This window comes from Notothenia coriiceps, unplaced genomic scaffold, assembly GCF_000735185.1.
Source record: "Notothenia coriiceps isolate Sejong01 unplaced genomic scaffold, NC01 NC01_scaffold00000339, whole genome shotgun sequence".
Lineage (NCBI taxonomy): Eukaryota > Metazoa > Chordata > Actinopteri > Perciformes > Nototheniidae > Notothenia > Notothenia coriiceps.
In genome coordinates, this window is record NW_011333040.1 from 18,607,071 (window position 1) to 18,679,159 (window position 72,089).

The 72,089-nt window shown below is 40.1% G+C and overlaps 2 protein-coding genes across 2 annotated transcripts; both read left to right on the forward strand.

Moving 5' to 3' along the window:
• Positions 1-563: 563 nt before the first annotated feature.
• nek8 (NIMA-related kinase 8) lies at positions 564-11,977 on the forward strand. Its single transcript, XM_010773815.1, has 15 exons — positions 564-644; positions 1,991-2,196; positions 2,552-2,784; positions 2,900-3,031; positions 4,844-5,052; positions 5,171-5,250; positions 5,345-5,529; positions 6,137-6,284; positions 6,666-6,742; positions 7,557-7,674; positions 7,809-7,959; positions 8,415-8,578; positions 8,745-8,897; positions 9,739-9,897; positions 11,253-11,977. Exons 1-15 carry the CDS (start codon positions 598-600, stop codon positions 11,279-11,281), a joined length of 2,091 nt encoding a protein of 696 aa, XP_010772117.1. The 5' UTR covers positions 564-597; the 3' UTR covers positions 11,282-11,977.
• Positions 11,978-14,245: 2,268 nt separating this feature from the next.
• Positions 14,246-46,668, forward strand: traf4a (tnf receptor-associated factor 4a). The gene is made up of 7 exons (XM_010773826.1): positions 14,246-14,772; positions 37,424-37,475; positions 40,671-40,775; positions 40,893-41,054; positions 42,053-42,214; positions 42,790-42,945; positions 43,729-46,668. Exons 1-7 carry the CDS (start codon positions 14,630-14,632, stop codon positions 44,359-44,361), a joined length of 1,413 nt encoding a protein of 470 aa, XP_010772128.1. The 5' UTR covers positions 14,246-14,629; the 3' UTR covers positions 44,362-46,668.
• The last annotated feature ends 25,421 nt before the right edge of the window (positions 46,669-72,089 follow it).

Sequence of the window (72,089 nt, forward strand, 5' to 3'; positions counted from 1 at the left end):
AGTTTGAATGGCATAGAGCTATCAGGAAAGCAACACCTGTGCTTTTGAAAAGAAATACATAATTGAGCCTACATTTCATTTCCTATACAGTAATACAAGTTTTCCCTGTTTTTTTCCTTCTTCAGCATCAGCAGCCTGACATGTAAAACATTTTACCATTATTGTTATATTTATACCAATGTCGAAACTGCATCTAATTTCCAGTGTTGATCTCCTATTTATATCATGGATCCATCTGTTTGTTCAAATGTGTTACTTCTGCCATGACTTGATACATTATTACATACATTATAGTTTTGCAACACACTGCACACTTTTTTAGGATTTGCAATGTGCATGATTGGTTTGGTCTTTTTATCTGTCTCTAAGTTATCCTCCCTGTCAGAATACAAATATGTAAGCATGTATTATAATATGTGCTACCAACCGTTGTCTGTGCTGTACTGTCACTTCTGTCAGCCTCCTACTTTCAGTGATGCATTTATTTTTGCAGTAGAGTTTCTCCGTATGGTTTCTCCTCTCGCCATGTTTGTCCCTCGGCGCTTGCTGTTGCGGGGACGGGTTGCCTGGAGACGACGGAAACGTTTGGGAGCAGCGATGGAGAAGTATGAGAAAATCAAAGTTGTCGGGAGAGGAGCTTTCGGGTAAACTCTGAGATTATTTACACTTTGGAGCTTTTTGTGTTACACACGCCTCTTAATCCAACTGTATGTTAGAACATGTGGTGTTGTCAGGCGTACATTCATAAAGGTAGAACTTTCTTTATCCTCATAAATGTAACGGAATCTGTCGAATGTGCGCCGCCCTCAGAAGAAAACATGTTTAGAAAGCTAACGATTACTTTACAAATAAACCATCAGAGGGTAGATAAAAGTCAATCAAAGCTAGCTATGTGATGTAACCTACTGCTGAAGTCATCCTGGGCTTCAAACTTTGTAGGTCTGTTTTGGCCTGCAGTTAGTGGAGGCTAGCTAGTTATCTTATTTCGGGTTAGTTGCCCTGAGTTTTGGCCTTTTACAATAGCCTTATTTGAACTGAGTGAATATACTCCACAGCTGGAAGACACTGTTGTTACATCAAGACAACAAGTTGCTGGAAAAGTTCATCAAACATACTGTAACGTAACTAAATGCATCCTAAAGATGAACAGACTACTCTGCTACGTTAAATATGCATCGGAGGTATTGTTGTAAGGCATACTCACTCAGGTAATTTACAACTGTAGCTACAATGAAGTGATATTTAAACGACTTTTTCAGACTATTTGGGCTTCAACTTTTCAGAGGGCAGCCCTAATGTAGTCCTTTCTACATAGTCACTTGTAGAAACAAGTTATTCCAATTATGTTGTAGATAACAGTTGTACACTTACCACTCTTAATGTAACCACATAATATGAGTTTGAATGAGCCTGTATGAAAGACATTTGTGAGCCATATTGCTGTTTATTCCCTCGCTGCAACATGAAGATATCGTTGTATAAGTGTTTAATTACTTCTTCATCCATTCCTCCCAGTCTGTTATTTTTCCTCTTTTTGAAGGGAACCACTAAACAATCAGCATACATAACAAAGAGTTCAGAAATAATTTTAGTTTTTTATATAGTTTAGCACAAATTGGTATATACTGCTCCTAGTAGAGACCACATTTCACTGTGTGTGCTGTGTGCTCTGCACGTGTGACCGTTAAAGAGGGTTTCACCCTCCAACGCTATCTATCTTTACATAAGTAAAGGATACAGGCAATTTTATAACAATTCATTTTTTCCTCGAATCATACAGGATGCTTGCTTTAAAAATAAAACTACTGCCAATTCACTGTCGCAACTACGATATCGTTTATGACACAAAATATACTATTGTCTTTTATTGTGATTGTAGTAATGTGTTTTTATTACATGTACAGCACTTTGGCTCAACCAAAAATCGCTTTTAAATGTTCTTTATAAATAAAACTCGATTTGATTTATTTTCCCTTTCCTCCCCTGTCAGTATTGTTCACCTGTGCCGCAGGCGAGGTGACGGGGCCTTTGTCATCCTGAAGGAAATCCCAGTGGAGCAGATGTCACGAGACGAACGTCTGTCGGCTCAGAACGAGTGTCAAGTCCTTAAACTGCTCAACCATCCAAATATTATAGAGTACTATGAGAATTTCCTAGAAGACAAAGCCCTCATGATAGCTATGGAGTATGCACCAGGTACGTTTACAGTAATATCTTATTACACGATCCCCCTTTTGTTCATTATCAAACTGCAATTTTCCCATGGTTTATTGCTGGAGGGCCCCATACCTTTTCTCCTTCACATGATGTCATCATGTTTTATCCGTCTGTTTCTGTTTTTAAAATCTTCTTAGAATGTTTTATCTGTCTTTACTTTGTTTTAAGTACAAATATTTGTTATTTTGTCAAAAGTCTGTTTGAGACAAGTGTTAGATATATTGTCATTTTAACCTTTTTGATTTAATGTCCTTTTATTACCTTGGAATCATTTAGTTATGGTTTCATGAGCATCATCTTTATTGTTCATTATGTCATTGTTTTCTTCATGCAGGTGGAACTCTGGCGGATTACATACAGAAGCGTTGTAACTCCCTGCTGGACGAGGACACTATCCTTCACTTCTTTGTGCAGATCTTACTTGCCCTGTACCACGTCCACAACAAACTGATCTTGCACAGAGACCTTAAGACTCAGAATATTCTTCTTGACAAGCACCAGATGATCGTCAAAATTGGTGACTTTGGTATCTCCAAAATCCTTGTCAGCAAGAGCAAAGCTTATACGGTGAGCTGATGTGCCATTGATTTGGGAGTTGAAATACTTCAACAACAAACTTATCCTGATGTGTTGAATCCTAAAATGTGTTTGCACAAATGAATGCCCTTCTTCTTACTTGCAGGTTGTTGGGACCCCATGTTACATCTCCCCAGAGTTGTGTGAAGGAAAGCCATATAACCAGAAGAGTGACATCTGGGCCTTGGGCTGTGTGCTCTATGAGCTAGCGAGCCTCAAGAGAGCCTTCGAGGCTGCGGTAAGCAAAACATTGTATTTACAAAAAGAACCTTGCCTACTTGGTTGTAATGATTCGAGTCTTACTTAGTTTGTGTTGGTTTGAAGTATATCCACTTCAAGCTCCAAAGATGGCCACTAAAGAGAATATCTTATTCCTTCGGCAAGGATTGTACATACAGTGGGGCAAAAAGTATTTAGTCAGCCACCAATTGTGAAAGTTCTCCCACTTAAAAAGATGAGAGAGGCCTGTAATCTTCATCCTAGGTATACCTCAACTATGAGAGACAAAATGAGAAAAGAAAATCACATTGTCTGATTTTTAAAGAATTTATTTGCAAATTATGGTGGAAAATAAGTATTTGGTCACCTACAAACAAACAAGATTTCTGGCTCTCACAGACCTGTAACTTCTTCTTTAAGAGCCTCCTCTGTCCTCCACTTGTTAACTGTATTAGTGGCACCTGTTTGAACTCGTTATCAGTATAAAAGACACCTGTCCACAACCTCAAACAGTCACACTCCAAACTCCACTATGGCCAAGACCAAAGAGCTGTCAAAGGACTACAGAAACAAAATTGTAGACATGCACCAGGCTGGGAAGACTGAATCTGCAATAGGTAAGCAGCTTGGTGTGAAGAAATCAACTGTGGGAGCAATTATTAGAAAATGGAAGACATACAAGACCACTGATAATCTCCCTCGATCTGGGGCTCCACGCAAGATCTCACCCCGTGGGGTCAAAATGATCACAAGAACGGTGAGCAAAAATCCCAGAACCACACGGGGGGACCTAGTCAATGACCTGCAGAGAGCTGGGACCAAAGTAACAAAGGCTACCATCAGTAACACACTACGCCGCCAGGGACTCAAATCCTGCAGTGCCAGACGTGTCCCCCTGCTTAAGCCAGTACATGTCCAGGCCGTCTGAAGTTTGCTAGAGTAGCATTTAGATCGATCCAGAAGAGGATTGGGAGAATGTCATATGGTCAGATAGAAACCAAAATTAGAAACTTTTTGGTAAAAAACTCAACGTAGACGTGTTTAGGAGGAGAAAGAATGCTGAGTTGCATCCAAAGAACACCATACCTACTGTGAAACATGGGGGTGGAAACATCATGATTTGGGGCTGTTTTTCTGCAAAAGGGACCAGGACGACTGATCCATGTAAAGGAAAGAATGAATGGGGCCATGTATCGTGAGATTTTGAGTGACAACCTCCTTCCATCAGCAAGGGCATTGAAGATGAAACGTGGCTGGGTCTTTCAGCATGACAATGATCCCAAACACACCGCCCGGGCAACGAAGGAGTGGCTTCGTAAGAAGCATTTCAAGGTCCTGGAGTGGCCTAGCCAGTCTCCAGATCTCAACCCCATAGAAAATCTTTGGAGGGAGTTGAAAGTCGTGTTGCCCAGCGACAGCCCCAAAACATCACTGCTCTAGAGGAGATCTGCATGGAGGAATGGGCCAAAATACCAGCAACAGTGTGTGAAAACCTGGTGAAGACTTACGGAAAACGTTTGACCTCTGTCATTGCCAACAAAGGGTATATAACAAAGTATTGAGATTAACTTTTGTTATTGACCAAATACTTATTGTCCACCATAATTTGCAAATAAATTCTTTAAAAATCAGACAATGTGATTTTCTTGATTTTATTTTTCTCATTCTGTCTCTCATGGTTGAGGTATACCTAAGATGAAAATTACAGGCCTCTCATCTTTTTAAGTGGGAGAACTTGCACAATTGGTGGCTGACTAAATACTTTTTTGCCCCACTGTATTTATAGTGAATTATGTAATTTTTGTCTATAAATCTTTTATATTTCTTTCAGAATCTACCCGCACTCGTTCTAAAGATCATGAGTGGAACATTTGCTCCAATTTCCGACCGGTACAGCCCAGAGCTGCGACAGCTCATCCTCCACATGCTCAATCTGGATCCATCCAAACGGCCCCAGCTTAATGAAATAATGGCTCTCCCTGTATGCATCAGGCCCCTGCTAAATCTCTACACGGATATAGGCAACGTCAAAATGCGCCGGTACTTCCTAAATGCATGACTATTGTCTAGACAGACATTTTAACACACGTGATTTTAGAATAAGTTTTCCTAAATTGTGTTTTGTGTTATAATAGTTATTTGTTCTTCTATGTTCAAGGATTGAGAAACCGCTGTCTAGTATGCACACTGGAACTCAGGGTAGACAAGGAGGCAGAGTTCCTACCAACAGGTCCAGAGGTCAGAATTACCACACCATTATTTGACGACAGAACTAGCTGTACCAGGTTGAAAATAGAACTTTAATTTCACACTTAATTGTTATTTCTAACAGATGGATCAGTGGGTTTAGGGTCAGGGAAGGTTCATTCTCTCCTGCTGTCGTCAGTGTACACGTGGGGAAGTGGAATCTCAGCACCTCTCCGACTGCCGATGCTCAACACCGAGGTGCTTCAAGTGTCTCTGGGCCGCACTCAGAGGATGGGGGTGACCAAGTCTGGCCGTCTGATTACATGGGAGGTCTGTGTAAACCTGAACATGTTTTATATTTTTCGAGGTTCATACAACGCTTCTCTCACAAAGTCCTGAAGTAATGCATTAAAGGAAAAATCCTACATCTTCCACTATCAAGGAAGACCTATTCTGCACTCCTGGGCCAACCTGTTGATGACCAAAGACATTTTAATGTTCTTTTGTTGTAGATTATTATTATTATTATCTCGAATATTAATGGTACACATTTGGTTATTGTGTCAAGCCCCTCAAAAGCATCCCTGTCGTCTAAACAGCCATAATATATTGTTAAATAGACATAGATAGCAAGTTCCACACCAGCAGTTTCTTCAGTGCAAGTAGTCAGCATCCCCATGTTTTTGGATTGGATTTTCTGTAGTTAAATCAAGACATGCTGGGAATTATCAGTACTTAACATAAAAAAGTAACTGCTGGAGGGTGTTAAACATGACGTATTAAAGGTTTCTGTCGGCGTATAAGAGAGCTAATTCTTACTTTCTCATGTCATATTTTTATACCGGCAGTATCAAAATATGATTCCTATGTATTATTTGAAACAGTTAAATCCTCACCTTTTTCCCTCCATTAAGACATATAATATTTATTGTCACAGGCTCCATCAGTGGGTTCTGGTGAGGCCGGTCTGCCCGGTGTGGTGGAGCAGCTGCAGCCTCAGTTCATTTCACGTTTCCTTGAGGGTCAGTCTGGAGTTACCATCAAGTCTGTGTCCTGTGGCGATCTTTTTACCACCTGCATGACAGGTTGGTGGACCCTTCTGATTTTTAGGAGCTCTTTTAAAGGAAATCAATATTTATTCTCTGTTTCCCTTCCTCAAAAGTCGAGTCTGAGGCAGCATTCAAACGTGCAAATAAAAGGGTGCTGTCAGCTCTTTTTCCAGACTTGATCAGATAGTGTGGATCCACTTGCAATGTAACCTCTCTGCTTGCCTAGCAGTTTGGAAATAGTTTTCCATGAGATTAAACTGGTGTGCTCTGTTAGTGAGTGTGCATTAGGAGGCTGTTGTCAGTCTGTGTCTAATGTGAAACAGATAACACAGGATTAAAGACCCTTCCCTCTCTTTCATCACTTTTCACTGTAGAGACTAGTGTCTTTAATCCCTTCATTTTATTTTTAATTTGCAGACAGGGGCATTATTATGACGTTTGGAAGTGGGAGCAACGGCTGTCTGGGACATGGAAACTTCAATGATGTAACACAGGTACCCACCATTCAAAGGGAAATACTTAGACTAAATATACACTCAGTCGACAGTTTTTAAGATTCACCAATTTAAAGGAATGCAGCCTAGTACAAGAGCACTACAATCGATTCTACCAGGGTTTATAATATTGTGTTGTTGTTTGTATCAATTAGGCTAAATATTAGAAACAACTCCTAGTGAAATGCATTATTTTTAAACAGCAACACAATCCCTATGCAAAGTTGAATCATTGTATCTCTAAAACAGTTTTAATACAAACATTAAACCCCTTATAAGGTATTAAACAATGACTGTTGTATGAGACTGGTAGAGTTGCAAATGGGGAATTTAGTTTATTCATTGGATTTGTATTAAAAGTATGTAAACAAAAGTTGTCAGTACTTCAATATTCTTATATTCTTATTTGAATACTTAAAAAGTATTCAATGTCACACCACCATCTACATCCAATTCATTTCAAAACATCAACCTCTTTGGTATTCCAATACAATGAGCAATATTCAAGTTGGGGATGTGTAATTCATACTGTATGTGCCTTTGAAGCAGATTACTAATGTTGCTATCATGTGCATTTCTTGTCAAAATATTTAAGTAAAAAAATGTAATTTTATTGGACAGATAGTTAGTAATGAAGTGGAGAAGGAGAATCATTAGAAATGCAACAGAGGTCCCTGGCATTAATTGAATGTTGCATTTATATGATATATTGAATACTTACACTGGGTAACCAGGACGACATGTCGCTTTAGATTTGTGATTAAAACACGACAAAGATGACATATCTTTTTCTCTCTGTTTTCTTTTTGCTCAGCCAAAGATAGTTGAGGCCCTCCTCGGCTACGAGCTGGTTCAGATGTCCTGTGGTGCTTCCCACGTAGTCGCTGTGACCAATGAAAGAGAAGTATTTGCCTGGGGAAGAGGAGACAATGGTATAGAGTTAATGATCCGGTTGTTTTAAAATCTATCTTACTATCCATCTTTTGGTGTTTGTTTGGATTGATTTATGACAGCATTATCTCAACACACAGTTTGATTGTTGAGTTTCTGTCATTTCTGTTGGAAGGTCGCCTCGGGCTAGGTAACCAAGACTCCCACAACTGTCCACGGCAGGTGTGTTTACCTGTGGAATTTGAGGCCCAGAGGGTGATTTGTGGAGTCGACTGCTCAATGATTATCAGCACCCAGTACGGCATTGTGGCCTGTGGAAGCAACAGGTAATTACTCTATATTTTCGCATTAAAAAAAAAGACAATTGCCATTAGTTTCGGTAGGCATTTCAGTGACGGACATGAGCTAATGATCTGCGGTGAAACAGCGGTCAAATAACTTGTTTGTGTGCATGTGTTGGTGATAGATTAAAGAACACGAAACACTGAGACACTTATCTGGTGCACAACCTGTGAGTCAGCATTCTCCTTAAATGACAAACACTCTTCTGTCATCATTATCCGTCTCGTTCAGTGAGGTGTTGGACCGGATGTAGATAAGTGCATAAGTAAGACAGTGAACACAACAGAGTTAATTTCAGGTCCTAATAGAAATGGCATTGTTCATATGACTCAGCAGGTACATGAACTACACAAGGAAACAGTGTTAAAGGTTTCTGTGATAAACATGCATTTTAGATTTGTGTTTTAAAGTACCTTGGTTGTTATTTTGTTGTGATCAGGTTCAATAAGCTCGGGTTGGATATAATAACAGCTGGAGAGGAATCAAATCCCTCGGATCAGTTAGAAGAAGTCAACTCTTACACTCATGTCCAATCAGCCCCACTCGACAGTGAGAAGATTGTTCACATTGACATTGGGACAGCCCATTCTGTTGCAGTCACAGGTACAAATATTATATTATTATTAGTATTATTGTATCAATTGACATATTTTGTATCAGACTTTGGAACAAGATATCTATATTGTCAATGATCTATGATATTTTGCCCTACCCAAGACATTTATTGTGTCGAAGTCTTATTACTGATACTTTCAACCACATTTTGCAGAGAGGGGTGAGTGTTTTACGTTCGGCAGCAACCAGCACGGTCAGATGGGCTGCAGCTCCCGTCGCAGCAGCCGTGTTCCCTACCTGGTGCCCGGGCTGCAGGGCATCACCATGGCCGCCTGTGGAGACGCTTTCACCTTGGCTATCGGATCTGGTGAGTAGAAGAGACTAAAATGTAATATATTTATCTATATGTTTTGATTGTCTCATTTTAAGGGCACTTAACAGGAAATGTACTAGCGTGGAAAGATCAGGAAATACTGTCAATCTTAAAACATAAAAGCGTTTCATACAGAAGCTATATTGTCTGGTTATTATACCCGGAAGTCAAATTATAAGCATGAACAAATGGTCTAAGAAAGGAAAATGTTAATTTGATGATTTTGCGATAAAATGCTTGCTGTCAGCTGACTTTAGATTGATGATTTCTACAAGCATTTCTTCACAAAGGAAGCAAAGGAGAAACTCTGTATTCTCCATCATTGTTAATCCCTCACGTCATGTATGAGTAGGAGTTGATGGAGTAAATATAACAGGGTTACTCTCAGTTCTGAGTTGAGACAACATTTCTTAAATATCTGTGGTTTAGCTGCTCTGGAGGGAAAGAGGAGGATCTTAAGGAAAGTCACCCATTTCAATCCCTGTGAGCAACTAAGTGACCACATAGTAAGCAAAAGAGAGAGCTGATTAAATGATCACTGTGATGAATTTTAAAATGTCTGCAAGTTTCAAACTGAAATGATCTGAAGGTTAAATCGTTGTGTACAATATGTGGATAAAATGTCCGGGGGTGNGGGGGGGGGGGGGGGGGTAGTCAGCAGTGGCCACCACGCCTGCAGTCTTTCTTTGTTGAAGAAAATCTTTGTTCAGCTTTAACTCCCTTCAGATCGTCATTTTGCCACCACTGCATGAGAGACAAAGCCGCCAGTTAAATATTTGTGTGAATGAATTCATCAGAAACAGTGACCCGCTCCTTCTCCCCCTGCTCTCCACAGATGGGGAGGTGTACACCTGGGGAAAGGGTGCCCGCGGCCGCCTCGGAAGAAAAGAGGAGGATTCTGGGATACCAAAGGCGGTGCAGCTTGACGAAAGTCACCCATTCACGGTGACATCGGTAGCTTGTTGTCATGGCAACACCCTGCTGGCAGTGAAACGTAATATTTCGCTTATTAGCCTTTGTTAACAAACACTGTGAGATGTTGGGATGGTGGTGAAATGTAACTGAGAGTGCTAATCCCCAGATGAAAGACAGGCTGAACTTGAGACAAGCCTCCTGATAGCGTCGACAGAGATGCATGTTTATGAAGAATTGTGAAAGGACTCATTTGTACGTTTTAAAGCTCTAAGGCTAAAGACGTGACTACAGCTTTGTTTCATACTGGAATTAAGTCTAAGCATGTCCAGTCACTACATGCTACACACGATCAGGACCTTTCTATCTACGTCCGAAAGTAATAAATCAGCCTAATGTTGCTTTGTGGCTGTTGATGGCAATCATGACATTCGTGACTGGGCCATAGATTTCCAATTGGGAGGAGCAGAAAACAGCAATTTATCCCTCTTTGTCTCAAATGTGACACAGAATCTAATACAAACAGAACTGAAGGTGGGATTAAGTCTCTCTACACTCCAAATAGAAAATAGCTGCAGATTTAGAGGAGATTAAACTGCACCACAGTTTAATAAATAGCAGAGATGTTGTTAATCCTCGCTACAGGCGTCACGGCTGCTGTTTAAATGTTTGATTGAACTGCACCATGTGACAAGGACATGGACTAACACTGACTAACACTCATAGGTCATTCGCAGGGTCTGTGATTCTGTTTGGACCAAACCAAAAACTGATTATCATACAATTTGTTAAAAAAAAGTGTATATACTTTTTTTTTTAAAGATCACACTTAGACTACAGTATATAAATACCACAACATGTTGATTATATCAAACAATTTAACCCATACTGTATCATGAAACGACAGTGAGTAGAAGTTGTGTCTTCGGAAAACAAGGAAGCAATAGAAACCTAAAACAGTTTGATTACTATTTCTTCTGTAGGCTTATCTTATTATCTATCCAAGAAAATCATAGTTTGGTGAAGAAGCTGATCTCTGTGAAAGACATTTCACCTAAAACATAATTTAGTTATCGAAAATTACCGTACCACACTTTTTCAAAGTTCATTAATTAACAATTAATGTACTAAAACTGCTAAATGAATGCATTCTAAATAGAAACACTGTAACCCTGATATCGGATTGCTGAGGAATCACATCTCTCCTGAATACCCCATTTAAAAATGTATAATGTTTAAAAAAGCACAACGTTTAAATCCCAAATTCATCTCCATGTCGACATCCTTGTATCAACATTAAGCATTTTTTCAGAAAAATGACTGAAATCATTTATCAAAGTAGATGCCAACTAATTCTTCGTCAATCAATTCATCTTTTATTGACAATAATTCCTGTTCTGACCCTTGACCTTTTGCCCTCTTTCCCTCTTGTTTCAGCTTTGCTTGAGGAACCTGTCCAGAGATGATTTTGTCCTAAAAACAAACACACCCCCACTTAGCAGTCGTCCTGCAGTCTGGCAGTGGCCTGAGGTGAAGCTTCCTCTGAATATAACTCTTCCCAGAGGCCCATCTGTGCTGCAGTTGAAAGATTTCCTTTCACACTGCAGCTGCGGCCTCAGATTCTCACTTGGTCTTCCTCTCCATCAAGTTTTTTTCTCTCTTCTGTTTGTTTCGTTCAACAGTTTGATATCTTACAGAAAAGCACAAAAAAGCTGTGTGTAGCAGCAGGTATGTCACAACAGGTTAGATAAGAGAAATGTTGCAACCCTGTCAGCTACTTAATATGGATTACAGGATGTCATTAGCCAGCTTTCATGTGGAGAGCTATTGTCCTCTCTCACATGCAGAGTTAGCATGATAAAGGCCAGAAAAAGTCAAACTGGTTTGAGCTTCCTTAAGCCACCTATGAAGAGTGAAAGCCACTTCAGTGTCATCAGTCGAGTGAACCAAACACAGTGACCTCGATCACGCCGTCAGCGATCACATTGTATATTATTGGATTAGTCCTCCGGTACATTTGTAACTCAAAGGCTGCGCTCAAACCAGATAACGCTGTTGTGTTCATCTTTAAAACTTAATGTGTCGGAAAATAGTGCCTCGTTCACTACTCAGCAGGTGGCAGGGGTTGGTCACAAGTAAAGTCGTTTTTAAAATAAATTATAGAATCAATCCAATATGGCAGGTTGTATTGGGGAGTGTTGGAAGAAAGTCCTGGAGGATATGATATGTGAACAAATATAACGGAACAAACAAAATCCAAAATCTGCTAGGTCAACAGCTCTTATTGATGGATTCTACCATTTTTGTTCCATTGTAGAAATCCTGAGAGCACTACAGAGAGCATACAACTCACACTTTGACACTTTGGCACTCACAGAATACTGTATTATGAAAATAAGTGCTCTAACAAACTCTAAAGACATAATTATTGTCTGATAAACACTAGAAATCAACTATGGAAGTATAGAGTGTTGAGAGGAAGGTTTGCCAAAGACTATCTTTTTAGTTTTTAGCTATGTTAATACATTTCAAATATGAAATGGTATATACTGTTTGACCTGTACTCATAAGATAACCTAAGACTGTTAAATGTGGGGTAGGTAATTTTGGAGAAACCAGCTCGAGTGTGCTAGAATTTGAAAATACACAGTCGGAAGAAATCTGCCACTTCCTTACAGAGCCCGCGCATGACCAATGAGGGCACGAGATAAGTTTGTGCACAGATGGAAGGCTGACAGGCAGGTAGGCCATCCAGTTATTTTAGCCGGGTCGGCTAAAATGATTGGTCGGGCTTTTTATAGTACTACGGCTTCCACAGATGACATTTTTTATGGATTTTTTGTCAAAGCACTTTAGATATTCATTGCTATCGGGATGTTAAGAGCATTCCATGGAATATAACAAAAAGTGTATCTCGAGCCGGTTTCTCAAACTTACCTACCCCACCTTTAAGTAAGGAAAACTGCTGAAGCCAATGTGGTGTAGAAGTACTCAGATCTTAATAGCAATACCACAGTCTATGCATACTCTGCAAGTTATTTACTCAAAAATGTAAAGTAAAAGTACATATTATATATATTTTATTATTTTCATCATGATTAGTGATGCATTAACTATTGTGTAAGCATCACTTGTTGCAGCTGGCAAATGTGTGGCTAATTTTATATTTCTTGTATTTAAAAAAAAAAATTATACCTTTTTAATCTGCTAAGCAACTGACTGTTAGATACATGAAGTGAAATGTACAATGTTTGCCTCTGAAATGTAGTGGATTGAATATACAAGTACCTTAAAATGGAAATACTCAGGTAAAGTACTTCACATTTGCACAAAGTATTTGAGTGTACTTTTCAGTACAGTGGAATGTTTGCAGGTACCAATAATATAAGAAAGAATTATTCTTACCGGTGTTTGTGAAATCCTGTATCTGAAATTACATTTTGAATAGAAATTGATGTAAAGCATTTCAGAGAAGGTCATATTTATTGTGGCTGCTAATGTTTGTCTGAAATAAAGAAAACATACTTATCATGAAGGTTGCCCAAAAAATAAGACAAGCTATACATCACCATCTTGAAATGGTGAGTATAATTAAGTGAATTATAAAATATCATCATAAAATACAGTTAATCTATACATGCATGTTTTTTTTCTTCCAGTGTTATTCATTAAGATTCTAATAGAAATTATAATATTTTTCAAAATACGATCACGTTTTTGTTATAATCACTCCTTTCTGAAGATTTGTTCACACCTTGTCTGAGGACATGGATCCTCGACATTGTAGTCTTGTGTGATGATGTAATGATGATGTAATCCTTTGGCAATACAGCAGGTTAAAAAAATATATAAATATGTGGATGTGCTCTTTATCTCTTTTGTCACAAAAACACGCCCATTTTCTATAATATATGCATGAGCTTAACATACTCAGTCAGGTTGTATTGTTATTATTTATAAACGCAACATTTTACAGAAAAATACATAGAAATAGTACTATAATATTCATTGTGTGTGTCTGCTTAACCACCAGAGGGCACCTTCCACCTCTTACTGTGCTGTAGCTTTCTATATTAGGTCAATTAGACATTTGACTAAAACAAAATATATGATTTTGACTTAAAAATTACAAACAAACCTTCCAACACTTTTGACTGTACTATGTTTAATAGTTTGAAAGCCAGGATCATTGCACTTAATTAGGTATTAACTGACAATTGAGTAGTAAATATTTGAACACAGACATGGAAAACAAACATTTGATGATCAGCCACACAAAAGCTCAAATTAAATGTCTATAAAGAGATAAGAGGGGGATGAAATGGTGTGAACGGAGTGTCTCAGCGTTTGACTCCTCCTGCGGGGAGGAGGAGGCGGGCCTCGGTGCACCTAAACCACACGGAGCCTGGGTTATGCATTGTGCTCAGTGACAGTCTGCTGTCAGTACTGCATCCACAGAGCAGGAGGAGAGGGCCACACATGAACCCTGAGCTCTAACAGTGCACGGAGAGCGCTTTTGGGGAAAAATCTGCGATCGTTTCTGCAGCGTTTCCTGGACGCTCGTGCCGCTCTTTTGTTTCCATCAGTCTCCGGGGCTGCAGGAGGAAAACCCGGGGAGTGATCGTCTCCTTGAAGCCCGATCGCTCGGTGGCGGAAGGGACGTGATATGAACCCCTCATCGGCTTAAACAGCAGTGCAGCTAAATAGCCCCGTTTTCAGGGGGAGGGGGGACTTAACTGAGGGATCAAAAGAGGACATTAATACCTTTTTAACCTGCAGCAGAAGGCCGAGAAATAGCCACGGAACCTGTAGCGATGCCCGGGTTTGATTACAAGTTTCTGGAAAAGCCAAAGAGACGGTTCCAGTGTCCGCTCTGCAGCAAGGCGATGCGGGAACCGGTCCAAGTGTCTACCTGTGGACATCGGTTCTGTGACACCTGTCTCCAAGAATTTCTAAGGTATGGTGTGTTTGCTTTGTGACAGATCCACCTCTGCAGGCGATACCGGAGACTACAGCATAGCTTTGTCTAGTTTCGGTCGAGCAACAGTAAATAAAGGACGAGTAGGTGTGTCCTCCTCACCTTTCCTCAGAAGGGTTTAACGTTAATTTCAGTAATTCATATGCCACTGCACAATGACACAGTCTGGAGCCAGGTAAAATGCACATTGAACTCTCCCCTTTTTTAGTGTCATGTGTCATCTTCACTGATTTCATGCATTTGTGAGCCTCTGTGTTTACATAAACATGACTGAGCTTTTTGTTTTGGATCAGTCATGCAGGTGTTGTATGGCAGGTAGAGGATGTTGTCATTGTTCAGCCAAAGGATGTGTTTTTTCTCTCTTTAGCCTAAAATATTCATGAGTGAGTAAAAAAAAAACGAGGCTTTCAATCATGCAAATGATTAGGTAGTGTGAGGGCTTTTTGCACATTTTGTGTTTTTGCCCTTATTCATTATTGAGGGTAGATTTTTTTTTTTGTGGTGTTTGTGTCCTCCAGAGGGCCCCGGCCTCTCCATCCTGTCTGTGTTTTTGCCCCGGGGGTGGCTGTGTGTGTGTGTGTGTGTGTGTGTGTGTGTGTGTGTGTGTGTGTGTGTGTGTGTGTGTGTGTGTGTGTGATTAGACAGATTCCTTCATTGGTGACAGTCAGGGGGCCACTGAGGGACCTTTCACTCTGAGGTCACTCTGACTGACCCCCCCTACCTCCTAATCTGCTCAACATTGAAGCCAGTGTTAAGACTTGTAGAAAGAAAGTCATTGTTTTATCTTAAGGTGGACTGGATTCTCCAAAACGAGGGACTTACTATCTTACATGAAAGGGAAACTAATATTACCCACCCACAATTTAACCTGCACATCATGAACTCTCATCATAAACTTCTTCTGGAGTGAAATTTAACATAAGCATTTGTGATGTTTACTCTGGTCAAAGTAAGCCTTAATTAAAGTTTAAAGAAAGATCAATTGCATGTAACATCTGGTTTATCTCAAAGCAGAGATCTTTTGTACAGTTGAATACTGGATGCTTGTTCAGGCAGATTTGATAAATATTCAAGAGGAAATAAGATAGTACAAAGTAGCGCTGCAACTAAGGATTACTTTAATTATCAATTGCTTATTTTCTCAATAGGCCAATATCTTATATTGTTTATAAAATGTCCATAAACTGTTTCCCAGAGCCCATTACATTTTCAAACCTCTTGAAGCTACAGTTCAAAAGTAAAATCATATTCTAGGAGGCAACAAAATAAATCAGCAATCATGCAATAAAACATTTTTCATAAATTGGCTTATCAACAATTCAGGTGTAGTTATGATGAACAAGGAAATGGTTTGGTTTCAAGAGCTGCAACAAAAGTAAAACACTCACTAGTCGGATATATATATACTTTATTTATCCCAAATTGGAAATTATGTCATTCAATAATTCACTTAACAGCAAAACTATCAACTAATAATTATCAACTTATCACAAAAAAGCTCTCTGGATCTGGTTTTTCTTGTTTCCTGTGCATGGTGCAAGTTGACAGGCACGACACACAATAATATAAACTCTATTTTTGTATTAATAGGTTATAAATGATTGAGTCATATCCAGAGCATCTCTTTCTTCTGTTGTAGATGAACATCATTGTTGACATGTTGCATGAATCATCAGAGTTTCCGTGATGTGTGTGGAAAGATAGAGAGAGGAAGACAAAACAGATACTAGCAGGGTTTTTACTCATTTTTGTTGAAGTAACACTTTAGAACAAGTTCAAGCTTTCAAATTAAAATGAACACTTTGATATTTAAGTCTCATAAAAGCGCTGTGGTTTTTGTGATTGTTCTGCAGTTTGATGTTCCGATCTTTAAAAGTCTTTAGTTACTTGATGAAACTTGACGGCAACCTGAAGGAAACTCACAAGCAAAAACAACTTTGTTAACAGTCTTGCTACAGGAGGGACGAATAGGTCATGTGATCTCATCCTAAGATATCAACTTTTTATGTATTATTTGTTAGAGAAACAGTGTCCTAATTTAAAAGAGGGAGGGGAGGTGGAGATGTGAATGACGGCTCTGAATACTGGAACCGCTGTGCTGTGCACCTTGAGTCATCAGGAAGCCTCCTCTTGCTTACTAGACAGCAGCAAATTGCATCTGGTAAAAAGCAGAAACTGAAATGTACAAAAACAGCGAGGGAGGAAGAGTGTTCCCTGCTGATCAATGAGTTCAACCCAACGCTTTGTCTGCCTCATCCTGCCCACCTCCGTCCTCCTCCTCCAGTTTACGCCCTTTTCATCCTCCCACAGACTGACTGGATGTTACAAAAGTTTCCCGGCTTGTGAAAGTTTTTGGTTGAGTAAATGTTTGTCGGAATGTCAGCGCTGTGTGAATAAATGATTCCTCCATGTCTGAACTGCATAAAGATATAGCAAAATCTGTGAGATCTGGTACACCTTAAAAGAGTACAAATTCACTATTTCAACAATACCAGTTTTACAAGGCGTTTTAATGTGTAAGTCATGGACTTATTCGTGCTATATACATAATTATAAACAGTTTTCAAATCATCTCTTTTGAGTTGCAGCCTTTGAAAAACGTGTTGACCATTGCAGACGATAAAGACAACAATCCATTTATATACAACTAATCAACACCTGATGGTTATTTTTTCTATTAATTACTTAAAATTCAAAAGTCTTTATTTATTTTACATTTGTAAGGGCAGCCTTGATCATTAAAACTGTTGTGGTCAAAGTGGTACCTCATAACTCTTATCAGATTCCATCCGAAGGTGGTATTCAGATGTCTAAACAAGTTCTCCTGATGCTCTTCTCAGGTAGAATAAAGTTTAAATCAACATTTAAATCAACAGTACATTATAGTTCAGCAGCTCTCCCACCTTCACTAACTCTGACAGGCAGAAGCAAAGCTGCCTCGTCACCTCTTTAATTAACAAAGTATGCCAGTCGAGTCCACTTTAAGATCTCTTGGCCGTCGAGCGCACGCATTTATTTGTGAGAAGAGTTCCAGTTTATTGGGGCTGACAGACAGTAGTTAGCTAATGCTTCGCCTGTTGTGCAACAAGGTTGATCCTTTTGCTGTAATTATTGGAGGCTGTGTAATATCCAGTCTGGGCTTGCCAGCCGACTCTGCCCACTTTCACCCTGACAGCGGAGCTCGCCGCTCTGTTGCAATACACAGGAATGTTACTGCATTGCATTTCTTCAATGTGCATCAGGCTTTCTCAAGAAATAGACCTTGTGATCACCGGGACTTCAATTAATTGAAATATGTCTTAAATACACTTAATAGTGTAGTTGTAAGTCGAAATGTAATCAAGTTTGTAGTTATTAATGTAAATAATTCTGTATTTTAAGTTGTTAATTATTACATTTGGAATATTACATGTTAGTTTATCATTTATGAAAGTTGTTAAAATATAAAATAAATCTTTATAAACACTTTAATGTGGCTTTAAGCACATATAAGGACATTTTAAGTGTTGATTCATGTTTTGTACGGACATCAATGATTATAACTTATTTTATGAATTCATATTTTATATTATTACACATATTTTAATATTGTCATTAATTGTCAATATATACACAAGTCTACAATTCACTACAAGTTGTATTTAGCATTGTTTACAACCCTATTTTAGTGTGTTAAACCATTTGTTCAATGCTGATACTGGTAATGGATGCTAACACAAATAAAGGGTTAATCCTGTATTTTCACTTCAAAGCTTGTCAAAATAAAGTTCCTTGAGAGGTACTCGAGGAAACGCATGAATTGTTCTCCTTTCCCATGTGTCAGCTCCATGAAGAGCGTGTGTGTGCCTCCTCTGTGTTCATAGGCATGTTAGCATGTGATGCTAATGGGCTGTGTTTCCGCCCCGGGAGGAATGTTTAAACACTTGACAGTCCTGGAGGCTGCCCCAACTCCAAAGGAGAATCATGGGGTAAAAAGCAGCCCGGCCCTGCAGAGTTAACACTCTGCAATCAAATATGAGTCACATGCTTCAACACTTGAGTGTGTGCTGACCGGGGTAGGCCTTTGTTTTAGCAACACCGTCTCTTTAATAAAGGGGAATTAACACTTAATGGTATGTAACATCATTTTCTTCACTGTGTGGGGGCTAAGTAGCCCTCACACATGCCAGGCCTCATGGCTCATCAGTCCTGGGCCTCCTGAGCTGTAGTAATGCCATGACAGCGCTGTCTCTCTGGGCATGATGCAGGGCTGTGCCACGGCCTTGCCAGGGGTGTAATTGGTTTGTTCGGATCGGGAGTTTTTTCTTCCACGCACTCGTGTCGAGCTGCAACTGCTGACTTACCCAGAGTCACGAGGAACTCCAAAGTGGGCTATAAGGATTTCTTTCCACAACTATATTATTCACTGTCCAAAAGCCAGGGGAGTGTTTTTATTTTTTGTGGAATGGGCAGTGATTCATTTTAACTTTGACACATCCTCTGTGTGTAGCGCAGTTTTATTCTCTCCTCATCTAGGTGATACTCACTCTCCCACGCTTTTATAGTCTCGGTGCCTTGATGCACAACCACCAACATCATAACAGACTCTTTTACTCTTCCTACAGCAGCGACTGTCTGTCTTACATGTATGTGTTGGTTTAGTGGAAGAAGAATTTATGCTATTTTATAAGTGACCTCTTATGAAGGGTCTATAAGGTCTAGTTAATGGCTTTATTAATGCAAGAGAGTAAATGAACATTTTTCCTTCAAATTTAAAAAGCTAAAAAGACTTGTTTCCCGCTTCTTTCACAACCCTAAAGCCATTTAGAATATAACTGGTCTGTAAAGCTTTAGTGAGTGATGTAATAACCATTGAAACACTTTATAAAGGCTGACTTGTCAGAAAGTGGTACCATAAAAATCACACGCTTGTGCCTGAAAGGCATTTGGCCCCGTCAACATGTGGTAACGGAGGTTATTTCTCTCCTTTAAACACATGATGAGTCTACTTTTGTCCATTGTGCGTGCAGCCGTGCAGAGGGATGTATAGAGAGGCACTTTAGGCGTTTCTTTAAGGCCTAAATAGAGCTGTGTTGCATTTGTGCCCAGTGTTGTGTGTAAGTTTGCCACTTGAGGCAGCTGGGGCTTTGTGTCTCAGTGGGTATCTATATCTGAATGGGAGCAATGCCATGGATGGCTGATGAATGACTGTGTGTTCATTACCATCCCCGGCCCTCTGTCCCCTCAGAGAGACATTCAAAGTCCCCTGCAGGTGTCCGAAGGCTGCGATGGCATCCTGGGTCCAGATCCGGAGAGTTTTGGGGGGGTGCTCTGCTGTCCCATCCTGTCTTGACGACAATGATGGTCAGTGAGCTGCACACACAGAGAGATGTTGTCTTCAGCTGTGTGAAAGCCCTCAGGCCTCCGCTCTGCACTTTGAGGTCTGTGAAGGCGTCTCAGAGCTGTGCACTGAGGCGACTCAGCTGATGTACTAGGGGTGACAGAGCTGGAAACAGTAAGTACATCAATGCATAGGAAGAGACACTCATTCCGAGAAGATATACACAAGCATTTGTCTTGGGAAGTAACAGTCAGTACTTTTCCTGAATGTTGCTACACCTTTATGATGTGCCATACCTGTGAAGTGAAGAGACACACATCAGTGAGCCGCCCACCTGTATCTCTTGTTGTAGCGACTGAACGTTCTCTCACTCATGGACTTTGAAACTAATGTTTACATGTTCCTAATCTTTAAAGATTAACACATATGTTTACTTGCTGCTGTATCAAGCTCATTACTTCCCAATTTAAAATTAAAGTTCCTATAGCAAAGGCATAGTTACACCAAGTCTGTCTGAAGTGTTTTATCCAAAATCTGGAGTTTGTATCTTGGAGTTTGGTTAAGTTCGACATTATAAGCTATACCTGCAGCAAACAGTTATTCTCATGAATGTATTTTGATAATAATAACTTCAAAGTTTGAATAAATGACTGCTAATACTGGGTCATTGTCATAAATCCATGGATTCATATTGCAATGATGGAAAAATGCACTTAAGCTACAAATGAAAGCCAGAGAATGAAATCCAAACAAACAACAGGAAACGACCCTAAATCATAGTATTTTATGGGTATAAGGAAATGGATGTTGACATCCGAAAGCCTGCAATTACCCATGTTTGAAAGGCTAGCAATAAGAGAATTAACTCAAAGTGCAGTTGTTGGTTGAAAATGAGTGTACTCTCACTTTGTGTAAACTCCAGAGAAGGTAGATCATTACAGACAGTCCAATAATTCCGTTTTTTTTACTAACACCATGATGAATGTGACATTGGTTTACATGCTCTGATTCTTCTCTAAACTTTCCCACCATGGTTCGAAATAAAGAAAACAAACAGCAGAATAAGAATACTAGAGTAGTTATGGCTCGTATGGACAAAAAAAGACCTTTGCAGAGGAAACTTAAATACTTAACTCAATAACCCCACTCTTGTCCTTTTAAAATATTTCTTTGAGCCCCATCACCCGAGAGACAGTCAGATAGATGTTAGCTTGCCAGTTTCAGGATAAGGTAATTTGCGTTGAATCTCTTGGGAGGAAGCTGCAAGGCTTTTGCAGATACAGCTGTGACATCGCTGAGAGAAAGTGCCCTGACCATTTTACACAGCTGCAGAGGTCCAGAAAATATGTTATTGTGAGATCTCGTATTGTGACAGCTGTTTGAATGTAAAGAAATGAGAGTGAGGCCCTTGTGACTTTTAAAAGATGGAGCAGATCCTTCAACTTCTGGGTGTATTTCCTCATTGAGATGTTTTGGTTTAGGGCCGCTCTTCTTACTTTCAGGTCACATCATCTGTCTCCAGCTTGAGGGTTTATTAGTGACAGCCCGTTCAAGATTTTATTTGAATCCCAACCAAAACTGCCTAGATAGTTCAGCTAGCTGTAGCTTCAGAAAGGAATACAGGCCAAATGCTTTGTCTTGTTCAAGAACTCTAAACTAAAACTAGTTTACTTCTACATGAGCCCTGACCGTCTGTTCAAATCAAGTGACTGTAGACATCATGCCGTTTCCCCACTGTGGTTGAAAAAGTTGTGAAGGTTTAGGCGAGAGGACATTTACATCTTCGTGACTCACTCAACTTCGTCACACCTGAATTACTCACAGAGAATAAACTTTTAATGACTTCAATTACTAGTCTCTTCTAGTTCCTACTTTGTGTTGTTACATAAAGAGCTGAGCTCATCTTCGCAGGTGGTTCGATTGTTGTGGAGTGTATCAGAAGCTTTGTAGCATTGGTCTTCGTTGGTTTCTATCAAAAATAAAGATAAATATTGTAGAATTAAGAAGAGGAAATTTATAATTGATGAGTATATAACATTTCAATAACAATAGTTTACTTTAAGGTGCAGTGAGTAGGATTTAGGGGAATCTATGTATTTGCAGAAATAAAATAATCATAAATAGGTTTCTATTTGTGTATAATTCTCCAAAACTAAGAGTCCTTTTGTTTTGGTTACCACCATGTTGCATTGCCATGTTTCGAGAGTGGCTCAGTGTTGATTAGATTAATATAACTATCCCTAAATGAAATTACACAAATGAGCAGCAGTGTGAATGCAGCCTCATATAGCGCCACTTATAGACATGCCTCAACATGCCCTCCTCATATATAAGGGCCCCTTTAAAACTGAATCTCCCAGCGTTAGGGGCAAAACAAAGACGCCAAATATTCCAGATATTCAGCAAAGCACCTTGCCCCTCACACAGCGAGCATGCTGGGACCGAGCCGTCAAACCCAGCCCTGCTGCTGCTGGACTGACGCCAGTTGGCTCAGATCTGAAAAGCATGGCTAGTGCTTACACGAGGCGGGGTATGCAGACTATGTGAGACAGCTAACATCAAGGTATGTTTATCATAACACGTACATGCCTGTTCCCACAAAACCTGCGCGCCCCTCCAGAAGGTTTATAGTTGGGGTGTTAAGCTGTGGTTATGTGAGGGTATGAAGCAATTGTTCAGCTCAAAACCATTTCAGTGCTCTATCAGTCTATCTGGCTTCATCTGCACTGACCCCGCCCCGCCTCCCCCCAATCTGCTTGTCTTGTGCTCAGGTCACTGAACAGAGTTGACAGTGTGACGGCAACACACATGTTCAAACTCCCACAGAAATTATTCCAGCAGGATGCTTTTTGTTTCCGTGTCAAATGTTTGTGCATAACTATAAATAATCTCCACAACAGTTAACCCGTCAGATACAATTATTTTATTTACCTAAAACATATTAGTAGCCATTTTGATTATCAATATACTACTAAAGTTTTTATTTTCTGCCAACATGACAGAACATCTGTGTGTGTCATTTGGCTTTTGAAGTGGTTATTTGAGAAGAAACTGGCCGATTCATTCAATAAACAACAAACATTGTTCGATGCAACCCTAGCAACTAATACTATTACCATTTATATAGAAAATGTCAAGTAATGACCCATGCATTAAGTTATTGAGTTTGTTTCTCTTGATTTTGAGTCAAACTGTCCAGCTATTATTCACACAGTGAAATAAGCTCACATCAACACACTCATACTTGTCCACCATCTAGCGTAGAAGAAAGAGCTTTGATGCAGTTTCTTAGTTTCTTAAGTGCACAAACTCCTGATTGAAGCATTTCCACATAATCACCCATAATATGAGTATTTCGCTGACGGTCTTATTTTTATTGGGGAATTGTCTTAACTGTCTGACTGCAGAGTGACCGCTGGTTGCTGAGCAGACAGGCTGGCATGTGAGGAATCTGAGTCTGAAAGGAGAGCAGCTGGGAGCGGAGCAGGGAGCACGGGGAAGTGGGCGACTCAAGGCACCTGTCCTCAGTGAAAGGCTCCTCTGTAGAGCCGAACAGGTGTCGGCGAAGCAGTTAAGCCCTTCACTTGAAGCGGACACACTCGTGAATTATACTAATTTATCCACAGGGGCCCCGTCAATGTTAAGGTCAATGCCCAGTTGCCCCTCTGCCTTTCCGCTTCCTTCCTGCCAAGACTCTTCCACCTTCCTCTAGTCAGCATGGCTGTTTACTACGGTGGTCCTTTTAACCAAACAGCTCAATGACTCTGTCAAGTATACACTAACCCCTTTGTGTTGTGTCTCGCAGCTCATTCTCACATATGTCAACACAGCGCTAATGCTCTGAACCCTTCTTCCTCCCTCGGCACAAGCCAACTATTGATCCTATGAAAGGGCCGCGCAGGAAGTCACTCTGTCAGGTGCATGTCCAGATGGATCATTCAGTCAGCTCATAGGACGAGTGTTTGTGCATTTCTATACTCTCAGATCACCAACCATGGCAAAATGGCAAGGGATCGGCTGACTGTGGTCATGGATTGACAAGTTTGACACTTGACTTTTAATCTTAAATCTTTTGGTAATTAAAATATAGTTTTCAATTTGCTAATTCTGTCCGACCAACAGTCCAAAACCTAGAGAGAACCTTAAAAAGAAATCACTCTACGTTACGAAGAAGAACATATAAAAAAACTGAAATGATTCTCAATTGAGGAGCTTAATCTAATTAATTTGCGAATGTTTGCTTAAAATATTATTTTATTATTAAAAAAGCAATACCAAACAGCTGGTCAAACGTATTGTCTATCTGACACATATGAAAATAGCATTGTCATCTTTATTATTACAAGAATAGAATCTATTTTTTATGAATTTATCTTATTGTTTGCTCCTTTGAATACCCACTGCCCTTTTTGCGCTGATTGAAAAATCTTGTCATTTATCTCATTGTTGCTCCCAGCAACAACGGCAGGTTGAAGAATTCATGCTAGACGAACAATGCAGCTGAGGCGTTTTGAAACAAAGGAGGCGATTTGACGTCAGCACCTCGCCTCGCTGAACAAAGAAATTGCATCCACAAAGCAAAGAAGTGGACAACTGCAGGAGGCGCAGCTCTGAGCTGGCTCTCAGTCAGTCAGAGGCATGAACAGACCCGGGGGCGGCTTCCTGTGCCGCTGTAATCCACATGTAGGTTAGTCCTCATAGATTCAGACTGATAAGGGAATACAGGAGCCACAGCATGTCTGAGATTATAACAGCTGATAATAGGACCAGCCATTGTTTATTTATCAGGAATAAGTGCATGTGTCTGTGCCACACACACACACACACACACACACACACACACACACACACACACACACACACACACACACACACACACACACACACACACACACACACACACACACACACTTAAAAAATCCCTCACCTTCACTCCCAGTTACCATGGACACAAAAGCACAGGACCTAAAATTGTCACTGCCTTCGATGTGCACAGCTCACAGGCCTGCATCAGCTAACTGATAAATCAAGAAAATAAGCTTTTCTTCTCGCAGTTCAATGGGAATGCAAATGAGCCCGAGGCAGATATTCACGTTATATAATGCTGTTTGCTTTTATGATATCTGACAAGGAAGTAAGGCTTTCATTTGACCAGTTTTTGAAGGTGAGCAGCATCGAGGAAGACGCACGAGGCTGAGAGAACGTTTTCAGTTTTCTGCCCGAGGAACACAAATGACCCGTGCCACATCAGACTCGTTGCTGTGCTTCCTGCTCTTGGCTGTAATAACGGTGACTCACATTGAGGCAGGTCACACACTTTGACAAGAGAAATCCAAATCATTATCCCATCTCCATTTTGTGTTTAGTTCAGCGTGACAAACTCTATTGATGTGGAATAAAATGTGCATACCACTTTCTCAACTTCCAAAACAGTTGGACTCATCCTGGCTAATTAATGAATGTGTCACAGAGGGCATTACACATTTTTCTTCTTTTTGTCGGATGGGACTAAAATAACTTGCACAGTAAAGTTGATAATGGTTCACCCACACCTGCAGTCTAACGCCAACCTAGAAGGTCAGCTCGAGGGGTGTTTTATGTAGAGCACTTTTGAAAGACAGTTCGTACTGAAAGCTCCGATCCAGAGCATCGCATCAGCATTGACCGAATGAACAGAAACAAATGTGGATGATCTTTTCTTCACGTTAACAGACAAAGTAGATACTTGTATGACGCGCAAATCTTAACAAAAAATGCAGAGAATCATCAGAAGAAAAAGCTAATGAATCCACCTTTTCTATCCACCACTAGTGTGTGATAGTTGGGCGCATCTCAGTGAAACCAGTAGAACCTCACACTCATAAAACGAGCGGAAAAAGAGATGTAAATATGGCAATATATTTTGTTCATTTGGAAGAATCCTAATCTCTTGGTCAATGCAGATCTAATGATTTTCTCTATCAACATTTTTTTAGTCCCGTCAGTGAATGTCTATAGCCGCGTTCACACCGCAGTACTTTTCCCACTTTAGTTCCGATATAGTTCCGAAATGTCGCGTTCACACCAAAAAGAGCCGGAACTAAAATTAGTTCATGAGAACCTTTTTGACCCCCTTCTCCGTGTCGTGGGAGAAAAAGGTTCCTATGTCTGATTGACTGGGCAGAATGCAAACCACGCCGTTTTGTGAAGCCGCCATTTTATTATCCTCGCATTAGCATCATTAGCATTAGCCCAGCGCACAAACGCAGAGAGACTAACTTATAGCAACACAAAAGAAAACATGGGAGCGGTGGATATGAGGAGGTGTCAGCATTCTGGCAATTTACTCGGAAGGCTTCAGTAGAAGCTGCTGGGAGTCCCAGCAGCTTCTACTGAAGCCAGTCCCCAATTCCGGGGACTTCCGGCCGGGGACTTCGGGTGGCAGTATACGCCGTGAAGTTGTTTGCGGCCTGCCAGTAAACCCAAAGCAGAAGAAGAAGTGACGTCAGCGGCTTCATTTGCCTAATCCTTCCCCAGGAACTTATTCCGGTGTGAACGCGATCTGTACTTAGTTCATGAGAACTAAAGAGTTCTCATGAACTAAGTTCTCATGAACCTTTGTGGGAAAAGTACTGCGGTGTGAATGCGCCTTATGTTCATGTATCACATGATATTCGCTGAGCGTGTGTCTTGATGATATTATCCAGTCTTTCAATGCCGTTGTTTTTACTTCTAAGAGTTATTTTGCCAAGCCGATTGTATCAAGTAAATTGTATGCATCATTGCGAGTTTGGTGCTTCACTTCCTGTTCCGGTGTACAGGGGGTGAACAGGTTCAGGTTAATTAAAAGATTTGTTGTCCATAAGATGTGACTGGGTGAAGGGATTATCTGCACTGCCCACCTGCTGCTGCTGGACGTGCAGAGCAGGCCATGCTGAATTGTTGTGAGATAATCTGCCTTCCTGTATCATGTATAGGTTATTGTAGTCTGTTTTTTGTAGAATTTGGTCTTGTGTTCTCTCTCAGCTTGTTCACAACTCACTTTGGCTTCACATATTTTCAAAGGAGCGACATTCGATGTGCCATATAAAGAATAGTTTTAATTGAAGGGTGTTGAGAACTGCGTACATTAGAAACAACTGTCTTTGTCTGCTGTATGAATGTAGGCATTGGGACTACATAAATGAATGAACTGAAGTGCTGACGGATTGCTATAAAACATGATTCATGGTAAGAGCATGCAAAGCAGCAGCTCGTCTTTCCCTCCTCCGGTGCCATAAGCTCATGTGTCTAGGTGCTGCTAAATCGCGAAACTTTACCTCTAAGTGGTCTCTGATTGATGCTTTTCCTCTGGTGGCCAACAGTGGAGTAAATTCCCCTTTAAAGAGAAATTGTCCCTCTTGGCCTCTGGGCTGGGTGAAACAGATATGTGTTTTTGAAACTCGTAAAACAAACTCCACAGAGAGCAAACGGAGGTTGATACAAAGGAATAATGAGCCGTTTGGACCAGCTAACAAGCATTTCCCAAGCATATTCCTCTTCTTTCTTACACAGGAGTTAGGACGGTCCTGACAAAAAAAGGTTTTCTTGCAGTTTATTCAGGCTGAAATCCACACCACTTCATTTAGGAAAACGACTTGTGAATGATCCCACCATCGGATGACCTCACTTGTGGCGTCTTAATCAGTTAAAGAAGCATACAACCTCTGGGTGTAAAATCATTTTTTAATTTAAAATGGTTCTTTAACACAAACACCTTGTGGGATTATGTGCCATTTCTTTTACTTTAATCTTTATTACTGCGAGGGAGTACAAAGACTCCACAAAAGCTCAATCCTGTCTTGACTGGTGGAGGATTTTCATATTTAAAGATGTGCCCTTTTCATGCGGTCCTGGTATTTACATCTCATGTGAATATCCTGTGTATGTGAAGGACTGATCTATCTGCTGCTATCCTTACTAATCACAGAAAGTGTTTAAAACGTGAGCTGCTTTATGATACAAAATATGTTATCTCTGGATTTACAGGGCATTAACCTTCTGACCTCTCTATCAACCATCTGTCACATATTCTGGCAATCTACAACATGCTAGCCCAAGCAGAACTTTATGAAATAAAATGCCTCCAGAAACTTGTAAGTGCATGTTCTTGTGGAGAGTTACATCGCAGAATATTGGAACTGTTTCATTATCTGTCAGCTTATTATGGCACTCATATTACAGCTACCTGCTGATAAAATAGTATTGCAGATTAAATAAAATGTTTTCTATTGATTATACTCTCAAATATATAAATTGAGGATTTTCTAACCTTTGGACGGAACCAGGCCAGCTTTTTTCCCCTTGTTTCCAGTCTTAACGCTAAGCTAATTGAGCTTGGACAGTTGAAGACAGTTGCTGGCTGTAGCTATCAGCAAAAAAGCAAATAAGCTCGTTTCCCAAAATGTGTTGATATTGCTGTTAAGTTTTAATAACAAATCTGAGAAATTACCTCAAACTGAACACCTGCACATTATCTAGCTTCTTTTTTTCTGACTGACGCCTTTTATTATTGTAGTCGCATTCACATGCTGATTGAAAATGCATTTTCTATTCTTTTGACAGACAGCTTGTATTATGGCCCAAAGCGCGCTGCTCCTTCCACACTTAATCTGTATTAATGCTGCGATTTCATGCTGTGCTTCTCAATGATTGTGACTCCAATGGCACATTCATTAATGCCATTTGAAGGAAAAATTAGATGACTGTTTCTAGTGCTACTTCTCCCGTGCCATATGCATACAGTTGGCAGGCAGTTCTCAGTTTTTAATAGGCCAGGCAATGCCTTGGCAATCTCCAAACCCCTCTGTCCAGTGCAGGCATTCCACAGGATTAGCGTGGCAGCGTGGCAGCTCCTCGAAGCCAGCCAGCCGCTGTCGCTGCACATCGCCCTTTTGAGCAGAAATCTGTCCTCTGAAGCTGAGCTAAAATTAGACCAGCCATCTGTGATTAAAACAGCTAAAATATACACGTGTCTGGTGCATTTTATGGCATGTAACTGCTTCCATTTGGGGTGAGTTGGTGAATCACGGCCATAGATCACGGCTGATCACTCTCTTTCACAAATGTGTGTCAGTGGGTAGTAAAATGGAGAGTGGGGTTTTTAACACCCATTGCAACCTTGACAGCAGCTTTTAGCGCTTTTTTAAAGACCGGTAGGTCCTTCTCACATATGCTACATGTTAAAGCTCAGGACTTCCATTGATCTCAAGGCATAGACCTCCATCTGCTCCGCCCCTCTACAAACCGCCCTTCAACCAGATCAAACGTAAAGCGTCTCTTTCAAGCCCTCCTTTCCTTTTATGTATCCAGCTCCTGCATGTGGGTACGCCTCCGATAGGTGGTCTCTTTTTTTGCTGTGCTGAGTGGATGAGCGTGACTGCATTACACTACATGAGCTCGGCTCCTGACACAATTGGTGGGACAGTCTCCCCGTCCCCCAGCACCACCACCACCACCACTACCATCACCCTGCACCTAGATCAGCAGCAGTTAATGAAAGTGGATTGATTTTCCCGTACCTTCTGCATACAGCGTATAATCTGGGGGGTGAAATCGACCAGGAAAATAACAGATCCTACAGCATTCTATTACATTTGCTGTTTTATTTATTTAAAAGCCTGCCAGTCTGTATACTGTTGGTTTGAAACTGAACAACCTGTTGACATGATATGGATTTTAAACAGGATGATATAAAAGGCTTCAACCATATTTTAGCATGCGAGAATATCAGTCTATTTATCCAACTCCCTGCAAAACAGCAAATTACTGTATTTCCAAAATCTCAAAGTATTTCATGTTGTATCCTCCCCTCTCTGATAAAGACTCCAAGTCAAAGCCCGATCACACTGATGGAAGGAGACAGTTCTGGGGGATTATAAATACTTTTAAGCGCTGTCTCCCCTTCTCAAACACTTAAGGATGGATTATGGAATTTTGCAGGCTTGTGCTGGTTCTGCAGATGGCTAATGACCATCCGTCGACTTCCTTCCTTCCTTCTTTCCTTACCTCCTTTTCTTCCTTATTTCAGTCCTTCCTTCCTTCCTTGCTTCCTTGATGCCTCTCACTCTGTCTCTGTACCCAGCTTGTCCTCTGGCAGGTGGCTCTTTTCTATAGCATTTGCTCTCATGGCATGGTGTTTTCTAAGCCGCTCCCCAGGCAATTACGATGAGTCACCTTATTAATTGCTCGCAAATTCAAACTGACTGTCTAATTTTGCCCCGACAGTTCCTCTGACCTATTCTTTATAATCACACAAGCAAAATATTTCCGCATAGGAAATGTAGCTCTGAACATATTGCAAACCTATAGTACTTATCTTCCACTAGATGTACTTTTGGCTAATCATTTTCAAAAACACAGACGTTTGGTGGGCTGTATGTTTTTGGAATGGTATGTTCTTTCTGTTTTTATATTTTTTTATAAATTGAGTGGGTAGACATTGAAACAAACATTCTTTTGTCCAAGAACAGGAATTTGCCTGGGTTACATCTAATAGTCACATCGGTCTATGTTTTCACAGTATTTTTTATAATTCATTTTGTACATTAATGCAGTATTCAGTAAAGTTCTGTTGTTGTTGTTGAAATGTAAATATTCTCCATACAGTACTCAGTAATATATTACTCTTTATCTGCTGCCTGTGCCACTGCATAGCTGACATTTCAGAAAAACAAACTGAGATTGTGTTAACCTTTGAACACTTTATAGCTGTGTGAACTTGCTCACAGATGGCTTGTGCTCACAAATGTCAGAACGGTGAGGCCAACTGCGAGGAGAAATGAATATTATTACATAAGCAATGATGGCATGAGCATCGTGGCCTCAGGTATATTTAATGTTGGAATGTATGCTAGTGAAATTATCTTAGTCAGTGTATTAAACAAAAGAGAGGAACAAAAGCCTGAAAATATAATTTCCTTTGCAGGTAGTGTAAGTGTAGCTCATAATAACACAATCCTTTTAATGGTTTTTCTATCTTGGTCCACGTTTGTTCCCAGTGAGTGTGCTACATGGGGTGCTGGAGATGAAGCCAGGGAAAGAGGCCAGACATCCACCCACACACACACGCACGCACGCACACACACACACACACACACACACACACACACACACACGAACACACACGAACACACACACACTCGTAGTAGTGCCTTTCAACAACTTGCATCATTTTTCTCCTGCCTTGGCAAAGCATCACAATAAAATACAAATAAAAAAAGGGTTCATCTGGTTGGGGAAGCATAAAATAGAGATTTCAAACTGCACCATAAAGTTGAACTGCTTGATTTATATAAAAAAGGGTATAATCACCATTAGAAGTGCTATAATTTTCCGCCTGTCTTTTTAGGCTTGTCTAACACTGAGTCATATGTAATTTATTTCTGTGGAGTTGAGGACCATGACCTGCAGACTGTCAGCGATTGTTGCTTTCTATGAAACAGCTGCCACTGGCTGTTAGTGACCAGCAGATGAAGAAGAATAGGATTTTACAGGTGTCATATTCAGGACAGGCGTGCACTAAACTCAACAAGCAGGTTCCTGAAAGCTATCAAGCTGTAGGAATGTATTCCCATCTCTTTCTTTTGGAGAGAATGATGTATAAGGTCGTGTTTCATTGAATTTACGGCCTTTCCTTTGATAGAAACATATATCTATCAGGCACCTGTGAAACACTTAATCCCACTGGACTAATTTCATCAGACGACCCCTGTGTTTGGTGAAAATATGGTCTGTAATTAATAATAACATTTATCATTTACAAGAGAAGGACAGAGCAGATTGGAACAAGATTTAGCACTCATATGAACTCGATCAATTTCGATACAATTGCAGCAGGACGGCAGGTTGTACTCGTCTCATAAAACAGAGAAGATGATTTAAGTATCCACTGTTTAACTGGCTGAAAGGCTTCGCTGGCAGCTCAATTAAATGACAAAAATAAGGGAATGTTTGGGTTTTTTAACCAAAAATAATTTCACAAAATTCAGCCCCTTCCTTTCCAAAATATTTCCGGTATTTTAGTGTTCACTATTAGAAGAAATAACCTACATGCTGAGCTACAGTAGGTGTCAAATAAAAAATCAAGTAGTTTTTTTATTGTGTTGGAAGCTGACATATTCATAATTATCAGCATTACCTCTCTATTAGAAGCGGCCATAGAGAATGTCCACAACTAATGTGTGGTCCAGCAAACCGTAGGTATGAATACTTTGTCTTGTATTAAATCCCTCACAAGAAGCTGTCACAGCAGCTCTGAGGGTATATCCCACGCAGACAGCCTGTGGCGAGCAGGTGAATCACCTGTGGGCAGGTGCATTATCACACTCTGGGAAAGTAGGAGTTTCTCCTCCCTTTTCAGATAACTGAGAAGGCTGCAGAGAGCTCGGACCAATGCCAAATCAGCCGCGGGCGAAGGAAGCTCTACATTCGCAGCGTATCGGGTTTCACAGGTGGAGACAGCCCACCTGCCCTGTCACTCGACTTGGTTTAAGAATCGCTTTAGTCAGCAGCTCACATGAGGGAGTTAATCTAGTTGTAAGAATGTGAAGGAAGAGCTTCTGCAGCTTTAAAGTCCAGGTAGAGAGAGCACGTTTTCAGAGGACGAATTGTCAGACTCAGTTTGTTTAAGTATGACAGCCTATACATAATGTGATTGACAAAATACACTTTACAGAAATATGATGGTATACTAAATTAGTTTTTTCCTCCACTGAGTACACCATTGTTTTAAATGTAACTGAGAGGCAGATCCTCAATTTTCATTTGGAATCAATTAAAACAACGTGTGGGTTGTGGTGAGACAGCCCCAAAGGCAGCTGGGAAAACATTACAACCATCTATTCAATCTTTGGAAAAACATTTGCTTCCTTTTTGTGAAATTTCCATAATTAAAGTGGCAGTAGCTCTCTAAAGTCACACGTCATACATAAATTCAATGTTGGTACAAAACTGCTGACTGTGATTTCCTCTTACTCAATTCCAGTTGGTAGTAATGAACACAGTTTACTTTATATAATATAAGTGTGGACTGGGTTACACTGGTCTCAAAGATTTGTTTCCATACCACAAGTTGTATTCTGCTTGGTATAATACATTTCCATTTAAGTTTTGTACAGTATAAGCCCAAAAGAACTAGCAAATTCTTCCATTTCAGAAGCTGAAGGCAAGGTTTTTATTTGTATTTGTAATGTCTCTATACTATCTGAACTCATTGTTCAAAAGAGAAGTTGTAAAATAAAAAAAGTCATGACTTCACACACACACACACACACACACACACACACACACACACACACACACACACACACACACACACACACACACACACAGACACTGTAAACCAGATGGATTTAGGGGGATTATAGCAACTCTATCTGAGATAAAACAAAGTTCCTGTTTTCTCTTCAACTTCCTCACAGGAAAAGCCGGGAGTTTATTTTCAGCTTGGAGACCGAGAGCCTGAACAGAGGGCGCTGGCGGAATTTAAAGTTTTGTTTGTGTATATATAAATTAATCCTGGTTATAACTTGAAAAGACAAAAAGGGTTGAGCACGAGGATGAACATAAAAGCTAGTGGTGAGCTCCTGCAGGAAATAAGTGGGCAGTTCAGTAGAGGCTCCTCGATGCTATCTGAGAAAATAGCCCGTGTGACAGAGGTCTGTTTGGAGTGTTAATGTGCCACAGACTCGCACTCTCCAAAGACCTCATGCTTTGGATTTAGTTTGTTTAGTGTCTCTCAACAGCCCTGCCCTCCACATAGCAAACACAGGGAGGTTTGTTCAGGAGTCCCTCTGTTAGTTAATATAAAGCAGCTTTCAAGGTCACTGTCACCAGCCTGCGCGCTCTGTGTGGCCCGCAGAAAACCAAAAAACTCCATTCTGCACCGGTGAGATTAAACCTGAGGGATTTGTACTTCTCACCGCTTGACGGTCAGGAGCTGAGCGCAGAGTGACAAAGCATGTTGTGGCGGCTGCCCTCGTGGTATCGTCTGGATAAATGGAAGGCTGTTTAATCTGCGCCTGCAAAGAAGATTTGAGAGGGGCCAATAAGAGGGGAGAGGGATTTAAGGTCAAATGCAATAATAGTTTTGACTAGTTGGTGCATTGCTCCTTCAGAGTGAGTGTTTTTACTAGTTAACACAATGCGATAATGCTTGTGCCCACGTCTGACAGTGAATTTGAGGTGATCTAAACATGACCGTCCCCGCAGCTGAGCAGCTGTTGAGCATCGGCTGCTCTCACAGACAGCGGAGAGAAGGAGGCGATAACATTTTAATGAGGTGATTGCATTATACTGTATGCTGTCCGGACTCAAGCTGCTCCCCTGTGACATCCTAACGCGACACTAAACACTTGTTTGCCGGCCGCTTACCCTGGATGTTCGCTGACGAGGGTGTGAACTGTGGTCTGTGATCTAAACATTTGTGGGAAACTTGTTTTAAAAGAGCCTGGCTGTTTGTGAGGTGCAAGTTCCCACTTGCAAGGATGTACACACAGTTTCCCCTTTGGGCTTTGTGCTACAGTTGTGTTCATCCTTTAATGAGTGCATTAGAGCTACAACTAACGACTATGCCTACTGATTAAACTTTTTTTATTTATACGATTAATCTAAAGCCCAAGTGACAACTATAGATGAGTCTTTTAGCCTGGCCAAAACACAGTTTAAAAATAATAATACAAATAATAATCTCAAATTAGGTCATTTTAGAAACTGGAATCTCAAGATATTTGGCCTGATAAATGAAATATATTATATAATCAATCAATCAACAACATTGCTTTCTGTTTTGTTCATCAACTAATTGCTTTACAAATGATTCAATAAACGTTGGCCTTGAGTCAAATTTGTGATTAGAGAGGAAACAATTAGACAATCAATCGATTAGTTGATCAACAGCTAAATTAATTGGAAACCACCCTGATGATCTATCAATCCTTTCAGTGAGCAATGTGCATCAAAAGACTCATGCAGCTTTTCTGAGTTTATTAAATCACAGACCACTGAAAATCTTTGAGTTTCAGACAAAATATTTAATTTTTTTTTTTTAAACTAAGCACTACAGTATATGATATTCAGTTATATTTTGGGCATGTTGCTCTCTAGTCCTTTTTTAGAAAGCCCTCGATAGTCATATAAGATGGATGTAATTGAACTGGAGCTGCGTTACACATCGGCCCAGCCTTACACTGCTAATGTGCTGTCACAAAGCGGCAGTGAGTTCAACTCACAAGCGACCAAGAGAGTGGAGTGGCATTATCAGCAGTGGGGCCAGAACACATGACTGTGTGGCTCCGGGAGCTTCTCTGCGACCACGGGAGGAATCATCCTGACAGTCTGTGACTTGGCTCTTTTCGCCTGTCTGCCTCTCTGTGCGTCAGACACGGGGCCCGAGCTGGAAGGGGCCCCTGGCTGTCCCCCTGTCCGGAGCTGAGAGCCTGTCGCTTCCCATCTCCTCCCGCTGCGTGGTCGCTGTGCTCTCTACACTCAACAATGTGAGATTATTCCTGGGTGATGGTGATGAGTACTGTAAATGACTTCACACTACACGTGAGATGCTGACTATGCTCTCCCAGTCTAATCGATTGACCCTCTTTTACAGCCCTTTGTGGCTTGTTAATTGGTCTCCAGCTCCCTGCTGACACAGTGACCCTGATGGAGAAGAATTACTGCTGTCTCGTCATGCATTAACCTCCCTCCTCCACCCCCCTCATTTTCATCAACCCTCCCTCCCTCTCAGGCCTAACCTCTGTTCCCATCCCCCCCCTCCCGGGAGCACACTCCCTAGCTTAACAGCATCTGTGTGGACGGGGCCATGTGCACATGCACCCCCGTCCTGTCACATGTCGCTGTGCCTCTGGGGGCTGTGGTCAGGTGACACTGCAGCCAATCAAACACTGAGAAGCACACACTGACTGTTGTCCCCTAATTAGTTTAATATAGGCATGGTCGGGGTTAAGAGAGGCCTCTTTTCATGGGGGGTCAGATCAAGCCTCAGGCCTTGGGATTTTTGAACAAAAACACACTTCCTTGCATCTCTGTTGTCTGCCGTTTCAGTACATTTCGTATGAAAAACAAAATATGTAATTTTCCTCAAACTCTTCAGAGGTGCCCACAATTCTAAAGTTGATATCTTTCTTTGGCTGACCAACAGTCCTGAACCATGTGTTAGTTTACTAGCACCTAAAACAGGAAGGAGTTGAGAATGAATGTTGATATGATTTAATAGTTTATACAAAATATACAAATATTTGAGCTGTAAATGAAGACCCTTTGAGAGCCTCTCTGATCCAGAAACAGCAGGGTGCCGTTACACTGCTGACATCTCCAGAGATTAGACCTGATTCCCTTTTCTGCATTTTTTTAAGAAACCTTTGTGTGTGTGGATGGTTTCCCTGTGCAGCTGCAGGATTCTGTGTAGCGGCTCACCCCTGGTGCCTCCATTATTTAAAAGTGTGAATATTTCATGATGACATCAGGGTGGGAACGTCCTAATGAGCCATGGCACTCGCACATTTGGCCCTAAAACAGGCCAGTGAGGGCTCCTCTGTGGCGCCACAATAACTGAGTGGGGGCTGTTATAAAGTCTTATTTGGGGATTTAACTGCTCGAGGAGAACATTTAAGAAAATAACAATATTTCTGACTCTCGCACAAGCAAACCAGCATCTCGTTGTTTTCTTCCTGAGGAAGAGTCTCGAGCATAAAGGCAGATTTGACTCTCCTTTTTTCTGTGGAAAACAAGCCTGTTAAATCTAGCTCATTGTAATCTAGACTGTGAAACAAGGGCATACATTAAAAACTGACTCTGAGAAAGAAACTATAAATGTAGCTATGACCCGTATCATCAATCATCTCTTTATAATAATGCCATCAGGCTCCAACTTGTAGTTTTGTCTTCTCTGGTATTACAAATCTGTGCAGACGTTTACTTTGAGGTAGAGATAAAAGAGCCTATGTCATTAAAGCCAGAAGTTCAAAGATCTGACTTCATTGTGCAGTGCGTGTTTGTACGTCATATAGGTGAGTCAGAGAACTTCTCAGATTAAGTGTTAGAAGAGACAGAATAAAACACAAGGCGGTGCAGCGCTGCTCTTACAGCCTGTCAAAGGAGCGCCTTTTTGCTTCACTTGTTCTCAGTCAGGGTCTGTGATACTGATCTCACTGAACACTGATTGTGATTTAAAAAATGGCTGACTGTCCTTTTTGAGTCTCATTCTAACAGTTTTTGTCTGCAGTCATGCTTCATTTAAGTGATTCCACTAATAACAAGTTTTCTCTTGTTTTCTTTCAGTGAGGGCGTCTTCAAGTGTCCAGAGGACCAGCTCCCGTTGGACTATGCCAAGGTACAATTACAATCTAATAACACACTTTTTTCCCTCTCTTTCAAAAATGCTGATTTTGAACAATTATATTGTATTGCACACCATGTTCACTATCTTAGCTAAGCATTTTAGCATGATGAAGTTGGCTATTTGGCAAAAAGTACAGCTGAATACCTATAGTTTTGCAGGTATTTGCTACATTTTTGACAAATTGAAGTATTTACCTTATTATTTCGCTTAATAAAAACGATAGAAGATCATGCCAATCCATCCATAGTTGCAGAAATCAGCCCAGAACAAAGTGGTGTACTTTTTTGACTGAATGCACAAAATACAGCTAAAGCAGGTTAATACATTTTTAACATTGAAAAAGGCTTTCCAATTTGAATTCCATGACTTGACTTGATGACATTTTACAATAAAAATAATGAACAACTGTACCAGTGAATCTCTTAATAAGATACAAGCAATAATCCTTAACCTAGAGTCCGGGGTTGTGGTTTATGTCAGTGGGAACAAAACACTGTTCAATTGATTTGAACCACCATTTTTTTCCCCCAAGTAAATATCTCCCAGGAGAAAATAAAACTGTATTTAGATTTTAACTGTACTCTTCCTCTCTTTGTTTTTAAGAGACAGTTAGATGAGATTCTGCCGAGGGGGGAGAAGATAATGACTAACTGTATTCAGAGTAAGAGGATGTGTCTCTCTCATGCGACATCCCAGCTGTAAAGAAAGAGAGGGACTGCAACAAAAGGATAAGGGTTTATTTCTGAACTATGCATCAGAGAATGTAAAACCAACCAACAGTTAATGATCCTCCCTGTTTCTGAGCAGCTTTTGACATCATTTTCAAAAAAGCTTTATGTATATCTCTCCCATATAGTTTGTTAGCATTGGCCTGAGTTAGCTGTCGAGCCATTAACCCGGAGATGCAGCAGTGCAGGTCTGAATGTTGTGCTGAGAGCAATGGAGGCGCCTGTAATAGCAGGGACTTCCCATGGGAAGGATGTGCTCATGGCACACCTGTCAGACATTGTTATTTACCAAGGCTCGCAGTCGCCTGCAAATTCCCTGTCCTGGTGGTCTACTGTCAGGGTTATTGTCCCGCTCGTTGCACACTGTCCTTCAAAAAATGTGCACAAACACAACCTCACTCCTACAGTCATTAAAGGATTGTGTTGCTGCTGCTGCTGTAGTAGTAGTAGTAGTAGTAGTGGTGGTAGTGGTAGTAGTGGTGTGGGACTAACAATGGCTAAACCAGACAGAATAAACCCCCAAGTTTGAGCTCCAAAGAGCTTAACCCCCCTGATCTGCCTGGGACTAAGTTATTAAAAGGTCATTACTGCAGTCTCCCCGCAGATTCCAAGACTGGAACAATGAGAGAGTGTACTTTAGAGGAGTTTTTTCTCCCTCTCCCTGAAATAATGTGATTATGGCAGCAAAATAATGCCTGCCTCCACTGTAAAAGTGCAAGCATCCATTTTAATGTTATATATAATATGTTTGTCAAGCGTATTTGATAGGTTTACACACATGTTTGGTTTGTCTGAGGCTTCTAATCCCGAGTCAGATAAAGACATATTTTGATTGTAGATTATTTTGATGAATTCACTTTTAATTTGATTGCGATAGCTCCCATGTGTCGGTGCAGTAAAAGGCATATGAGTGCATTGGGGCTTTTACCGAGCTGTTATTTGTTTAGAGGGCTGTTGTAACATTTTGAGGAAGTGGCTTTTCTTGTTTGACCAGTGCTTTGCTTGTGTGACAGCATGGGGGGATGGAAGCAGAGCAGATCTGTAAATCCTCCGGACAGCGTGCTGTAGGGGAGGATTTGGGGTGTTTGGGCAGAAAAGTGACTCATCCCCATCACTCAGTAACCGAGGAATTATAAATCTTTTCCTCTGCTCCCAGTTTCTCTCACAGGTCCCATAAACCCACAAACTAACTCATTGATTGTCACTGCAACGACTGCGACGACACATTGATTCGCGCAATCTCAATCCATAGTCTATCTTTATGTGAGCCTTAGACATTCAATCTTTTATAAAGTGATGCAGAATCCAACATGTTATTAAAAAAAAAACATTTAAAGGGTTAAGTCAACATCTTGATAAACACACTTTTTACTTCCTGTAGCTTTTTCGGCTCAGCGTGCCTGTCTGTTGGTCAGCAGGATTACTGAAAAACCACACCATTTTTTAAGAAAGGTTGTGGAAGTGTCCAAGTCATGGGGCAGATACAAATGATGTTTCACTCCTGTTTAGATTGTGAGATAGGGCATTTGTGCTGCGTTCACGTGAATAATTCGAAAATAAGTTTCCAATTGGGAAGATTCACATGAATGTTCCCAAGAATCAGAACAATTAGGAAGCAGTGGTCGAGGTGTTGTTTAAATGCTCTGAGCAATACAATAATACACATCTTTGTAGCCTCCATGTTGTTTCTACATTACGACTTAGAGCCCATGGTCACACTGTAGTCAGATGAACAACTTCTTAAATTGTGAAATGGGATTATTAAAGGAGCATGTGGATGCAGCATAGGCCTTGGTGGAGGTCAGCGCTCTCACAATTCTAGCGTAACTGTTTTTATAATCATTACAGTTAACTGTTTATGTTGAAAGCATTGTTTGCATTTTGAATTTGCACCCTATTGATATTTTCTATTAACTCTCTTTCCAATTTTGTATATTCCCTCGGGATGAATAAACTCCTATTTTATATATCTTTCTTTTCGAGAAATGCCAATCAATACCAATCTCAACGCTGTATTGATAGAGGATGTGTTTAGCTTAGCCTCATACAAGCTGGAATCAAGAGGGCACTGCTAGCCTGGCTATGTCCAAAATTCCAACAAATTTAAATAAAATGCCTACAAGCGACTCTATAGCTGACTTACTAACAGAATGTAGCTGAATAACATGGACAAACCTGTGAATTCATGGTTTTAGAACAAGTTAAATGTTAACAACCCAGGGTCAAATACTGCATCGCCATCTTATGTAACTCCAGAAAGTCAGCTTTTATCGCTCTGGTTTCATCTCCATCAATTAGCTTTTTAAGCTAATCAAATGTTGCTTCTTTTTGGGGTAAAATGCATATTCAGACCCATTCACACCTTTGCTGTATGAAAGTGTTACATTAGAGTCTTCCAGCATTGCCTGGTCGGCTCCTGCAGCTGCTGTACTGACCATGTCCTTTTTATTTTGTTCAGATCTACCCTGACCCAGAGCTGGAGCAGCAGATCCTGGATCTGCCCATCCGCTGCATCCACAGCGAGGAGGGCTGCCGCTGGACCGGCCAAATGAAGCAGCTGCAGGTGAGAAGCTTCAATATCCTCTTATTTTATTGTATTTAGTTTTGATCTCTGCTGCTTATCAAACTGTGATATTTGCGTATTTCCTAACATGTGTGTGTGTCGCTGTGTTTTCCCCAGGCCCACTTCTCCACCTGCGCCTTCAACGTGATACCCTGCCCCAACCGCTGCTCAGTCAAGCTGACACGCCGCGACTTGCCCGAACACCTGCAGCACGACTGCCCCAAGCGCAAGGTCAAGTGCGAGTTTTGTGGCAGCGAGTTCACCGGTGAAGCCTACGAGGTAAACACTCCAAACCTGTTTTCTTTTCCTTTTACAGTTCAGCGAGAGCTTGATGTAAACAACCTAGAGTGACGCAATATAGTTTCCATGTCGATTTGAAAGACATCCTTGTGAAATGTAGGAGAGATTAACGCACGTGTATCTCTATTTTGAAATAACACGTGTTGGTAGAAGAAAATAAGCTTTGACTGGCTCTATGTGTTTTTACAGTGAGAGCGCTGAAGTACCTCAGGGTCTCCTCACTAACACCTCTGTCATTTCCAGCGCCCCCCCTCTGTTTACTCTGGCCCACATGGTGCCTCCTCTGCACACATTTAAAGCATCTTTAATCCATTTATGGCTCTCACATTGGAATTATTCAGTCATCTTTACAACTATGTATCATTCAAAACCTTTCAAAACCTTTCAAAACCACTCCAAAATGTTTTTATTATTGATTCATCTGCGGATTATTTTCCCAATTAAAATATTTTTTTTTAAAAAGAAGAAGATTCAACCAACTCCAAAATCTGCAGCAGCATCATGTTTTATGTTTATATGGATTGATAAATACATTTTCTGAACTTTATTATAAGGAAGGAATGCTGACTATTTAAAAAGCCCTCAGAGTTCAACACTTTATTTGTTTAGTGGGCTAGCCCGACAATGTAGAATAAATTAATTTCATATCTATATATATATATATATGTTATTAAACAATAAGAAAACTATTTTGTTTACAAATATACATCAGTAAACATATCATCATAAGATACATTATTTCACAGGTTATTAATTTGTGTATTTGCTAATTTGTTTGAAATTGTCCTTAACATAGGCTGGTCAAAGATGCACACGAAACATCATGTTTTTTTTTTAGAGAAATCTTGTATATTTTGCTCCTTAAAATGACGTTTTGAGCTATAAAAACTGCAGTTTATGTACCACAATTGAGTAAAGTAGTATTGAATTTATAACCCTGCTTTAAATTGTAATGTCGTGATTCCTCTCTATCTCAGAACCACCAGGGCGTGTGTCCTCAGGAGAGCGTTTACTGTGAGAACAAGTGTGGGGCGAGGATGATGCGTCGCCTGCTGACCCAGCACGGCCAGGCCGAGTGTCCCAAACGCACACAGCCCTGCAAGTACTGCAGCAAGGAGTTTGTCTTTGACACAATCCAGGTCAGTTTCACACAAAGTTTTTTACAAGAATCTCAAGGGATGTTCAAATTATGTTATATTAGATAAGTTAAGTATCTGCCACAATAGTCAGTTTTTTGCAAAATGTGTTTTTAGTTGAAATAAAAGGCTTTTTTTGCTCCTGATTTAATGTATCATAAAAAAGCTCAATATCTACAGTTTAGTGTGTTTGTAGGCTGCATGTCCTTTTTTTATTTAGTTTAGCAACAATTGGTCAATTAATGTATCACTTCGATCATCAAAATCATAATCTCTACTATTTTGATAATCACATAGTTGTATAATTTAAGAAAAGGGAAAGCAGCATGAAACTCTTAACATTGATTGCCTGATTGGCATGGGTCCCAACCTCTCTCTGCTTCATGTTCAGGTGTTTTCTATATATGCAGGTCTTTTTTTACAGCCTCATTTTCAATACCACATTTATTTTTCTCCTACTTTGAAGGGCATTTTCCATGTGCCACCATTAATCTGCGACCCCACTGTGCAGAATGTGTTATCACCCATGCTGTCAGTCAGCAGTTCACACATTAACACTGTCCCCATCTCCTCTGTAGAACCACCAGTTCCACTGCCCTCGGTTTCCTGTCCAGTGCCCAAACCAGTGCGGCACACCAAACATCGCCCGAGAGGATCTGGCTAACCATGTGAAGGACAACTGCGGCAGCGCGCTCGTTCTCTGCCCTTTCAAAGAAGCCGGATGCAAACACAGGGTAAGATTGACCTGCATAATTTAACATTAAAATATATGTATTGTTCTTGTTCTGCTGCTTCTTCTTCTTCTCCTTTTCAACAGTCAAGCTTGTTTGCCTTGTTGTTTATATGCATTCACTTTTATTATGTTTCCTTAAATTGTTGTTATTGTGCCCAAAATAATATTTGTTTCCTCTTTTGGAACATGCCTGTAGGCTCTATTTTAACGAGAGTCACACTTCTAGATTCTGACTTTTTTTTAAAACTGACGTCAGTTTAAGAAAATGTGGACACGCTCGAGGGGGGGTGGCAGATGAGCATCATACTCGCTGCGCTCTATTAAGAATTTCAGAGAAAATGGAAACATTGTAATTTACATTTACAAATGGAAATCTGTGAATGGATGTAAACAAACAGATGCTAACAGCCTGGCATTGTGGGAGACTTAATTGTAGTTGAGAGGCTGTGTTTAATAAATTGCATACATTTCAGATGTTTATCTTTCTCATATTTATATATAAACCTCAGGTTTTTAAAGAATAAATCATGCAACTCGGTCCAATCCTTATTTGATTAAAATATGTAGTTGTTGGTTTTGAAAACTAACGTAAAAGTATGTATTCTATACCATAGACAAATATTTAATAAGGATAAACAGTAGAGGCTCCAATTATGTAAATGTTTGTGAAATAAAGAGATACAGATTGTGCTACTTTATATAGATGTGAATGTGACAAAGCTGAATGTAATGTGCATATCCTCTCTTATTCACTGTGGTTTTAAATTATTCTTCTCTCTGGCAGTGCCCCAAACTGGCTATCGGTCGCCACCTGGAAGACACCACTAAGTCTCACCTGACTATGATGTGCAACCTGGTGGGGCGTCAGCGGCAGGAGATCCTGGAGCTGCGGAGGGAGATGGAGGAGCTGTCCGTCAGTCACGACGGCGTTCTTATCTGGAAGCTCAGCGACTACTCCCGCAAACTCCAGGAGGCCAAAATCAGGAGCAACCACGAGTTCTTCAGCCCGCCCTTCTACACTCACCGCTACGGCTACAAGCTGCAGGTGTCCGCCTTCTTAAACGGCAATGGCAGCGGTGAGGGCTCCCACCTCTCCGTCTATATCCGTGTTTTACCTGGAGAGTACGACAGCCTGCTGGAGTGGCCCTTCTCCTACAAGGTGACTTTCTCTATTATGGACCAGAGCGACCCGTCACTTTCCAAACCCCAGCACATCACGGAGACCTTCAACCCCGATCCCAACTGGAAGAACTTCCAGAAGCCCAGCAGCACCCGCAACTCGCTGGACGAGAGCACCCTGGGCTTCGGCTACCCCAAGTTCATCTCTCACGAGGAGATAAAGAAGAGGAATTACGTCCGAGACAACTCCGTCTTCATCAAGGCTTCAATAGAGATTCCCCAGAAGATAATGGCTTAAGATCCTACCTTTGTTTTCTTTTTATAAAGGAGAAAGATGGGTAAAGACTGTAACTGAGACACTTAACTTTGAAAACTTCTACATACTTACCCTTTAGATACTTTCGACCCTTACAGCCTCTCCACTACAGAGCTTGAATGGAGTCTGTTAGGCTGGCTGAGCTGACTCGGAGGACTTTGATGTATCACAGTGGAGAAAGTGTTTGGTCGGCAGAACCTTCACTCTCTGCTGTTCCTTTTTTATTACGTTTTTTTTATCTGTTTGCTGACCTTTTATCACAGTCTACAACAAAAAGCCTTGGAAATCAAACAGTGCCTAGAGAGTTTATCTTAAGTTATATTTTTGTTGTTATTTCTGCAGTACATATGTTAAAGATTATGGAAAAGATATTGAAAAAAGGTTGTGAAGGGCTTCTGTAGAGAGAAAGTTAGAAGCAGGTGAGAGATGTCCCGTTCGGATGGTCTGAAGAAGCTGGAGCTCACCAGACTCAAGCTCTAGCCCAACTGCCTTTTGTTTACATGCTCATACAGTATACTCCCACTGATCCCTGAACAAACACACAGCCCTTGCTTAGAGACTGCTCGTTTGTGTACACAAATACATTGAATTGATTATATTCAACCTTGGTCATTTTTAGTGTTTTAAAAGGAATAGTATTATCTTTTGGTTAAGTTGAATGAGAAGATCAATACCACTTTACGACCAGTAGCCTGTTAGCTTGGCCTAGCTAGTATAAAGACTGGAAAAAGCAAGACTGGCTTTTTCCTAAGGTAAAATAATCCACCTACCAGCATTTGTAAGGCTTACTTACATTCACCACTTGTTTGTTTAATACATACAAAAGTATTTACATTCAGAGCCAGGCCATCTGTTTCTAGACGTTATGCTAGGCTAAGCTAACTCGAAGAAAGATATGTGGTAACAATTTTCATATAAGCGAATAAATGTAGCATATTTCCCAACATGTCAAACTAACTCAAATTAAACATGCCTCTGCTGATGCTGAGAAAATCCTAAAACTGTCTGGCTTTTTAAACTACATACACCAAAATGCAACTGTCAAGCTCAACTGAGGCTGTTTAGTTTGTTTTGCTGTCAGGTTGACAAGCTACAGATCTGTTTCTTCTAGTTACCTGCTCCCTCACAAGAACTGTCTGTGTTTGTCCGTAGTTCTACCCAGTCGTAAATAGCAGCAGGAGCGTGCAGATGTACCAAACACACACACTTGATAGTGACCCTATGATGCTTCGTATTTGTTTCAAAGTCCACCAATAGGGGAAAAAAGCACCTTTCAACTGTCGTTGGATGAGCAGAGCAGACAAAGAGGCCAGTTGTCCAAGTACACGCGCATTTAATAGTGAAGGAAAAGCCATGTGGCCTTTTTATACAGTATGTCTTCGCATGAGGGTTTTAAGGTGTGCAGGGCGACATAAACACATGCATGCTACCACCTAGACCACATTTTGTACTGTAACCTGTATTCTTGAATCCTCTCCCATTGATGGCTATTATGTCTCTTTTTTTGGACTGTTTGAAAGTTGACAAAATGTCAAAAAAGTTTTGTTTTTTATATATACAGAAAATGTGAACGCTGTCGGTAATATAACCTATAAAGACAATGAACACTCGTCTGTGAAGTGAACTGTTTTACAAGCCCGCACATGGGTGGTGTACTGTTGGAAAAGATAGTGACGGTTTCTGCAAATATGTGGGTGTCTCGGGACTGACTACACCTTTTGTTGTTACCATGGTCCCCTGTGTGTATCTTCAGCTCAACACACAATGTTGCAACGGAAAGCAATTGGAGGGATGTGTGCTACACCCGTCTCCGTCACAGCACCATCAGACAGGTGGAGGACTGATGATATAGTACACTACAGTCGTATGTGAATACTGATGTAAAAATGCAGAAGCACATTCTGTCATTTTATTATTATACATGGAACAATTCTTTATTTCTTGTCATAATACCAGCTGATATTTTACAGTGATTTAAAGAAGTGAGAAGATACAACTTTTTTGTAAGATTCTGTATTTTAAAAAATACTTAGCTGTTTTATACAAACGCTTTTCGTTGGAGAGTCGGGGTCGACTTTGGGAATTTTCATACCCTTTTGTCTCTTTGGACATATGGATAATTTGTTTGTACTTGTGGTTTGAGCCTCACATATTCTGTCTGTATTATTTCCTCTTAAAAGTATTTATTTTAAAGAGCCTTCATGTGAGTTTTCACAGATGGCACAAATTCTTTAATATGTTGATTGATGAGTGCTTGTCAATTTCTTAAATGAAATAAAATACCATATATTATAATTGTGTGTTCACTTTTTAAACTTTTTTTTTTAAATCCTCAAAAGCAGATGTTAAAGGGATAACGATTCTAGATGATACGTTTAATGTAAATAAATAAACCCTGAAATAAATCTTGAATTGGAGGAAATGTAAAACAAGCGCTCTTACACAGACTTGATGGTGGACAAAAACATCCTTGGGATTTTAAGCAATAGTACGGACTCTTGAAGAACATTTTCACAACTTTAAGTTTGTCTTACAAAATATCCCATACTGCGCAGCACATACTATCTGACAGTAACTAAATACTTAACTGACCTGGTTATGTTAAAACCTGTGGAAGTGACTGGATTTAGGGGCACTTGACGACATTAACCTGCACTTCCATAATGTCCGGGGAATTTAAAAAGGGGTTTAGTAAAGTAACACAAGCAGGAAATCTTGACCGAAGTCCCTAGTATGAGTTATGCTCAGTAGAGCCTGGATTCTACACTTCCCACAATGCAGTTAGATCTTATGTTAGACCCTCCCTGTTTGATTTATGAATATCTGTCTATTTGCACATTTTAAAACAATATTTCCGTTAAAAAAATGTGCCCCAGCCCCAAAATCTACAAATACTACTACAACTATTACTTCTACATGTGTACTAGGCAATGTCTCATCTAAAATAATTGTATATGGTATTCAACTCTTTTCACAGGCAGTAGTCAGCATGCTACATTAATACATTTTCAAATCTGAAAGGGATTTGTCCAACCTGATCTGAATTTGTAAACATTGTTGGACCTGAGGTTCTAGGATATTGTTAATATGATTTTGTTTATTATCACTCTGCTTTCCTGTCGAAGTGTGTCTAAAAACAGGCGCTACTTCAATTACAGACATATCTGATGAACCCATATGAGCCAATTGGTTTTATTTTCACTTCATCACCCACTCAGTGATCTAGGTTAAAGGTGAAAGCCGTTTCTGTCCTGCCTCTTTTGTAGTTTTTGCTCCGAGATGGAGGGACGCGAAGGAGCAGAGGAAAGGGGGCAGAGGAAGTGAGGCAGACACCAGCCCTGCTTTGAAGCGATGCCAGGAGTTTGCATTAGCTTGCAAGTTTGGATGGTGTTCAGTGCAGCAGGATTTAGGGAAGTGGAAAATTAGCTTTTAACGTCCATGTCACTGAGAGGTCCCTCGGGAGGACAGTCCTGCTTTCCACTTACTGTAGGCCTACAATAGTATTTCTAAAACATAAAATATCAACTCTCTCATTCTCTTTTTTTCAGCTCTATAATGAAAACAACATCTGTTTTAGGAATACAGTAGGACTTTTCTTTACTTCTGTACACTGTCTTTTCTTTTGAGGATATTGCCAATATCCTTGTTTTTCATTCACCATGGCTGTTTTTAAGCTTGCCCTCAGTTAGAGGGATCATTCATTTCAGGGAGGGGACCTCTGGCCAGGGCTGTCGCCTCTCTCTCTCAAGACCGGTACAGAACGTTCATAGATGAAATGAAGAGTAGAGCCAGCCTCAAACTTTCCTGGCGCAGGGTGTACAACCAACAGCACTGTGCTGCTTCAGGGCAACGCAGAATGAAAATAGTAACAGCTAATTACATGTTAGCAAGCTCCATGTGTCCCATGCAGAGTAGTGTCACGTGTTGCTCTCAGTATAGTGCTGCTCTTTGGTTTCGCTCTCTTTTTTTTGTTTGCTTGGTAAATGATTTGCAGGTAGAGAGACACGTTCTCATACACTGAGAACAGCAGTGTCGTTCCTGCTTGGTGAGCTCACCCAACCTTTTGTCAAAGTATGCTAAAGATGCCACCTGAGTTAAAGGAGGAGGAGGTGGTGGGAGTGGTGGTAGTGGTGAAGGCGGAGAAAGGCCCAACCCATGAGGCTTTCCTCGCCCATAAAAAACAACATCAGAGGAGCTGTGGTCTATGATGCAGTGCCATGCTGTTGTCCCTCATACAGTAAGTTAAACAGTTCTGCCTCATAGTGCAGGAACTGAACCGGGATGAGGAAATATGAGAAGCAAAACAAGATTCACACTCAAGATTTACAACAAGAAAGCTCAGTGGTTGAGAAAAAAGGTTAATCTTTTACCTTGAAAACAATAGTTTGACAAAAAAAATACACATCTAATCCATTGAACCGGACGGTTAGGTGTTGTTGAATGTTGAAAGTAGTAGTGAACCTTGAGTTAGGACTCTCCGCATTGTTCATAGTTTGTTTATTTTAAGGTACTAATAAATGATTTACTGGTTCCTTACCCATATACGTATAAGTAAAGAGATGCATTTAGGAGGGACCTAGCTTGTAAAAATACCATGTAATTTCTTTAAAAGTAGCAGTACATACTTTGCTTTTCTTACCTCTGGCCTTATACCCATATAGCCTATATATTACTAGGTTCCTGGTTAGTGTGTTATTGATACCACCTAGTTACACTGTTGACTTTTTTTCTTAGATTATCCTAAATCTAATCTTCTATTACTCACAGGCAGCTCCACCCATCCCTCAAAACCAAAAGGCATTAGCTGTGAGTCTGTACTCTCCTGTTATCGCATCAAACCAGAACAAAGGTGTTAAATGATTCTTCGTCATAAGAGAATATTGTGACCTCATCCCATTATGTAACTAAAACACATTTCATACATAAATGATCTTATTCAATGAGAGGCTGGTTTAGGACTGCTGCAGTACAGGTTGTTTTAAGATTTATATTTGTTATTGAATATCTTGCAGACTACTGATATTACAGATAACGAAAGCTTGATTTCTCTCAACTCTAAATAAACTCTTTAGTGTTACCCAAGCATCTTCCTCTTGGATCACAGACTGGATGGCATGATAAGGTTGGCTGAACACTCTGACCTCACTGACATAGCTGGCTTCTCTGACACAACAGCACAGTATAAGAAAATACAGCTGATTGATTTATTATTTGAAGTTAAAAAAACTACCGGCCCTCCTTCATATTGATTTATGCATTTCCTCTGATCTAAATCCATCGAGCGAGTAAGATTAGAGGCAGTGACTTGGGGCCAAAGGTCAGTCAGACCCACCGTGGCTACCTGCCAGCAGTACGATGCTGCGGGCTCGGATCAATCACTGGCCTGAATTACTGGAATAACACACCAGCCCTAGGGGGGAGGATCCTAGACGGGTTCATAGTCTATGTGCTCACTCATACACGTCAACGAAATCTCTGATTGATCATGTACTACCAATACTACTTTGTTGATTCTACAAAAACGGAATTGCAGTGGAAGAGTAAGTCCAGCATGAAAAGTAAAAACACCAACATATGCAATATTATTTTATCATTATTCAGGGGCGGTTCTAGGGGGGGGGGGCAGGGGGGGCCAGTGGCCTCCCTAAAAATGAACACAAAAAAAAGTTTATGATTAAACTATTTCTTGGCTGACGGAATAGGCGGAAGTAACGATATTAGTCATTCTAGTCGGACCCATTAGAGCAGGGGTCTCCAACACGTCGATCACGAGCTACCGGTATCTCGCAAGCCCTCAATAGCCCCCACTTAACAAATATATTTTTTTTTTTAACGCAAGCCGTCATCGCCACGGAGGAGCACACAGCCTCTGTGAGCGAGCGAGCGAGCGAGCGAGCGAGAGAGAGAGAGAGAGAGAGAGAAAGAGAGAGAGAGAGAGAGAGCTAGAGAGAGCACACCTTTATCCATTTAATGTGTTGTAAAGAATCATTCCAATGTGTACTATAGGACAGTAAAAAAAAAAAAAACAGTTTAAAAGGGGAGTGATTAGTAAAATATACATAAATACAAATAAAGAATACTAACTATAGGTAACATAAGATAAGAATAAACAAGTTTAAATGATTTGTTATTAGTTGTGATCATATTCTAAAGATTTTTTGATTATTGAAAAATATACAGCTCTCTTACATATGAGTGTTGAGAGCTGTCTCCATAAATTAATTTTGTGCTCAAAGTGCACCAGATTGATGCATTTAACTTCAACAATTCAAAACAAATCTTCCCGGAGGCATGCCCCCAGACCCCCCTAGAGAAGGTTAGGTCCACCCCCAAATAAAGCAGGTTAAAATAATTAAATCGCATACATTTTCTTTTAGTAAACACTGAAAACGGGTTCCATAGACCCAAACAGCAAAAAGGTAAGCATATAATAATGTGTAATGAAACAAATACCAATAACTGTATTGCATTGTTTTCTTAGGTGTATGCGCAATTACTTCATTCTGTCTTTGTCTTTTTCGTCCTGCATTTATTGTGCCCTCCTCAGAAAATAACTGGCCCCAGCCTGGCCCCCCCAGTCAAATTGGTCTAGAACCACCACTGTCATTATTGCAACAAAAAAAAGAAGACTGTAGCTCAGGTTGTTTTATTTTTCTCAACATTTATGCATGTGCTAGCAATCCAATATGCCCCTGGTTAGTGATTGGACGGTATAGGGAGACGGGTTCTGATTAACAATATTTACACACAACAGGAAAATATGTTGTAATATTGTAAATTAATTATGAATTGTTTTAGTAACAATATATGCATGACTGATGCCAAACGGTAGATAATGCTGGTTTGAATATGCACAGGTGTATGGCATCTTCCCATAGGCTACAGGTGTGTGGGCGGGGCTAAACTTTGACAGCGTGATGTGTGCGCGAGAGCCAGCTAGATGTTGTCAAATTCCCTGCGGAGTGTGGACTCGTGTTCATATTTTCAAAACAAATGTCCATTGCAATCTAAAGATACCACGGTTGGAGGAGGAAGAAGTAATAGGCTACATGAAACACGTGAGTTTATGAGCCCCAAGATATCCGAATATGAGTTTAATTGAGAGACATTGCCAAACTTGGAAAGTTATCTTGCAATGTGGAGAGACTTTATGCTACAACAAACGGCATTAAAACCAGTGACCAGCAGTTATCTGGACAGCACAGTTTCACTGGATAGCGATTAATCCATCTCCATCTTCCACTCCAACCACCCCGCCTGCGTCCTGTGATATAAACAAACCCAACACCATGTGCCCTACTAACAACGGTGGTAAGATAAAATATGTGTATGCCCACCATGGCCATTCAATATAAATAACATACTGTGGTTATAAACTGTGGTGTGTACTTTTCCTAAAAACACATTTGAGGTGCTTGTAATTGAGAATTTTCTAAAAATTAATGTTTCTTTTTTTCACACTAACTCAATAACAAACACTACATTTAAATTGCAGCAATTAGACAATTAATACTCAAAGCTGCTCATCATGGGTATTTTAAGCACAAAAACAGCCAGTGTTTGACACCTCCGATAGGATTTTCTGACAGCTCTGATGAAACGAAGGAGAGAGGTGTGAGAGTCTGTCGCCTCTGTTTTATATAGCTTACAGAAGTTTGTTGAGGAGGTTTATTCATATCTGTTGCTTCCTGATATGTATGTGACCCGAAATAATTATGATCTTGTGACTGCTGACTGCATACACATCAGTGTTACCGAAGTGTTGAAGTGCCTTGATTTTCGCAGGAAGAGCACAACCCTGTGACACTTGATAAATTAACATGTATATGTTTAACATAATGTGCTAGTAATAGTTACACTATTGGAGATTACTGTACTCTGATTCCTGTTGGCCATCTATAATATTTCTCCCTGACTAATTGTGTAATTTAAGAAATAACTGAGTTAGCAAAGCAAAACTACAAGCATTGCCAAAGATCTGTGACACCCATTGCGTTAGATTTCTGTGTGTATTTCTTTTTTTATCTATAGGCCTATCCTTTTTTTTCTTTGTGAACATCTGAGAATAAAGTTCACTCCCAGAGTTTGACATTTTAATCAGCACCTTCTCAGATAAACAGTGCATGTTTAACTTTCATGGTCATGTGTGCAGCGTGTACGCAGGAGGTTTGTGGTTTGAGTCGCTGAACCTGAAAGGGCTCTTCGCTGACCATTGCTTACACGAGTCGACATTCATGATGACAAATAATCCCAGCAGCGTGTGAACCTCTGGAGGCTTTCTGGTCATCAACAAAATTCTCTGTTGAAGAATGTCATTCCGACTGTACTCTGTGTCCCTGTGGCGTGCTATCCTCTACTTTATTTTTCAAATTCCCCTGCTACCTAGGCAGTTCTTCAATTCCAGTCCTATCCAAAGTGAAAAGGACACCCCTCTGTTAATAACTCAACCTTATGCCAATGTTAATACTCATTTTTGCTTTTCAGTTATCATTCTACAGATTAAGTTGTGTTTCTAGTAAACCAAGGATGAGATAGCTACTCTTGATTTTGATATAAATATAGCTCTGTGTGCTAATTGTTCTGTTTCACTCTCAGATCTCCTTATATTACTTTCGGCCATAGCAGGCAGCTGTTTTCTGTGTTAAAGTTCTTAAGACACACAACAGTAAGGCGAACATTTGGACCAGTCGGTGAAGAAGTATTTAGCATCTAAACAGCCAGATACTCTCAGGAGTTGGTTGAGAGAGACCAAACACTGAGCTAAATTCACCAGGTTGAAAGAGAAATACGACTTAAAAATCAATGTTAATTCTGCTTTGTAACAGCTGGATTGGTATGAGCAATTGAACTGGCAATAAAACCACAATGTTTTGTTCACATTGCCCATATTTTCATTCACTAGATTTCCTCCCAAAATAGATTTTCAAATCCTTTCCATGTAGGACTACATGAAAGCAGGAAGTTGATATGAACTTTGCTATGATTTCATAGCATAGGTTTTTCAATAGTAAAAGTAGCATTGTATTAACGCTTATATTATTAGTTTAGATCGACCAGTCACACATCTTTAGAGAGGTTTAGCCAATGTCCCACAGTACCTCTATGGTTAAGATAGCATTACTTAGAGAAATAGAAAAGAGCTGTCTTTGCCTGAAGTCCAGCAGATAATCTTAACTCCAGCCTTCAACTCATAAGTAATGGCTTTCTGTGGCTCCAACTATGCAACCCATAATCTGGCTGTATGGTAAAGGCCACTTGGGAGATACATGAGCAGAGCAAAAGACCTTAAGATCTTCCAGGCCAGACAAAAATAGACATTTTATTGGTCTTTCAGCCTATTTTTATAGCCCATTTCCTGGAGTTCAACTGTACATTTTGAAAGATAACTAGCTGGTATCGTGATAAGTGATATTTAGTTATATATAGTAAAAGTGTTTTTTTACCCCACATTAGGAATTTGACAGAATAGGCAATGACAATACGTAAAATACTACCAATAAAACATATCATGCCTGATTTCTGTAGAACTTCAATCACATCATTTTGATGATTTGTTGTCAAAAAAAGAAAAAGCAATCTTTGAATATATTCAAATCAGTATATATCCTATATTGTGATCAGTGCTTCTGTCTCTTAGAAACAGTGACGGTTTTTTAGATCTGTTTAGGGCATCCAATACAAATATCTTCTGCTTGAAGTTTCATGAAACTTGATTAAGTTGTGTAACTATGGAATGATCACTTTATTTGTTAAAACATTATTTTACTGATTAAAGAAATACTTTCTTGATTCTGCCAAAAGTAGTTTTGTGTTCCTCAAACTGCATATACAGCAACAAGCTGATCATAAATTGCTGTAATGTACCAATCCAAACTTAATATTTAAAAAAGCCATGAAGTAAACCATCATATTACATAACCTCTCTAATGGTTTTTTTGCCAGTTGATAACCTAAGATAAAAAAGTGCAAAAGCGGATTTGTAGCAGTAACTTCAACAAATAAAAAATAAAAAGCGTTTTAAGATAAAAAGTCACAAATGAAGATTGGAGAAAGAATGTTAAATCAATAATTAAATACAATATACATTATTACTCTGAAATAATGTGTGGCAAACTTCTCAAAGCAATCTGATTGAAAATTAAATATATGTCTTCCTTTTTTTAAATGATTCAAAAAGATAATTTTCTTCAGTCCTGAGCCTGTAAATACACAGCAGGTTGCATACTACCAACAGCATAATCAATGTTGTACTCATGGAGTAATGCCCTGCAGTAGCGATGTCACACTCCTGTCAAGCCCAGTCTAATCCTATTACAACCACTTTCATCATCACCAAGATATCAAGATTACATTTCCTGTGTCAACAGCGATTATACTGGGAGGGCAATGGGATTGCTGGAGCATCCAGATGGGCAGAAGCAACTGGAAGTGATCAGTAATAGTATAAGTATAGATTATGTAGTTCACCACTGGATTGGGTTGCTGCACAAGCCTTTGCCCTTCATGATATAAATGCTGCTCAATCATCCATCTGAAGAAGTAAAATCAAATCTATTTGACCCTTCAGTTGCATTTCAATACAACAAGAATAAAATATTTGTTCATCCCTTCATGATAAAAAAGAGGAAATCCAGAGAAAAAGAGAGAAAAAATCTTGGCCAGATGGTGCAGCCAAGATTATCCTCTAAACATGGCTTCCAGTCTCTCTGAGCTGGCAACACTGTCATTTCAAAGAAGTAAACACATTCAACTCTGTGTCAAGCAGGTCTCTCCACAGGGGGTCTGCATGTTTAGTGTCTCTGTGTGTTTACTGTAACGCGGTCAGGGAAGGGTTAGTCAAATAAGTGTGGTTTGTCTTTTGACCCAGCTGCATTGAAACACACAGCACCACCCACACTCACACACACACACACAAGCTGCTGCCATAGGCAGAGGACGCTGCCTTCCACAAGCTTGCCTCATCTCTTACTCATTTGGAGACACCACCCCCGACCCCTGAGATCACCTCACCTCCTTATGTGAAAAATAAGCTCTGGTTTATTGAGGGAATGGTTTTCCAAAAGAGTAGGATATAACATGTAAAACACAGAATCCCCCTCCTCTGCTCGGTCAGGGTGTACCTCATCCTGAGCTGCAGGAACGGCCAGTTTCACTTCACTGGTGGGTGTTATTTTGACCATCTGAGGGAGAGAGAGAGAGGACGGTGTGAGGGGTGTCACTGAGCAGAGGTAGATTGGAGCCGTTGCCACGGTGAACGTGCTCTGTTCCACCAAGCTGGCCTCTGATTGGCCACAGCCAGGGCTGAGGGAAGGAAATTCTGCCAATTGGAAACAATTGATGTTTTGTTGCCGGGCCAAGCTGCCCTGACACAAAGCTGACATTTATTGGCAACAAGGTTGCTCTTCAGGTTTGAAAAGGTGATTCTTTAAAAAAAATAAGAAAATCATTGGTCGTGTGTTGCTGATATTTTTCCAAAATAAAATCCCATATTAAAATAGGAAGAACTATTCTGATCTGGGTATTCAGAAAACACCTACTACACATCCCAGTAATTAAATTGTCAAATCATGTTTAATTTATTTCTTAATAACTGATTTTGTTATATTGGCTTATCGTCTCGAATCCAATATATATAAAATCTCATTTGTATCATGGCAGACTTTTTTAATATCGGAAAATATTTAATCGCTTTCCAAAAATTACTTGTATTATTGCATTGAGATAAAACATAATTCTATTTAGCATCCATAACAGCTGAGGCTTTATCAGTGTTTGTAAATGGTTGTCAATATATTTTCTTTTACAACTTGTTTAACAGGAAAGGTGTGCTCTTCTCTACCAATATGCTTACTCTAATGTGTTAGATATATGTCGAAGCCTGTTATTAAAGAATGAAAATTGGTGAGGTTACCTAAATGTTTGGTTTGTTAAACCAGCAGACACTGTCTCTAGTATCAAATTAAAACTATTTACTGTAGCCATTCATAAATTAGCACCCAACAATTCACATTACCAAATATACAGAAACCTGTGTATCGATTTATGCAGGCTACCAGCTCAATACTCTGACTACTGTGTCATCAAAACCCATGAGATAAGCAGACAACGCTTGTATCAAGTTTACATATTATTATAAAATATACATTGCTGAAGGTTTCGTAAGCTCTTACTTTCTGAAAATAGCAGATTACCTTCAAAAGCTGAATATATAAAAACGTATTGCTGTACATCTCCGGCTTGCAATATGTAAGATTCAGGATTTATTTACTCACTTTATTACATTTGAGCTGTTCATACAAACTGACCCTCCTTACTTTTAATCAAATCTCATCCCTCTATTATTTCAGTTTGAAACTGTGGGACATGAACTTTCTGAACTGTATGCAAAGGATGAAAAACAATGAGCTCAGCATGCTCCATAGAGGCTCTTCTGAGTATTTTTGTTTTTGTATTACTTCCTTTATAACTTGGTTGTGAGCAAACAATGTATTCAGCAAATACTTTAATTTCCTTCTTGTAATGTAAAACTGTTAAAGGTTGACAAAAAAAGCATTCTGGATCGAAAATTAATCGTAAGATCTGTTCTTATTTACTTGATCATGTTGCACAATAAAAATAAATTAAAAAAACGCCACTTTTAGTAACACCAAAGAATATTTGAAACCATATGTTCAACTAATTTATCAAAAGTTTTCCTCCACCTAAAAGTAATCTGTTGTTATTTTGATGACTGTGTCTGGCATGTGTAAAGCAAGTATGCAGCATGTCCTGATGTCTTACATTAGTCGAGCATCTCAAACAGCCAGAAACTGATTGTCAGCTGCACATGAGTAATTGAATCGGGCGGGCATGCTTAGACGCTTGGCTTTAATTGCATTGCTCTTTTGTACCATAGAGACTTTTGTCGGGCTGAAATGTGCCCTGACAGTACTGCTAATTGCATATGTAAATAACCAATATTTGGCCCCTAACAAGAACGGAGAGTTAACGCGATAAAAGGAATGTTCTTACTGTGGTTGATTTACTGCAGGATTGGCTGCCGTCCATTGGTGGAGGTTGAAAACAGGGATCTGTTCAACTTTGTTTTATAACCGTTTCTATTACAAGAGATGATATTATTGGCTTTGTTTTGGTATGAAAATTATAAGGGGGCAGAAAAGGGGGAGGTTTTTAAGGGTGGGTGGTCTGATGGAGGAGGATAATGCACCAACTTACTAATTAGCAGAAATATGTGATCAGTTAGATGAAGGTTGTTGTTGATTTTGAATTAAAAAGTAATTAGTTAATTCTTACAAAACGTTAATTCATCTTCACATCAGCTTTTTTTATGCTTTGACAAAAGCAGCATTTATTGTTCCTATTTCAAAACTTTATTTAGTTTTAGTCTACCATGAAAAATATTTCTTTATGATTGTTGTTGAAGAAATTAACAAACAATTAACTTCCGATATGTGTGTTGCTAGTTATATTATTGTTCCATTAAGATATGAATTGGAGTCAGTCAAATTTAATTATGTAGAACTAATTGTTAATGTTTGAGTAACTGAAATATTTAAGAGGCGATTTAACCTCATCATGACTCGTTTTTAGACAGGTAGCTGCTAGATAAGCTGCACAGGAATATCCCTCTTATTGAGTTAAGACACTGGTGCCAAAGATCTGCCACAGCATTGAAAACTGAGAGCAGCAGAGGAAGGAAAGGCTTTAAAGTTCATCAGCATCGAGATGATTGCCTCACAGAGGTTGTTTCAAATCTAACAGGTTGAACTGAAAGTGATCTGATTGTTTCAGTCAAGACGGGGGTCCAAAGAAAATATTTTCACCACACTGCCAGAGCTTTGCTTTTTTTTAAGCAAACATCTCCGACCCTATCTCTACCCAAATAATTTCCTTACAGTCCCTTGAAAGTCTCCTCAGAGTGAGTTATGTGTCCCACAGGGCGGGGCAGGGAGCATTGAGGACGATGGGGTCACGTTTCAATTTCCCTGCAGCGTTTCCTCCTCCCTCTCAATCCTGCTGCGGACTCTTCCTTATCCTCCTCCTCCTCCTTAGGGTGTGTTGAGCAGTCATTCACATCTGGAGCTGCAGCCATGGGGCCAAACATGGCGCCATACCAGTACTGAGCCAACACCACAGAAACACAAAAACACACACATCCCTGTTGTGCCAAAATGCTGTTGTTTGGTGGCACCAGGGAGTTTGCTGCTCACACTTAACTCATTATTTATGCATGGAGAAGTACTGCATACAGTACAGTTGTTTCAGTAATGCTCATGTGGGTCGACAAAGCAGGGAAAAGAGTCACTCTACTTAGAAAAATCCCTCCCACTGAAGTGCCCTTAAAAGCTCCTTAAATTAATCCTGATAAATTAACATAAGCAGATACCATTCCTTTCTCATTGAGGCAGGGCAGAACCTTGTGCATGTTAATTGTTCACAGCTTTTATAATCCAGTCTTCCACATGTGGGACCTGATCCAGTCTGCCTGTTTCTGATTAAGAATCGGACACGTGGGACGAGAGATGTTGAGAGTGATCTGTGGTACATTTTTCTGGGTTTGCGGGATTCAAAACTATTGTCTTGATTGGCCGGCTGAAACTTTGCTGTCATGCTCAAACTTGTGATTATTGCTAATTTTCCCAGCTGGATGAAAATAATACATGCCTAGAACAGCTGGGTAATTATATCTGTGGATGACGCAGGCAGAAGAGATTGGAAGATTCCTTCTTTTTTTGTTGGGAATATTTTAAAACACCACCCTAAAAAGAAGAAATGACGTAAAACTGCAAGAAAAAAGCGCAAGAGCACAAAATGTCTATAATCTTGTTTGATGATGGCGTCTAAAACAATGCACTGTTTTCCTTAGCACGGAGATCTCAGGAGAAAAAAATAGATATATAATAAGACTAGTAGTAACAGTTCAGTTAATGGTCATACAATATTTTACAATTCCCTGACAAGAGGCTACAGGTAATCATGTGATTTTCCCATCTTGCTGAATGCTCAGAAAAAGCTAGTAAATGAATATTTAAAAAAAAAAATGGCTGACTTATCATCTTACTTGATAATCGTTCCAACCTTTTCTTAAAACATAAAACACATAAAGTTAAACCGAACCTTTCTTTTGATATTCGCAAATTATTCAGCATGTTGTTTATTCATTACTTTAAAGTTATAATCTTTAGTGACTATGTATGTATATCACTCAAAAACTAAGGTTATCTACTTTGCAAGGAATGTAGTGTAGATCAGATGTGGTTTGTCTGATGTAGCTACATTCAAATGTTGCTGCGCTCTGATTGGTGCATGTGACCTCACCCTTTTCCTGTGGTTAGTTGAAATACTAATTTAAATAATATAGAAATGTCCTATGTAAAAAAAAACATAGTTTTCAGACAAACACATTTGTTTAAAAACATTTGTGTAGTTGAATTAGGACACCTTTGATATTTTTTACGACCCACTTATCATGCCATCTACTGCCGCCTGCCCATTCTGTGGCCCCTGTAGTCTCTTTCTTTATGGCCCTTGGCTGTATCCTGCATGCTGGAGCAGAGCAGGCTGCAGGTCTTGGGGTGATGGAAGATGAGGAATATGATCATTAAGCGGTGCTATTCTATATTGATGGGTCACAGGGGAGTCCTCCATTACCATCCGTTCTGTTGTGCCTACACTCTCCGTCAGTGTCAGGTTTCAAACACATGGAGTGGATTAGCTATATGTGGCACTTTGCTGGGGCGACGTCCACCACACCCTGACTAAGCAGTGGCTGGTTTGTTAGGAGGTCCTGCTTTGTTTTCTCTATAAACACAATGTACATTTAAGACTTGTTGTTGCAGGATGGTGCCCATTTACTGCAGCCGAGGTCGCTGTTGTAAAGCAGTCTGAGGAATGTTGCTGGAATTTGACACCTATTGTAGAGCAGAAGAGTAATTCAATTAGACTAGACCATGTTGAGATTTTACTTTTGTAATTTAGTTCTCCTTTTGATACAGCTAATCAAAGCACACTGCTAATAGAATGCCACAGTGACGCATCCTAAAACCCGGAAGTAATAACTTTTATAATTTTCTAATCATAAATCTAATTGATAGATTTATGATTGATAGATTTATGATTCAAAATTATAAAAGTAGGGTAGACATGTGATATTATCCGGCTGAACAAAACGTGATCTGTCTCTTCAATTTGTGTCAACCACAGACCTTATTTCGAGCTATTTTCCAAAATCCTATGGAGAAATTGCATTGGTTTTTGTCGAAGGAACCGGAAGGAGTTTAATTCCGGGTTTTAGGACGCGCCACTTGTCAAATGGGGCAATGGAACAAGATGAAAATACCAATGTTTTTTTCATCTAGCAAAAATGTTGCAACTTAAGCATTTAGCCCTTGTTCGGACCACAACTATCTTCAAACATGCCTCCATCATGATCGCAAGTTCGCAACTACACATCTGTAAAGTTTTCTGACTGCATCGGTTCCAACGCTATCACACAGACCGACAGAAATATAAACACATGGCAAAGTGAAAACAATATCAGCTCAAATCCTAATGAAAAATCCTAATCAAAGTCCATATGTGAGAGTTGGTTTGGCCAAAGTGAATTATTTCAGAGGGATTAAAGTGCAACAGTGCTGGATTGTTTGTTTTGCTCAAAGACACTTCAGAAATCCTGTGAGCTTAATTGAGATTATGTTTACATTTCACACATCCTCTGGTTGGACAGCACTCAACATTCCTGCTTTTTTAATACATCACAGTGACTCCAGCGTCCTTTGTGTCATCGTCAAAGCGGTTTGCCATGATTCACACATTCCACTTGTACAGATGCAGACTTTTACAGCCACAGGAAGAGAAAAACATTAAACCATGTACCACAGTCGAACAACTCAGGGACTTTCAGCTTTCATCATGAGCCACCAGTGATAAACCACTTTAGCAATTCATTAGCACAATATCAATGAACTTCTCCCTTTCAAAGAATGCTTGGCTGCAGTCCCAGAGCCTGGACACAATGGAGCTGAAACTGGGAGGTGCTCTCTCACTCTTACACATTAAAAAAATTGGACAGTCCAATGGTTTCTCCAAAACTCCCATTAAAAAAAAGGGAGGAGATTAAGCTGTCAGGACTGGTGATTGTGTCAGGAGACAGTGTAACGCCTAGTGTCAAATTTCAAGCCATTTAAAACACTGAACTCTTTGCCTCAGGTGTAAAAACTCAGGATTAGTTAGAAATTTTTGGAAATACCCTCATTTGTTTCCTGCAGAGAGTTAGATGAGAAGATTGGTATCAATCTCATGTAGATACTGTAAATATGAAGCTAATACATGCTAAATGTTAGTTTAGCTAAGGGAAACGTCTGCGTGGCTCAGTTCTATGGAAACACAATCTGCCTACCAATACCTCTAAGCATTAATTTACATATATATATATATATATATGTAAATTAATATATATATATATATATATATATATATATACACATATATTTTAAATAATCTTTCAAATAACGTTGTTCAGTGGGGCATTACGTGGCAGATTATTTTAAGATTTTTGGCTGGCAGCATTGACTCCCTGGACTCCCAACGAAAGTATGATTTTTGAATTGTAAAGATGCTTGGATTAACATTTTTACCATTGGTGATAGCCAGACTATCTTTTCCCCCCTGAGTCCAGTCTTTTTACATAATAAGCTAACCAGCTGCCACACCTTCATATTTATCTTAAAGAGGTGGAATTGAAATCAATCTCATTTGAATCCACTTAAAACCAAACTGATTTAAGTTTTCTCCCCTTTACAACTGCTGACGTTTCAGCTGTAAGGTATGAGAGTGTCACAACCATACAGTAATAATATAAACTACATAATAAAATCTCGACTAATTACATTTGCATTTGATTGAAAAGTGTGGGACTGAATCCACATGACAAAACACAGAACAGGAAAGCCAATGTTTCAAAATATATGTTTGCAGTGACAATCCAGGTTATCTATCATAATCAGCAGTTAGGAGGAAAATTATGTCTTTGTCACTTCCCTGTCCATAACCCTTCTCCAGCAAGTCTCAACACTGCATACATAATAACAGCGTAGACCTGGTTAAGCCCACTGAAAATAGATAATGATGTGTTATCTCAGTCACTGGGGCTGTACAGTAACGCTGAAGAAATCGTCAGGGAGGATGTGTCACGTTCCGATCATGTTCCTTTAGATGCAGCAATGCTCTGCTATGGTAATATCAGAGCTGTCTTATCTAGTCATGTACGTCTGTAACAGTGTCAGACTGGCAGGATGTGCATGTGAAGGAGGGCACAGCTAAAGATGGGCGGGTGTAGGAGCTTTGAAACATGCTTATGAGTGACTCAGAGGGTTATCTATAGTCTGGAGAGTCAACATTACGATGAAGAATTTACATCTGAGAGACTTCCTTCTGCAACAGTGAGTCTCGGGAAGTTTTAAAGAGGAATCAGATCCAATAAACGTATCTGGTCATACAGTTTTTGATTCATAAGCAGATATTTTGAGGTATAAAGATGTCTAAGATCTCTGCCTCTGCCATGGAAGAGACAGGATTCTAATGTGTGGAGCTTGCAGCACTGAAATACGCCTCTATAATTTAAATTAAATACAACATGTCTTTCCAAATGCAGTGTCACTCTTGATAATCCGCAAAAAAGAGATGCATTTTTTCCTTCTTCTCCAACACTGTGTATTGTATCGCACAGGTGTACAAAGAAAAGTGGCCGTTGAGTGTAATGCTCTAACCAAAGTTCAGAGTCAGCATGTTTATTATAAATTATCTTACAGTTGCTGTCTTTTATATCTATTTTTAGTTTATCTTCCTTACGACATCCGCAGATGAAAACTGTTTCACGATGCATTCACAGTCCTCTCAGAGAGACAAAAAGAGCAAGAGTTCCTCTTACAGATAACATCCCTTGAATCCACAAGGGAAAAGGACATCCCCTTCAACTCAAGACAATAAATCTACTGTAAGCCTCTTAAAACCAGTTTGTTACGTAACATGGGTGACAAAAGACACAACTCTCTGATCACACAAAAATATGTCATAAGGTTGTGAGAAAGGATGGCGATAACATTGTAATGGCCTTGAGTTGGTATAAATCTCACCCCACTGAGCCATTCAGACAGCTAAGGATGAAGGGGTTGAGGTTTGAAGGTCATGAACTGTCTTTACGAGCTGTTTGGTGACAGATTATATAAAGATGGATGATAGGTAGAAGAGACGAATCACTGCTCTGCCCGAAAGTCAATCCATCTCCTGTCACAGTCATCAAAACGGACACAGAAAAACAGCAATGCATGGAAAACTATTAAAGAAAAACATCTAAATTGGAAAGAAGCAGCTATCTGATAGAAAGTGGATTTTTAATACATACAAATCAAGGGCTCAAAAATAGAAATCAATGATGGAAGATGAAGAGTATGAAACCCAAGCTGTAGATTTGACTTCAGCTTGCAGATGGACCCAGTCCTCACCCGGCTCCTCTGTCCAGCGGGGAGGGCCCTGACCTTTGACCCCAGCTGGATGCCATTTCTTGCAAGAGAGGGGGTTCTCCCTTCTGCCTGTGTACAACTGTTTTAACAACATAAGGAAAAAGTCATTCATCAGTGAAGACAGCCATATGTCTTCTAAACCCCCGCCCCAAACGGGGAACACCTCACGTTTTCATCTGCTTCAGTCAGGACCTTATTGATTCTCTCTGTAGAGATTTACGTCACATGTCAAATGGAAATAGGATTTACTTGAGGGCAGTACGGTAGCCGCTGACCTCTGCTGACAAATACATTTCACAGAATGACTCACGTGGGCCATATGTCCCTGTAATCTGTGGAGTGGAATATTGAACAACAGGGTTTAAATTGAGGAGATAATGCCATAATCCCCACCTGCAATTTTGAAATCCACTCGATAATCCTGGTTTATTGTAGAGATGCAGATTAATTTGCTGTAAGCACATCATTTACACATGAAACATGAACATAAACATGAAAAGTATAACTGTAATATGATCAGGCGTTTCCTGCTGTGTAGGCGGATAACTGATAGAGCCACTGTAAAGAGCCATTCACCCGGCAGTTCTTTGTTCTGTAAAATGGTGAGATATTTGCTTAAATGCAGGCATGAAGTTATAACAAGCATTCCTTTGTTTGTCCAAGTTAAAATAAAAAATAATGTAAGCTCCTTAAAGCTGAGGGGGGCTGATCATTCAGGTTTTTTCAATGTTTCAACATTTGTGATTTTATCCAATAGATTAAAGCTGCTTCCAGTTTTTTAATGTAATTATAGTTAGTTAATCCAGTGATTTCCACACTGACCATGTCCCCAGCTGACTGTGTGTTTCGGTAATCTCTCTGTGAGGTTTATGAGGTCCTGAAGCTGCATGATTACCTCTCTGTGTGAAGCACCACTTCACACACTCAGGCAAAGTGCAGCGGACCTCATTGAATAACATCACCGGTTGTGGATGACTGCAGAAAGTACAACTACAACTACCAAAGACAAGCTTTCATGCAAAAAAAACACGACTTCCATGTGTGCAGCTGCCTTTTTATCAGAAAATGCTTTCATGCTCAGCACTTATGTCACCGAAATCAAGCGTTAAATAACAGAAGAGAACACATTTGTCATGTAGTAAGGAAGTTGCTTTTTATCCTCTGATACATTAAACTTGAGAGTTAAAGCATCTGCGGGAGTTGAAGCCTTGTCATGAATTAAACATGGTGCCATCAAAGCCCAGAGGGAGTGTTACCTTGCTCTTCGCAGCACTAGAGATCCAGTTTTTCTGTCTGTACAAGACTCCCAAAAGTTTAAAGTCACACAGCACTTAAGTTGCATCATGTTACCAACTTTAGTATTTATAAGCCGCTGTAGTGCATCCTAAGGCTGATTTGAAACATTAGGCTTTATGAGCAGCCTCAGCACTTATACCCCCTGATTAATACACAAGATCAGCACTTTTTATACCACACACTAACTTTTGGCACACTTTCTTTGTCTCTTTGTTCTCGCAGTTGGAGTTTGCTTTGATGGAGGTGCCCCTGGTAGTCTGGGTCCTTTCCATATGGGCCAAAAACACAGGGTCCCAAAGATAGCTAATCGCTTAGAGGCTGAAGAGGAGAGGTAAACAAAGGACGACCAAGCAGCCCAAACAGGGAGAGCTCTGTCAACATGGTGGTAATATGTCACCAGTCACCAGATACATGAGCTGGCACTTAGATGGTTTGGTAGGAAAGATGCGTACAAAAGAACCCAAACCATTTAACATACAGTATAGCTGAAAATAGTAAAAATGGGCATAGGTTGCAGAGTCAAAAAGAGTTAATCTCATCCAGTTATAATTAGGTTAGTTTATTAATACAGTAATGATTGTTTGTCATTTATATAAATTAATCTGGCAAATAAAAAAATGGGTTACTGCTTTCTATAACAATGTTTAGTATAAAGAGCACTGTCTTTTGCTGCATTAATTTGATTGATGATCAGCTCTAGCGCCACTTTAGGAGAAGAGGAAGAGTTGCCGACTTTATTTCAGTCATTGTTTTATGTCCTCACAAATTGCTGTTTGGAGAACAAGAGGACCTAGTTTTGTAATACAGCAAAGTGAATATGCAAAAGTGAGGGGGAACTGTTTCTCATGACTCATTCCAGTCATCGTGAATATAGTTGTTTAAATTACTCATTTATTGTTTTGTTTTTGTTAATGATTCACAAGAGGCTTTATTGTTGGTGTGTGTGTTTGTGCCTGTGTGTGTGTGTCTGCGTGAACCAACAAATCTTGACTCCATACTCGCGTCACTGTGTGCCAAGCAGATCAGAGGACCGTTGAGGGATTCAGTGCTTGGAGAGTGTTGTGAGGGAAGTCCTTTGGCTTATACAGGAAGTGTGTAAACTGAGGTGGAGTGCAAACAGGAAGTGAGTGATGGATTTCAGGTTTTATTGCAGTGGCGAGAAAGGAAATGCGCGAGAGTTCCTCAATCACTCCAGCACATGGTCGAGTTGTTAGAAGGCTGTTAAGTTGTTGCAATGCAGGAAAAGGATATTCTGGGGTTGATTTAGGGTCAAAGGGTCATATCATGCTATTCTTTACTAACTAAACCTTTGAAGCATCCCTTGTATCCTGAAGTTAATGAACAAACCTCTCTAAGCGCTGCTTTCGCAAAGGGTTTTACTTTGGTAGGAATGAAGATAAAATAAATGGAATAACACAACATAAAATAAGTGATAGGAGAAGAGGAAATGATTGGGTTCTTGTAGCACAGTGTTTGCAGTTCTTGGTGGTCTAGGGTCATGACCTCCTTTTGTGCAGTAACAGGTGTAACCAGATTTTACTCATGCTGCTTCATCTGCTGCAGACAGTCGTCCTCAAGTTGACACAGCTTACTTATTATGAGACAGAAAGTTTATTTTTCGTCTCAAAATCTGAACTTTTATTTAATTTGTTTCACAGATTTAAGTCAAACTCTGTCATCGTAATAATTCATTTTGTATGACATTACTTATAAACTATAATCCGTTACTAAAAGAACATGCATGTAAGAGTCAGTATCTTTGTAATCTTCTTGGATAAAACTAAAGTTGAGCTTTTCCTTGTTAAATAAGTAACATCAACCAGTTAAACTACTCCTCTACCCTTCCTCAACCACTCATCCTTCATCACTAAAAGTGAAAACCAAATGCTGCAATATGTGTGCCAGACAGCTTCTTCTCTTTTTGACTGGCTTTATTGTTTGTGACTCATTCAGGATACAAATAAAAGCGTCTTCTGCAAGCCTGAAAGGAGAGCAGTCATCTGAAAAGTAGGCTGATGCTGTCTTTTTTACTGTCAGGGTTATAAAAATGCAGCTTCTTGAGCTCTGTACCGAGGATCAACAGCCGAGCCAAACCTGCTGATGAGACAAACAGAAAGCCTGGAGGTGGCTGGAGGCTCTTGATAACAGCAGAGCCCTCATCCTGTTTAATGTTAAATGCATCGTTGTATTGGTACACGTTTTTTCATCCCTTGACATTCATTGTATTTATGTATTTATACTTTTGCACTGGTAATCCTTCTTGAAGAGAGACCCACACTGCAGAATCAAGTCTTAACATTTTCTCCAGCCTACAGGCAGACAGCTGTGTGTGAGCTTTTTGTCCATGTAGCTGATGAACTCTTTGAGCAATGCTCCTCCATGACAGTGCGTCTTTTCCCCCTCAGACAGAGTTCAAAGGTCAGATACATACCTCTTTTTTACTTTGCCTCTGGTGTGCTATTCCCCTGAAACGGATATAGCTGACACCAAAAAGATGGACTTACTTTCTCTCCACTTTTCTGCCACAGCTGCGGAGGTTCAAAAATAGCAACTCCATTCATATCTGACACCAAAGAGGAAATCACTGACTCACTGACACTTTGGACCCCCCAATGTCATAACATCACAAACTGCAAATAAACTCAGTTGTTTGAGAGTAGGCATATAACCAAAGCAATACTTATTTGCTTGATTATATAAACTAAGAATAGTGTCAGTATCACCTTCGGCAGTTTGAAATATTTTTTTACATGTTTTCTTTTACATTACCTGTTGCCATCATTCTCCAAGAAAGCAATTCAACACTACTGCAGCAAGAGTCTGTCCACTTGCTATTACAGTGAGAAGCATAATAATGACTTTGAGCATATCTTCTGTGGAGGTCGATGCAGAGCCATGCTGTCTGTGACACAGAGCAGGATGTATGTGCATGCCTGTACAGTCTCCCTGTAATCAGCACCCTGGCTGCTGGAGATAAGGCTCAGTGGCACAGTGTGAGGCTGCGGCTGGCTTTGTGCAAGCAGACTGCAGGGCGAAGCCTTCACACCAGCAACACCACTGTGGACCTCTCTGCCAGAGGGGACAGTGGGACACTATTTCACTACTCCACCATCCTTACACCAGCCTAACATTGCTGAATTAGTCATCTAGGTCAGTAAATCCCACCTGGTGTACGCTACTGGGTACCTCTGCACTATCCAGGGGGTCCATGTAAAGATTGTTGAGCACTGAGCTAATTTGAAAAGATATAGCAGATGATTTGATTAATATCTATCCAGTTATTGAGTCAGCTGCAAAGGCTAAAAAACCACTTTGAAGTGCATTGAATGTAAATGAAATATTAACTAAAGTACAGTATTAAGCTTAAAGTAATTGATAAAGTTAAACAAGTTGAAAAAGTACCCTTATCTTCCAATCCAGGTGCTTGTGCAAATGCAAAAAACAATTACACTGACAGTTCAACCATGTGAAAAATACCTTCAATATCAAATGATCCAACATTTGGAGTGATTCAGGATTTACTTGAGTTAATCTGTCATTTTTAATTATTATTATTCCTGTTTGTGTCAGTCAGTACAATTTAGTAATATCAGAGTTAGTTTGAGATTTTATAAAAAATCTCATTAAATGTTTTAAGCAAGAACATCTCCCAGAGATTTCAATCTTGGCTGATCATACAGTAAACGTCTATTACTATGAACATGAAGGCTTTCTATGTTAGTGTTCACAGTATGTTACACTGAACTTTTAATGATGGACAGTCTCAGTAAGGGAAAACGTATAATACATCAAAAACATGTAACCTTATAAACCTTTGTCCTTTAATTTAGGGCATTGTTTTTACTAGAGGTCAGGGAAATATCTGCTAGAATTGACTGATTGATTGAACGTTTAGGGAATCTAAACCAGATGCAGATTGCATGTGACCCCAAATGACTATTCTTTAAACATTTGACCTAAAAAAGGGGGAATTGAAACCCATTTTATTAACAAATAGTGGCTCTGTAAAGCATAATTTATCACCTCTAACCAGTCATTTATTACTTCAGCTTCGACAACACATTTCTTATATCATTTTGATTCTTCTCTGATTGCTGTTGGACATCAACTCAAGGAGGACTTTTAGAAAAACAAAGTCATCATTTCAACTACAGTACTGCAACATAAATCAGCTCCCAAAACCCTCAGTCAGGGAAAATACGCTCCATGTGAAAGACGTACATTGCGTCAGCCAATAGAGTGGGGGGGGGGATGTTTTTAGCATGCAAAGAGGGCTGTGTGTCTGTGTGAGCCAGGAGCAGCTCTTCAGCCAGAATCCATCTTTACGAGTCCACAGACACAATCACACTGGAACATGTGGTTTTGATCGGCTCACGTGCAAGGCCGAGGCCAGTTAAAGCACCCGTACACAATGATCACTCACTCTGCTGCAGCAATGAGAACCACATGTCAGTGTAAACCCAAATGCCTTGTTCCCAGTCCCTGTTTTCAGTCATGGTTTTGTCCCATGGGAGCTCTGTTCCCAAGCTCACAAACAATGGCTCTGTATTCATTCAACTTTTTTAAGCAGTCGTGAGACGCTGGAGTCTCAGCAAACACGTGTTATTGTGATACTGGATTTTATTAAAGGTGTAAATGAATCTTCTTATTTGTGGCCATTGTTTCAGGATGTTTCTCAATCTTCCAACACTTTTGATTAGATAAGATTTCAAGCCGATACTGACCTTTGAATCAGCCTGTCCTCTTTGTGTTTCCTGTATAAGTGTTTTTACATTGGGAATGCAAGACACAGAGCAAATAAGCATTCAGTCGGGCTCTTTCTGTTTCAGTATCTTTCTGGTGAATGTGAGTCCAATAACCTTAAGCTCTGACTTTGGTCTCCATTACCTTCTGACGGTAATATCTGGCTCTTTAACTGCTAAATGCTCCACTTTGTTCCGTAAATCTGAAGGGAGCTACAGATTCAAGTGATAATAAGGTGTAGGTTTATTGCAGCAATTGATCCCTTTCTCATTGTCAGACTTAACTTGTTACAAAAAATTATAGTTGCTTTAAACACTCAGATCTTTGGTTTAACTTCTTCAGAGAATCCCAAAGCTTCCAAATATACCAAGATATATTAAACTAGTTGTATAGACAAAGTAAATGTGTATAAAATGATTCCCCAGACATGTGGAATATTTCCATTTTATGGAATGGTTTACACATAAAATACATGGGCTCTTGGCTTTGAGTATTTACTCTGCGTAACATCATACACTGGAGCATTGCAACAAGACAGAAGACACATGAGTCTGCCAGACGGCATGAAGTAAAATTGTTTTTCCATCTTTAGAGCCACTTCAAAGTGGAAAAAACTGGATCCTTAGGCCAAATCCCAAGATTTTTCTGTTATGAGTTCCAGTTTTTTTTTTATCTGCTATTGTCTTTTATATTACAAGAAGTTACATTTGACTTCGGGAACTTGCGTTTCATATTTTCAATAATTTAGCATTAGACTAACTCAATACCATAAAGACAACATTTGCCATGTTTTCTGTAATAACCATTTGGTTCAGTTGATATGCATTTATTTCCAAAACCTTCCTTTTAGATTTCCATCTCTCCCCTTACTCAAGACACTTTCTCACTATCTGTCCCATTGGGATGCACTTATAAATGTCCCCTTTGCCCCGGCCAGGGCTGTGATATCTGCAAGTTGGCAACAGCATGTTGTCCCTGTCCCTCTGCTGTTTGGTGTCCTGCATATGCTGACCACGGTCTGACTGTTCATAGCAAGCTTTGTACTCTCATGAACTGTTAACTGGTGAGAAAACCCTTCAGATTCCCCGCCCAACAGCTGGCTAATCCCCTCCGGTGATTTGGTCCCACAGAAAAGCCAGAGTGGACACCCAGACTGAGTTTATAGATACATGCATTTCTGCTGTGTAGTAGAAAGTGGACAGGTCGCCACCCTTAACTGGTGGCTGTGTGAGAAGACTGGTGACCGTCCAACATGCATGTGTCTTTATCTTCCTCTGTCTCTCTCATGCTGTTGTCATTGCATTCCTGCTCTGACCCTTCACTTCAACACGCATTCACTTCTAAAAGAGCAGGTGACAACCAGGAATACTTTCACTCTGTTGACAGGCAGCATACCACTGTATGTGTAATATAGTGATGACATGACGCATTTGGAGCCAACCCGTAGAAATAAGACATTATAGATTAATGTTAGGCTCTCTTTAGTATCCAATGAGGTCAACCGGTCACGCTCTGAGGATATTTTTATTCTCATTGAAGCTCTAGGGCTCAAGGCCATTTATGCTCCAGCTACAACAGATTGGGCTTTTATAAAATAAACTTCTTACATTGTCCCGCGTGACCCCTCACTGTTATTTCTGTCCATTCTCCAAAACACCACCGTGGATAATGCATAATGCACGTCACCATTCTTCCCCCAGATTAAGCCCAGGGGGATATTGTGTTAGGGAGCCCTCTTCAATGTACTGAGAACCATGCAGGCAGACCGGGCTGCTGGGAGCAGGACTAAAGCAACAGGCCTGTGGTGTCTCTCTCCAGGGCGCCACTGGGAGAGCCCGAGTGTGTTAGCCATCAGGGCTCCAGCAGCTGATGTGTCCTGACATTGTTGTGGTAGAACCGCTCTGCCGTAAGAGGTACATAGGAAACACGGTGTGGTTCACATGGGGAGCTCTTTTTCCATCCATAGCTCGGTCTCAGTGGGGTACATCGTCTGAGTGTGTGTGTGTGTGTGTGTGTGTGTGTGTGTGTGTGTGTGTGTGTGTGTGTGTGTGTGTGTGTGTGTGTGTGTGTGTGTGCGCGTGCGTGTAAGGCAACATTTCCGCATTACTGCCATGGAAATATTTTCTCTAAATATCCCCATATTTAGATTTG

Coding starts and splice junctions, on each gene's coding strand:
- nek8 (XM_010773815.1), top strand. CDS start 598: ATGGAGAAGTATGAGAAAATCAAAGTTGTCGGGAGAGGAGCTTTCGG. Junction 645..1,990: donor GTCGGGAGAGGAGCTTTCGG/GTAAACTCTGAG, acceptor CTCCCCTGTCAG/TATTGTTCACCTGTGCCGCA. Junction 5,053..5,170: donor GGCAACGTCAAAATGCGCCG/GTACTTCCTAAA, acceptor TCTATGTTCAAG/GATTGAGAAACCGCTGTCTA.
- traf4a (XM_010773826.1), top strand. CDS start 14,630: ATGCCCGGGTTTGATTACAAGTTTCTGGAAAAGCCAAAGAGACGGTTC. Junction 14,773..37,423: donor TGTCTCCAAGAATTTCTAAG/GTATGGTGTGTT, acceptor GTTTTCTTTCAG/TGAGGGCGTCTTCAAGTGTC. Junction 42,946..43,728: donor AAGCCGGATGCAAACACAGG/GTAAGATTGACC, acceptor TCTCTCTGGCAG/TGCCCCAAACTGGCTATCGG.